At 42.0% G+C, this 71737-nt stretch overlaps 1 protein-coding gene across 1 annotated transcript; it reads left to right on the forward strand.

The window, feature by feature from the left end:
* The first annotated feature begins 31451 nt into the window (after window positions 1-31451).
* Window positions 31452-59885, forward strand: prox1a (prospero homeobox 1a). Its single transcript, XM_070930770.1, has 7 exons — window positions 31452-31796; window positions 32015-32345; window positions 32481-32644; window positions 33258-34490; window positions 39022-39129; window positions 47285-47479; window positions 59700-59885. The coding sequence occupies exons 1-7, from the start codon at window positions 31452-31454 to the stop codon at window positions 59883-59885; spliced, it is 2562 nt and encodes an 853-aa protein (XP_070786871.1).
* Window positions 59886-71737: the final 11852 nt, after the last annotated feature.

Below are 71737 nucleotides of genomic sequence, written 5' to 3' on the forward strand. Positions count from 1 at the left end.
GGAGGACACAGCCCGTGGCAAGGTGATTGAGAGAGCACTGTGTGTGTGTGTGTGTGTGTGTGTGTGTGTGCTTGGCTGGCAAGAACAACTGGTGACATCTGCAGATGAGTGGCACTAAAGACAGACATGAAAGGCACATTTTACGTACCTGTCTCTGTTTTCTTTGTCTTCTTGCTACTATTGTTATTTCTTCTATCTATCTATCTATCTATCTATCTATCTATCTATCTATCTATCTATCTATCTATCTATCTATCTATCTATCAGCCCTCCTCTCTCTCTCAGATGTGTCGGGGTCTTTAGTAGTGTGATCCAGAATCGCCTGCCGCTGCTCTTTGGGCTTCAAACACACAAGGTGAGATCGGCACACATGAAACGATCATAGAGAGGGACAAAAAGATGGAGGAGGGAGAGAGAGAGAAAGGCAGAGGTGGGGGGGAGAGGATGTGGGGAGGTAAAAAAATCATAGGGAGGCTAGCGGCAGGAAAGGATGAAAGTAAAGAGGGGATGACGAAGGGAAGGGAGGAGAGAGGAAAGGAAAGGGAAGGACGAGGGGAAGCTCCAAAATCAGAATGTTAACTGTGTTTATAAACCACTCATAACTTAAAGCATAGAGTTGAGAATAAAATAGGCAGTTTTAATGTTACAGTCTCACAACTTAAGGATCCATTCAAATCAAGGTGCATCATTGTTATGTGGTATTAAGTTAAAAGCACAGATAGGTTTTAAAGGTCTATTGTTGCATTCAAATGCTGGTTGGAAGCTCCAACATCTGAGACTTGAGAATCGTCTCTGTAACTTGAGTCAGGATTTGTAGTTTAATACATTTTAAAAATGTTGTATTTGGCAAATCAAGCATTCAGTTTGCATTTTAAACTATATTCTCAGACCAAAGAACAATCTGAACGTCACAGACAGAAACATGAAATGTCCTTTTAGTCTTGCCAAGACATCTTTCTGTCACGAGAAGTTTTTAAAACGTTCACCTCAGCCTAGCAAGGACGGGTGAAAATCAAAGTATTTTTACACGTCCAAGAAGCCACTGTTCTCATCAGGATAGTTGTTTTAGTTGTGAGAGTTGCTCTGTCTGCCTCGCAGCAGTCGTGGCCGTAGCGAAGCTCTGGGCAAAGGGAAGTGAAGGGCACCGTTAGCTCAAGGCAAAGCCCAGTAGGTAGCATGACTCACACAATACACATACACACAAACACACACAGGTGTCAGTTCACTTTTACACCAACTGCATCCTTTGTTGTACTTTTTAATTGTACATGTTTTATAAGGCACAGTCATTTGTATTTTTGCATCTTAAATGTTCCTTTGTCTCGACACTCGACTCTGTTACTGTTATTAAGAGCAGCCATTGTAGCCCATGAGTAAAATCTACTTGATACCACTAATCTGCACCGCTGCATTTGAAATGCAAAATGTCTAATCTGTCAAAAGGTATCACACTCATGCTGTCACATGACACTCCTCCTTCTCTGCTAGAGAGCCCAAAAAAGAAAACAGAAATCCTTGTTATTGCAGGTTCTGTTATTGGATCTGGTCTTCGACGCTGCTGATAACTGAGATAATTATGCTAATGCTAACGGCGCTGCTAGGTTCATGGTGTCAGCGTTTCTCACGTGAACCGAGACACTCTGCGAAATGTCAGCCTCCGCCTCGTGTGTGTACAAGTGTGTGTATGTACGTGTGTTGAAGAGAGATGGCTTGAGATAAAGGAGGGTTGGCCACAAGTGCACACATGCACATTTGCATGCTTTAACACACACACACACAAACACACACACACACACACACACACACACACACACCAAGCTCAGATATTAATTAAAGTTCATTGCTTCAGTAATTAGCAGGGCAGGATAATAACAATATGTGACTTATTGCCCCCCCAGGTTCAGCTCTTCCTCGAACTTTAATTGAATGAGCGACATTAAAAACTTCAGAGGCCATTTGGCAAGGTTGACTAAACAGTCGTAAACACTAAAGGAAACACTTCAAGCATGGGCGACAGGCTTCTCAAAAACCATAAAAAGTGTCCTCTTCCTTTAGCTCTAGGGAAGCCATAATCCAAATTGAGTAAGTTTAAGTTTCATACTTTGGCCCTGAAAAATTTACAAGTTACCAGTTTAATAAGAACCGATCTACAACTTAATAGAAATCCAAGCTGTGCAAAAACAAAAGTTCAGGTTTTGTTGACAGTATCTCAGTTGATGGGTGTTTAATAAACTGTATAAATATACTCACGTTATTACCAGGAGCAGAAGAAAGAAATGTTTAACAACTCCTGTTGTCCTCATGTTTTTACCAAAATTCTTTAAAAACACACCATAAAATATCAGCTTAAACTGATTTTTGCACAAATTCTATGTCCCAACACAGCCCAAAATAGTGTCCTCTTCTGCACAAGACATTCATCACTGCAGTTTACAGTAAACAACTTTCTCTTGCAATATTTACAGCTCATAAAATGTCTCCGGTGACAGAAAGTGCAAAAGAAAAATGGGGAGGAAACAAAATTTAACTGCTGAATTTGTACCACAATCACTCAAAGTAAGTTTTTAATCCTTTTAAAAGGAATAGATCAACATTTTGGGGAAAATACAATCGATATCCATCTCAAGTACAGATTAGAGGCAGGTAAAAACAGCTAACCTGTTCTATCCAATCCCACATTTCGCCTCTAAAGCTCTGTACTGACGCACAGACATGAGATTGAAAACAAAGCAAATAAATATATATCCCAAAAAGTTGAACCGGATTTCACTTGAATGTGCGTTTTTTTTAATTTATTGATTTTTAAATAAAGATTTGTACCATCTTTTAACTCACAAGCCAATTACCTGTCTTGATCTTTCACTGTCTCTCTCTTTCTCTCTTAATTCTTTTCTGGCTCGCTCTCCCTTCCTCTCTCTCAGCATCAAGCCAATCAATCGTCATGGCTCTGCTGTCTCGTCCTAAAATCTTATACACACACACACACACAGACCCTCATGTACACATATACAACGGCGTGCACACAATTACATACACACACTGTTTCTGCTGCGCCTTTGTGCTCCTTTAACCTTGAGGTCTGCAAGCGCCCAACTGTGATAATCTCTCAGACTGCCTTCATTACTGTTATAGGACACACACACACACGCAGAGACAAGCATCAAGGAAAAGCACATACATTCACACAACCACACCTACCCCACACGCACACACACACACAGGCCTGGTAAGAGGTGGAACATTTAAAAGCCATCTTTTTTTCCTCACTATTGACTTGGATCAGCATTAGGCTCATCAGATAGTCAGGGCAGTGCTGTGTGTGTGTGTGTGTGTGTGTGTGTGTGTGTGTGTGTGTGTGTGTGTGTGTGTGTGTTATTGGCTGTCCTCCCCCTAACTGGCTAGACGGACACAGCCTCCAGGAATGTCAAACCTCCAACCTGCATTCTGATGTGGGTACCAGCAGTCACTTGTACACCGTCACCCCACCATGCATTAGTGTGTGTGTGTGTGTGTGTGTGTGCTTTATTCATCTTTTACACAGTTGTCTGAGTGACAGGCCCTGGGCGTCGCGGTAACCAGACAGGTACAGAAACAAAGTGAAGAGATGGGAAGGAAACTTTCAACAAAACATCATTAGGTAATCTGTGTGTGTGTGTGTGTGTGTGTGTGTGTGTGTGTGTGTGTGTGTGTGTGTGTCTATCTGTGAGTGTGTATAAATGAGATTCTGACACAGGCCAGGCTGATCATTTATTTTAATATTTGGTTGAAATGTGCACAAATTTTGAAAATGTTTGACTTTTACTCCTAATATACGGCAGCAGGTGCAAGTGTACATTATCAGAGAGGTTGTAGAGTGTGTGTGTGTGTGTGTGTGTGTGTGTGTGTGTGTGTGTTTGTGCCCTTTAAGTGCCAGTGACAGTGGCTTGGCATGCGATCTACCCTGCCAGTCAGTCACCCTGCCGTTCTACCTTTCTCTTTCATTCGCACTTTTCCTCGCCTTTCATCCCTCTGTTCCCTCTGCGACGCAACCTGTGGTTTTGGAGAAAGTTTTGAATGATTGATTCTTTCATCTTTTCACCAGCGCGTGTGTGTGTGTGTGTGTCAGTCTCAATCAATTGTCTTTGCCTCAGTCTGCTTCCCTAATCTTTCAAAACTGGCGGAGTGAAAAAAAAAAACCTTGACTTTTTCTGCAAGTTCCTGCTTACAATTGAGTACTGAACAAAAAGCTGAATGAACACTGGAAGTCATTATTAAAAATCAAAATGGAAGATGCAACAGGGTTACGACCTAAAATTGGAGAGCAGCACTAATATTAAGGCTGTAAAGGCTCCTTGCTTTTAATTATTCTCTGAACTTCTAACTTTGGTGAAAGTTGTGAAAACATTTTTTCCACCAAATCAAGCCTTTCCACATTATATTAAAGTAATTGCTGATAGCTCACAGGCACATCAGCTTACAGCATGCAACAAACACAATGACCATGGTAATAAAATAAGATTCATTTAAGCGAAGAGCACTTGGGTCATTGTGCATTCATGAGAAGTAATAGGAAAAGAACTTACAATAAAAGCTAAGGAGAGAAGTAGAATCCCTTCAAATGTCTCAATCAAGCAAATCCAAGCAAGCAAATCCTTCAAAAGAAATCTCTTTGTAGCTACAGTACGGCTATAATTCAAACTTCATTCAGATTCAGAATAAGAAGTAAGGAGGGCAGCAGCAGAATACCGTCTCCTTCTTCAATGCAAACAAATAGATTCAATCTCTCTACAGTATATATTCTGAAAAAATTAAGAAAAACATCATATACTTTCATACGCAGATACCATGGGTATATTTCAAAATATTACAGTGTATGCAAATGCTGTCCACCGTCCAGAAATATAATAAACAGTCCACAATCCACACAAGATCTCCATCTACATAGACGTAGCACATAGCGGTGTTCAGTCGAATTAAACGAGGGGGTGCCATCATGAAACTGAAACTCTCTTTTGGATTTAGATTTTTTTTTTCTCATAGGAGAAACAGGACACTTGATTTACAGAGCAGATATCTATGTTATAGTATAACAAAACGTAATTCAGTTTGAATTTAACGATAAATCAGGAGACATTTCCTTTTTTATTTTTTTCAAATAATGGTGCGTAGTGTTTCTGTCATACTTCAGTAAGTATGATTTGTTTGTCTGAAGGCCGACGGATTTCAGTGGTGAACTGAAATAAAGTTATTAGTGATGTGGTTCATTGTATCAATGCCTGATGGTACATGGACGGCTCATTATTTTTCGACTAGCCACACCTTCTTGGGTTCTCACATACCGCCATACCACACCGCCCTGACACAACTTCAGCGTGGCTTCTAACAAAAAAATCAATTTAACTTTTAAATGGATTCAGCTCCATGAAACCTCAATAAAGAGGGCAAGGGTGCGTCAGTGAGCGTATGTTCTCAGAAAAGGCATCTGGTTTGTAATTCTTTCACAATAACTTTTGTCACAAGTTAGACTCGCTGATGGAAAATTGTAATATTATTAATCATAAAATAACTGTTTAAATTTGTCCCAGTATTTATGAGCAATACAAAACAGTCTGAAAAAGGTCACACACCTTCTTTACAAGCTCAATCAATTTAAGAGAAAAATAAGCCTGCTCACAATTCATGGCTGGATAAAAAGAGTTCACATTACGAGAAATCGTTTCAAAAAGACATAAAAGACAAGGTAATGACCTAGACAGTTACAACTGGAGAATCAGTGAAAAAAAAACTCGCAGGAAGAACTGTGAGCTTGGTGCCACTGATGGGAGTTTCTTCTGACTTTGGACTACTTACAATTACATGTATTTTATAGCCCAAGTTTGATTGAGAAAGCTCTTCATCTCTTCATCCATTGAAGAAAAACGAAAAATGTAATTCAAACTTTCTCACCTGCAGCCGAAGACAAACATCTTCCGCTAACCCTTCCAGGGCAACTTTCCCAACCTTTGGAACAGCATTTAAAGCAGTTTAAATGAATCTAGCATAAACAAAAACATGTAAAGTGTTTAGTGAACCGAGCCAGTTCAGTGTACATGTATTTAGACACAAAACGCCAATCTTTTCTCAATGCCCCGACAGCATCCTTGAAGAGATTTAATTTTCCCTCAAGTGCCTTCCTCCCATCTCTTAGAAAAGTATGTTGTCGCTTCTCCACAAGGTTCCCCCACTCAGAGGATGTGTCTCTCTTCAGTCGGAGTTCAAGGGTCTAATCATCTGTGTCTCAAGGTCAGCGTTTGTATGCACTCTTAAGGGTCTTGATTCAGACAAATGAGAGAAGAAAATTAATCGGAGGCAACGTATGAAGTGTTGAGGGTGTGTGTGCGGTCGTGTGCGCAAGCATGACTGCAAATTATTGTGTGTGTGTGTGTGTGTGTGTGTGTGTGTGTCCAACTGGAGTCGGTGGAGGCAGAGCTCAGCTGCTCAGGTCCTGGGCCTGATGGGATTGAGCGAGGGATGAAAGACAAAGATAAAAGACGGGGAGAGAAAAGGTGAAAGAGGGAGACCGATCACTGTGCAGAGCGGAACATTGTTCTCTTGATCACAGTCGGAAGGTTGCGTGTGTTTCTGTCGCCGTACATTCCTGTTTTTGTGCACGTTCACTCCCAAATACATGGATGTTTGCATCCGATGCAAATCTGTGCCTGCATTTTGCTGTTTTTTTTAGGACATCAAAGTAGTCACAGCATCATATAAGGGCTTCCTCAGGTCTGTTGTATCCCAAAATCTGGGCTCAACATGGGGAAACGTGGTGGGGATGGCCTGCATTTAACCTCAACATCTACTTCTAAAGTGCCTTTGGGAGAGACATCTAAGCCATCTCAGACATTTAGGTCCAGAGTGTGGTCGTACAGAGGATGACTATGAAACAGGGTGTTGAGGAACAGCATGTGTGCAGATTAAAAATTCTTCTTGCTGTCACATGCATGTAAATAAAGTTCCCATGTGGTTACAATATAAAGGGTGTAGCTTCTTTGTGAAATGTAAGTCCTGATACGCTGATGATAATTACATATATGTTATTTTGGGAAATGGTTTAACAGCAGCTGACGACTGTATGGGAGCTTAAAAAAGTTCTTGCCAACTTAATGTTAGTTAATGAAGCAGTTCTATGTAAATCCTTCATCACAAGGAAAATGAGATAAATAGAGAGCTGAGTGGTGAAAGAGAACAGGGGGGCACATGTTCATCCCTGTCATCCATCCATCCCTCCCTCCCTCCTCTCCACTTTTTATCCTCCGTTCCCTCACATCTATTATTCACCCCATTTGGCAGCCAGGTTCACACCTAAATAAACCTCCAACCATGTTGTGGCTCCCCTCCCTTTATCATGTTCTCCTCATTTTATCAACGCCACTCTTTTATGAATTCATTCCTCTCTGTTTCCATCTACCTACAGTACAAGTCATATCTTTTCATTTGAGAGATTCCAGTCACACATTTTGTTTAATTTTAAAAGTGTTTTAAGGGAATGTGGGAGGTGCACTTGTATTTACAGGTCAGGGGGAAAGGTGTGGACACACAGAAAGCTCTCGAGCATCTTTTCCCTGGCAGACCCTGATTATAAGACAACCCCCATTCGCTTTACATCTTTAAATCCAAATATTCCCTTTGTCTTGATGCAATTACAAAAATTTTGATTTGTATTTTGTCATAAATAAAATACATGTATATAAAAACTGTTTATACCCACAGAAATGTCACTTTCAGATATGGTTTCTCAAATAAAAAACAATATAATATTCAATAGGTGCTTGTATTGTTCATCCGCAATGGACACTATAGGCTACAGTAATATGCCAACTGCTTACTCTTTCCCAAGGTTGATGTGGCCATTATTACCCCTGACCGCCAAACAGTCTTTATATCCTCAACACAAGGATGTACAAGCGAACACACCCAGAGAATAAGTGGGGCATTATTAAGTGGTGAGTCAGCCTGTTTAGGCCGACAGCTCAGGAATCAACAGATCACAGTTTTCTGCTTGCACACACACTACTCTGGTCCCATCTGCTAAAATACTATATGTGTAAGTGTTTGCCTCTGCGTTTTGATCCCTGTTAGTACAACTGTGCTACTGGAGAAGACGTGGATATATAGAAAGATGTAAGAAGGACTTAAATTACCATCATTAATTCATTTTTGTTGTCTGTCTCTCATCTGCTGCACTCAGTGGGAGTTGAATTTAAAATCAGCTGTGATGTTATCTATTACAAATGTGTTGGCATGTCAAAGTGACACACACACACACACACACACTGACACATTCACATTCAGAGCTAACGCTAGGTTTTCCCCACATGTGCCGACTCCAGATGGCCTCAAAGAGACAACGGGTAATGCCAACATCACACACATAGACACACATTTAAGCGTGCACACACATACAAAGAAATAACCCACCCCTGAGACCCCTCTAACCAGGTTTCATGCAGGGATCAAAAACAAAGTATAAAAAAAAGAAGGCTAAATCAAAAACGGATGGTGGTGAAGGCTTTACAGAGAGGGGGAGACAAAATGACCTCCCTTACAATAAGAGGAAAAATGGAAAGATCTGTGTGACAGCATCAAAGCGATGCCAAGAGCGCCTGCACGTGCAGCTCACACACAAACACTCACTAGAGAGACAATGAACCAAATGAAAATTAAGGTCTATTTAATTTCACATATTGGCTAAAGTATCCAACCTGTCAGCGTGGTTGCACCTGAGGATGAGGTTCACTCCTAAAAAGGGAATTCCCTTGAACTTTTTAGCAATTTATAATCAAGCCCTCCAGCGGTGATTCTGGCATGGCGGTTTGGGTGGCGCCCCTAAATACACGATGACGAATTACAGCGCACAAACATGCACACCTTCCTTTTAACAGCGGGAGAAAGAGCGAGCAATACATCCTGTCGTCACATCTAAAGCCACAGGAGCGGTGCTGACCAACGAATGCAGACACTGACCCATGAACAAATCACCTACAACACTATTATTGTTCAAGCAAAATGATCAAATATGGTTGAATGACAATGACAAAGGCCCTACACACCCTTGGTGCACTGACACAGGTGTTATCTGTGTTATCATGTGACCAAAGCAATAAATTAACCACAACAGCTGAAGGAAGTCCACATGATGTGATTAAAAAGTAAGTGGAGTCAGTGATGGATATTTTTTAGTCATGTCACAGTCATCATAATTAGTATGTCAACATTGTTGGCAGCTTAAGTCATCGGGACTGTTCAGGTGAATAGCACCGTCTGTTTGTGTTCCTCCTTTCACTCCCATGTCAACATGTCAACTGATCACATAACACTAATTATCAAAAGATCCTTTTCTCATAATTACAACATATCTAGTCAAAATGATCAGATACAAAGCCATCATTATGAGAACAGATGTCATGGTTGTGAGAAAATGTTTCCTTCTTTGTAATGCACTTCGAGAATAAAATATAAAAATCCAACCCTTGACTGAACTCAGCCAGCTTTTACCGTCTTTCTGATCTGCTCTCTGCCGTATTACCGAGAATCTTCCAAGATATGTTGTCCCTCACTGGACCCCGTAGGAAAGTGACTTATCCTTTGTAGGAGTGCTCTGACCTTTCTGAGCTGGTAAAGCAGAGGAAACATTAAATGACAGAGTTAATTGTTTCACCCCAGAGTCCATTCTGTCTCCCTCATTCCTCTTTACTTCGACCAGTCCCTTCCATCATTTCTTCTAATTTCTCTCAATTACCGTCTCCTTATGCTCTCTCTTTCTCTTCTGTGTGTGTGTGTGTGTGTGTGTGTGTGTGTGTGTGTGTGACCTTCCTGAACTGTATGGCCATTTATGGAGATTAGACAAAGTTGCCTCTTACGTGACTCATTGGCATGCATTAAGCAGAGAACAACAATACACACACACACACACGCAAACGGACGTGCACATGAAGACCATCTTAAATCGAGGATATAGGACCAAATTAAAGGTAAAAGCGCTCTTGGTTTTCTTCTTTTGTGAGACATCATCTGTTTTTCAAAAAGCCATGTTCAGTGTCCTTTTCCCCCTCTCTAATGGATTTTTGATTTTTCCAGAGCATGCAACACAATTAGCTCGTCTTCCTTTTTTATTAATGACACATTTACTCTTTTCTTTTCCCTCGCTGTTGTTTATTCTTGCTCTAAATTGGAGAGCGAAGAGGTCTCAAAAGTGCACGCCATGTGTGTAGGTGTGTGGCAGTATGGGTAATTTGAATATGCTTAGGGATAATTATTGTTGTTTTTTATTTTCATAAAACCTATAAATGTATCAGTGTTTATGTCACGTAAAAAACAGATGAAAATCGAATGAAAAGCAAAACAATGGCATAAAAATCAAGGTAACAATCTGATTTTTAAAATTCCATTTGCAGTCAAGACACTGTAGTTTAACCAGTTATTGTTTTTCAATAACTAAGAGACTGGTGCATTATCAGCTGCTTAGCATTTATAAGCACAAGGGGACCTTGGAGCTTAAAGTCAGCAGCAAAAATGGTCACTTTGTAAGAAACAAAATTCAGGTAAAAAAGAGTTTATACCAGTTGGGTCTTTGAACATCTCTGGGTCTTGTGGGTCATTAAGGTTGCTGACATGTCCAACTACATAGGTAAACACATAAAAGGCAGAAAGGTACAGTTTTACACACATGAAAGCAAATACAAGCAGAACAAGAGGCAAAAACTTTGACGCCATTTGTGATGCGATAAAAGTATATCACATGTATATAATACACTCCATCACGTTCCTCAAGGAAAAGGGTAAATTAATAATTACAAGGTACAGAAACCTCTGCACACCTTGACATCTACATAGAAACCAGACCTTCCTCCCACTCAAAAACATGAGCGACAGAAGAAAGACATTGAGGCAGTAAAGGAAATCTACAACAGCCGTACGACCTTCTTCATGTCCTCTCAAAGCTGTTTCTGTCAAGAGACACGCAAAAAAGCTGTACGTGTACATGTGCATCAGTGCCTGCATGCTCCTGCCTGTGTGTGTGTCCATGTATTGGCAGTCCAGCAGGTGCTCATGGCCACAGTCAGTGTGTTTTTCACAGTTAGCTATGGTGAGGACACTGACACTGTTATGCACTGAACCCCACATGTCAAGGTCAGTACACACGCACACTCAGTTTGATCTCTGTTTTTATTGACATTATCTAAGAAACAGATCTTCATCGCCTATAAACGCCCACACTGACAAGTACAAGACTTTCATTTCTACCACAGGATTTATAAGAAGAGGCACTGAGAACCAGGGAAACTGTGAAGGAACTCATGAACTTTACATGCATTTTTCCTGAAGGAGCCAGGGTCCAAATCTAATTCCATGCCCCCAAAAGTCCCTGCTCCGGATGTAGTCCAGTACTACCTAATGGTTCTAACTTGTCACCCATTTCCCCATGATGTAATTGCCCCATCCTCAAAAACTGTGCTCAGAAAATGAGTTACAATTAATTTGCAAAAAAAAGAAATGCAGCCACAACAGAGATAAACATTCGCCTGAAGGACCCAAACAGTTTAGACGAGGGAAACTCAAACTGGTGCCTCAGAGCACACAAGTACATTTTGAGATAAAGCACATCATCATTCATTAGATTGTCTGAGATGCAATGAAGTCCTTTGATTTTTAAGACCTCATTTATTTACTGTTGATTTTGGTAATGAAAACGTGGTAGAAATGGATGCTGCAAGCAGAAACAAAAAACCTACTTTAACTACCAGCTTCTCCTAAATGTTTCAAGTCTTCCCACCTGTTTCACACTTGGCTCTTCAGCACAATGCTTGGCCTTCACGTTTAAGAGTCTTCTTCATATGCTGGTTTATAATGCATCCTCCCCACCAACAAACACTTGCGCTTGCATCTTTTGTTCCCCCTCCTTTTATTCCTTGTTTCATTTTCACTTCTCGTCTTTAACCGTCCTTCATACTGAATCCTTTCACCACCAGGTGCAGCTCTGCCATTCACTCATAGCTCTGTAGCTCTGCTACACAGACCTCTACTGAGAAACTCACACCAAGATACAGACACCCAAATGAAATCAAGCAGAGCTTCCCTCACGGGTCCATGTCCCACTTCCTCGCCAGGCAGTACATGGCCATACTGCCGCCGTGCGACTGATGGACTTCTGGCACAGAACGGCAGAGCGGCGGACACAAAATCCCTCTCAAGGAGCAGATGCTTGCTTCCTCTTGACATATGCCCCTGAGATGGAGCAATGTGATGGGAATTGGAGGGGAAAGCAGGGGATATCAGAGGGGGAAGAAGGAGGCTGTTAATCTGGAGGAGCAAGGAGAGAGCAGAGGAAATGAGGAAACTATAAGAGAAATGGAAGTAGAAGAGTAAGAAGTGAATGATCTGAGGAGCATTTTCAAGTTGTTTTATATATTTATGCTTCTTTTTATCATTTGTTGCATATTAAAAATCATGCTGTGAATTTCTCAATCTTAATTCAAAGACTTCCACGGCCATTAGGGATGAGGATTTAAAGAAAAGCTCTCACTTTCTAATAAATTAGAGCCAAGGGCACGAGGCCAGTGTCAGAGAGTTCAAAGAGAGCCAGAGAGGAAAGTGAGCTTCTTCTCGTCTAAAGATGAACAGATGGTGTTGGGCGGTGAAAGAAGAGATGCGAAGGGATGAGACAGGATGAGGCAAGAGAGAGAGGAATGAGGGGATTTCAAGAAAGACGCATTTGTATCTGAACCTTCACTGTTTCTCTTTGCATCATTTCACCTCTGGGTGGCCAAACTCCATTACAAAAAGATTTACAGTATTTCACTCCACATGGAGAACGAAATTAAATTATATGTGTTGGTAAATCAAAGACATGGAAACGTTACTCAGGTTACTTCTGGCTTTTGCTGTCTGAAACGTATCAGTGGTGGCATTTTGTGAAAAAATGGACAACAAAAATAAATATCAATAGTCACTTTGAATTGATTTGGATGTTTTCGAGGGATGGGAATGTACACGAAATGAAGGTTCATGAACTGTATTCAGAACCAGAATGTTTCATCAGTGGCTCTTTTTAAAGACTTCACACTGAACTGGCCTTGGTGTTTCAAACTTGACTAAGCGTTCAAAGAAAGGGGAAGAAGTAATAACCATATTACAATATTGCAAGAAAAATATACTTTCTTACTCAGATCTAGTATCAGTGTCTAGTCACGCAGGTAGTTCTGGTTTTATTCCCGTGGGCTTTGAGATAATCAGTGGCTAAAATTGGATTTGCATGTTTGACGCTCGCATAATCAAACAAGAGTCGACAGCCATGCAAGCTGTTCAGTGGCGCTGTACAACAGTGCATTTGCTAAATGCTGACACAACGCTAACATGCTGATGTTTAGTAGGTACAATGTAATCATGGTTGCCTGCTAGCTGTTTATTGTCCTTTTGTCCTATTGTCCATAGTAAAAGTGTGGCAGCAGAAATTAAACTGAAACTCTCCGTACGGCTAGAGGCCACAGAAAGTGAGAGTTTTCTTTTGTAATTTGTAATTTCAACCAATCCACTGAGTTTTATTCTCTTAATCTCAGTAATTTCTCTGATATTTTCTTTCCTCTTGTCAGATTTGTCCATCGTTTGTCATTTACTTTGAGGTAACAAACACACAAAATACAGTACAGGCATTACACACACACACACACACACTCGCACACACAAACACTTCCCACAGCCAATACTGTTGCAAGGTGAAATCTTTTCATTAAAGCAAACAAACAAGCAGAGAGAACACACACACACACATACACACACACTTACTGTAGAGAGCGCCGTAAACAGCACTTGTAAGTCTTTCATTAATACGCGCAAGAATTTAATTAACGGCTATTGATAAGCTTCGTCTGTCTTAAGGACATGTTTGTTTGTGAATATGTATAAGTGTGCATGGGGTGTGTGTCTGTGTATCTTAAGGACACACTCGTTATGCAGTCATTATACGGTGATCTTCTTGATTTGTCAAGCGTGAAGAGGAGAAGCACACATACACACTCGTACAGCATAAGATATGAGCGCGGTGTGTTGACGGATTAGATGGGAGTTTTTAATCATCTTAATTAAGCCTAATTGTTATTTGTTGAATATGTGGCATTTGTGAAGTTCACAGGAACACAAAAGCAGATTGAGTACTAATTAAAACCCAAGAACTGTGTTTTATTACAAGAATCTGTCAAGAAGCGAGAGACGTTCAGTGGCGGTTTGAAACAAACGAGAGGAATATACGAGGAGATGCTGAGCGAGTAATAACATCCTGCTGCACACAGTACGATTACTAAAATGACGGTTGTTGCTTGTTGCTGGATAAAATCGTCAACTCCTGAATTTCAGACACTGTTCTACTGTTAGGACTCTAGCATTGTGTAAAACTTTCCCAGACTGCTTTACTACTATGAAATGTTACATGACTATGAACTTCAAAGGCTAACAGCGAAATCAGTTCAGTGGTCAAACAATCAAAATAGTTTGGAGGTGTAGCTGGTCTTGTTCTGATTCTTCTGCTTGATTCAAATCAGCAGAGTTGAACCTCTACACAGAGACTTGAAGAAGAAGTAAAAACTATCCACTATTCACTCTCTTTGTTTTCTCTTCCTAAACCAGTAAATATCTTGTCACCCCTCTGATTTATCTTCTCACTGGGTCTTTGCATATAAAGGTATTGTGTTTAACAGGCAGGGGAGAGACTGTATTTGGTCAGGAAAGTGTATACTTCGCAGTGTGAGTGTGTAAGACAGTGTGAGTTATAAGATGAATGTGGCTGGCAAGAGTCTTCCTACAACAGTAATTACAGACTCTGGTCTCTCTGGAAGATGATCCAGGAGCGAGCACACACAAACAGCTCCTGCCAAAAGACAACACCCAGCACTCCCCTCCTCGATGCACCTGAGGAAAGAATAACTGTCACCACACACACACACACACCTGAGTACACTCACGTGCCAGCAAAAGGCCAAAGCACCGTCTGTTCCTGCCACACACACACACACACACACACACACCCTCTGTCTCTCTTCTTAGCACTTAATCCTACTTTTAATTTTGTTCTTAGATTTAGTGTTACACCATGTATGCATGTGTTCATTTGATTTTTTATTAGTGAAACTCACCAGCAGGGTTAGCATGTTGGTGGCTATGATTTAGCCTTTCTCAGACTGTCTCATTTGGTCTTTTGCATGTTGCCAAGGTGATGCCCACTCATGTTACTCTACACAGTAAGTAACACACAATATATAAATGAGCCTATAGTAGCCATTTAAAAGTTTTACGTCTTTTTGGCCTGTACAAGCAAGAACCATTTGTAATGTTCTGAACCATCTACAATGTCGTTCCCTGAGCTTGAACAACTAGTCCTCCAACAGCAGAATATGCAGCATTTCATTTGCATAGTAACTGACTGCATTCATATTTTAAATAGGTAATCGACTCCACTGTGAGATCCACAGCTGCGGCAAACAATCTATTGATGTTAAAATGATACATGCAACAAAATGTGTCAAATACTGTTTTAAGTCTGTGTCTTGGACAGATGTGGTGTGAGTAAACACACATGACAGATGATGTGCGAGTTGGTGGTGTGTGTTTCCATGTGTGTGTGTTTATATGCAAGTTAATTGTCTTAAGGAGTAAGGCAAGCCTTCATACATCATTAATACAAACACACACATGTTTAGCAGGTTGCCACCTTTCCCAGGTGGCACACACACTCATGCGCACACACACATTTAGCGCATTTAACACCTTGTAAAAAGCCCTGGTGACCCAGAAGAAATCACAGACAGATTGAAGATGGGGACAACAGGAGGAAGAGGAGGAGATAACATGAAGAGGGAGGAAGACACACCTGTTATTAGCTTTTCTCCAGACGGTTGAGTTGGGACGGACAAATCGAAGGAGGGACGATGAGAAGGATGAGGGGGAGACAGAAGGAGATCCTGGGAGAGAAAGAGAGAAATTGTCAGGCATTAATAATGGATGGTAGATCCTTAGAGACCATGTTCAGACATTAATAATGGATAAGACTCAGCTGGAGGGGGCAAGGAAACACCTCAGCAGAATTTACCTGAGGAAAGAGGAATTACAAGAAAGTACTCGTATGATGCTCCTTTAGCATTTGATCAACTTTTTGGAAATTTTCTCTAAACTCTGAACTTCAATTCTTAATTCTTCTTTCTTTTAATAAAATAATTCTTGCTGTCATGTAAACAAAGTCAATGTAGTTTGCCTGAGTGTTTTCATATCACTGCCATTTTGTGTTACCGTCTATTTCCTGGTAAACACCTGACCCCCACAGGAAGAAATGGAAGTCCCTGACAGGAAATAATCCCTCGAAACATATTGCATTACATTTAAGGCAACTGTCTCAACCGTCAGAGCAGTAAATATCATCATCTGGCTTTGTCTGAAAGTATCTGTAAGTAAGAAAGTATATTGGTGATCATTTCAATCAGATGCTTGAAAGGATCATTATTCTGAATTCCCCACTGAGTCTGATTTTAAATGAGCTGTGAGAAAAGTTGTTTTCAGAGACATGTGGTTACACTACAACCCTTAAAACGACTTCCATTCCAGTGAAATTACAGAAAAACACCAAAACATTTCCTGACAGAGCGCAGAGGTTGAGTTTAAACATTCCCAACGAGAGTGGAAATCTGCCAGATTGAAAATCAGACGAACCAAAAATTCAAACATTTCTGCATGAGAGGAGCAACAAGGAGAGGGCGCAAGCTAACTATCACTTACAAAGGCCCTTGTGCGCACACACACACACACACACGCACAGATTACACACACAAATGTGAGACAAAAAATACAGATGCTTCGACACGCACGCACGCACATATTTATGCACACTTACAGAGTAGAGATAGAGATACACACCCTAAAATACACAAATTAACACATAGAGTTTGGTGAACTGCCAGTTCTTGATGACACTGAGAGGGGAGAAAGAAGTACACACACACACACACACACACACACTTTCCACCGCATTGTCCTGCTCCCTCTCTTCCTCTATGTCTGTTGCATGCTCTCATCTTCATTTCACACACTCGCTCCCTCTTTTTGTATCTATACACACTAACACACACACACACACACGCAAATGAGCAGCACACTTAAACTAAATGGGTGGCCTGATGGTGAATCACTGTCATTTAGCAACAAAGACCTCAGCTTGTTGTCCCTTCATCCCCCTCTCTCACTTCATCTGACACACACACACACACACAACCTTATGCACATATCAACACACATATTACACATTCACATCTACTATCGCACACGTGTACATGCGCGAAACATACACACACACACCGTATGGGTGTATAATTACAGTGAGTGAAGCAGCACTAAGGAATAATTACAGAGGCTGGTTGCTGTTGTTGTTGTTGTTGTTTCCAACAAATAAACCAGTACACAAACAAGATGGAGGGGTGAGCGGCAGGTCAAGCCATCTCTGTGATGACGCCGTAATACAGCGCCATCTCCCATGTTCTCTTTCACTCTGTGTGGACAAAAGTATGTAGACACCTAAATATTGCACTCATGTGTGACTGTTGAGCATCTCATTCCAAAAACCATGGGTATTAATCTGCTGCTATAACAGCCTCCACTCATCTGGGAGGCCTTTCCACAAGATTTTAGAGCGTTGCTGCAGGGATTTGCCTCCATTCAGCCACAAGAGCATCAGTACGTAACACTGACAATGTTTGATAAGTCCTGGCTCCTTCCAGCTCATCCCAAAGGTGCTGGATGGGGTTGAGGTCAGGGCTCTCTGCAGGCCAGACTACTTCTTCCACACCAAACTGGGAAATCCATTTGTTAAAACAGGAAAGGGCCTTCTTCAAACTGCTGGACACACACTATTGTCTAAAACATATTTGTATGCTGAAGCATTAAGACAGTCTAGCCCAAACCATGAAAAACAGCCTCTGATCAGGGGTACTATTGGTCTTTTTTCACTTCCTTCCCAAACTCCTCTATCCCCCACTGTCACTCTCTCTCTCCACACACACACACACACACACACACACACACACACACACACACACACACACACACACACACACACACACACACACACACACAGGGCCCAGGCAGTCACCTGTGCTGAAAGGTAAATGGAGTGTGAGGTTTTACTGGTGCTGTGATTGCGGGGTACAGCTCAGGAGGAAATAAGTGTTTAGTTTGTTTATGTGCTATCAGACAGCAGGTGGCGGAGTCAGCACACCGCCTCTTGACCTGCACTGGGGAGAGGGGTGGACTGAGGTCTAGGCAGGAGGGGTGAGTGTGTGTGTGTGTGGGGGGGGGGGGGTACTACAAAATTTAAGTCTAAACATTTCTGAAGATCATTCAAGAGGGAAAATGTTTACAAGTGAGCTGATGACTGACTGGAAACTGCAAACTAAAACTACAATGCTGTTCACAAATAAGTATGTGTTTGAGTGTAAATGCTGTATGTGTGTGTCTGTGCTGCACCCTTGCATGTTCATCAGTATCTGGCAAAGACTGTGTGTGTGTGTGTGTGTGTGTGTGTGTGTGTGTACTACACGTGCATGTGTGTGAAGCGGTAGGGGAGGTGCGAGGTTGTGAGGGTGAGGGTTATCCCACTGCGTCAGAGAGAAAGAGGGGAAAAAAGAGGGAGGGAGCTCTGTTGCATGGAGGAAAAAAAAAGGAGAGATGAAAAATGGACGATAAACGAGTGGCTTTGTTCTCCTGAAGGGCTGGGTTCACCGGCGGATGAAGAGCTAACTCTTACTGGGAAATCACAGCTTGGCACAGGTCTCTGTCTTTCATTTGTTTGCATTCTCTCTCTTTGTTCCTGTTCCTAATCCTCAGTTTTTAGAGTTTTTATCTCTTTATCAACCTTTTGTTCTTCTTCTTGCTCCTTTTCCTGTTTATTTCAGCCTCATTTTCTGTCTTTTATTTACATCTCTTTACCTCCATACCAACTCACTTCTTTCAACTCTTCTTTATGTCCCTACTATCCTGCATATGAGCGATCTACTGAGGCCTTCCATTCATCCCTATTTCCCTCTTGCTATTCAAGCATGTACTGATATTAAGTCCCTCTGTCCCTCACATGTAAACACATACTTACACACATACTGCCGGCTTTTCTTTTAGAAACACTCATTTCTAATAATGACATTGACAGGGGAAAGAAAGATTTAATGTGGATCAGTCACGATGAATCAGGTCTGAACTAAAAAGGAAAGTATTGACACCGATCAGTGCATCTTTAGACTTATTCTGAAAAACATCTAAAGCACCGAGAGTTGATTCAGCCCAGTTAAATACACCGTATGTACCTGACAAATCAATGTTAATCATCAAAGCTAGGTATTATAGACACTGCAAACTGGTTAAGGAGACATTCGACAACATTTCCAGAGTAGATATTTTGTTTTAGCAGTTTGAAAATCAAACACCAAAACCAAAGACAGCTCAGTAAAGCACGTTAGCAATGTAATAGATTACAGATATTATATCACAATATTTAGGATGTATATAAATAAATTAGGTGTGAACAACATTGCATTGAAACATTACATATAGAAATAATCTTCTCTGCAGTAAAATGAAAGACTGTAGTGATGATGTTGGTAATTATGAGACCGTTAGAGTCACGATCTTAAATACATTCCTTCTAGACATGTTTACTTCAGCTAGACTGAGCTTCACCATTTAATTATCCTGTTACTTTAGCTCATGTGCATGAGAGTGTGTGTGTGTGTCTCTGTGTTTAATACCCTAACAACCTTATTACTTGCCATGTTTTTACCTTAAACTTCTTGGTTAAATGGGAGCGCGGCTCGGCTTTAGACCGGCCTCAGGCGTTTCCTTACGTGCTCAGTTAAAGGGGCGGGAGGTAAAACTCTGTAATTCAATTTCAATTAAAGGAGAGAAGAAGAGGAAGCTTTAATTGATTGTCGTTATGCCAGAGCTGTGTGTGTGTGTGTGTGTGTGTGTGTGTGTGTGTGTGTGTGTGTGTGGGGGGCACACACACACACAGATGTCCTACTTTCTCCTTGCTTGATTATACTCAGCTTGTTTCCAGTCTATGCCTCATGGGGAGGGGGTCAATACTTAAAAAGGCTTTTTCAGGCAGTTTTCAGACTACTACTGTATTGTAACTCATTTTAATTATATGTTATTATTTGTGTTTGTGTCAATATATCTAAATATTAAGCTTTCGATTGAGTTTTATCTAGAATATTACTAAAAGTTGGATATAAACAACAATGCACATCAGATAAAAATATGCTGAAAGGTTAATTCATTTTTATCTTTTGTGATTTTTATTAAATGAAACAAACTCAATCAAACTGTTTGTTTAAGCTACTTTCACTGTCCAAAGCTTATTCTAATGTGCCAAAGGCTATCATTATAATACCCCACGCAAATATGGCAATGTTATTACACTGAGTTTGATCCCCAAAGTGATGGCGACTCAAAAACGTCCTGAAAGTCTGCCTCTCACATTGTGTACAAAACGACACGGGTCAATGAGTAGATGTTTTCAAAAAAAAAAGAGAGAAAGAGAAAAACCCACAGAACTGCTTTTACCAAGTTTGTTTTTGCTCTTTTTATCCTTTGTTTGTTTGCATTATTTGTGGTGGGATTTTTATTCGGCATCTCCTCGTCCCTCGTTGGGCTTTTTTTTTGGCTCGGCTACAAGGCGTTAATGAAAGCATTTCAAGCAAACATGTTGATTTTTGTTTCCATGGGGATCCAGAAGGCCTGACAATGTCACAGAGGCTTCGGCCAACAGACTGGTGGAAAACACTGCTGCCTTTTTCCCTCTTTTATTCACATTGTGTCCCTCTGTTTCTCCTCAACTCTCCATCTCTGTTGCATCTTCTTTTCCACTCTACTACTTCCCTCTTTCAGTGTTAATCACTCTTTAAATTTCTCTCCCTCTGCCCACTCTTTACCATTTGTTTTCCCTTCTCCGTCCATCTTTTTAAGCAGTCCTTCAGCTCCGTTTCTCTCTTTTTCTCTGCCACTTTTCTTTCTTTTCTCCTCTTTCCCTTTCTGTTTCTGACCCTCTCTATTCTGCTCGCTGCCTTTCTTCCTTTGTTGTCATCTATGTGTGAAGAGCTGTGATAAATAAAGACAAACACAGCAGTATGTGTTTGTGTGTGTGCGTTTGAGAGACGGACGCCAGCTCTCTGATAGCATTGTTAGCCTCTCCACCTCTCCTCACTCCACTGCACATCCAGCTACAGGCTTTCTTCCCCCCTCTCCATCCATCCAGGCCCCAAGCCAGGAAGGCGACTTCGGGGCCAAGTCAGGCCAGGACGGAGGCTTCATTGTGGGGATGCAGGGGGCTTCAGTGCTAGAGGATGAGGACCAGGAATCCAGGCCAAGCCCCAGACCCAAGACCCTGATCTGGCTTGCCAGCCGGCGCACTAAAGGGCCTTCGTGGCTGGGCACAACATCAGGGCAAGAGGGGAGATGGAGGCTAGAGGTCTCAGCAGCGGTAATGGCAGTGGCTAGATTAAGACCTTCTCTTAGAATCAGCACAATGGAGGAGGTCTACAGCGGAGCTACACGCGCGCACACACACACACACACACACAGGCGTACACACATACACACTGCCTCTATTCAGCTCCGTCCATGTCGCCCATCAGAGGCAGAAAACCATGAATAAATACATGAGCAGTGTAGAGCTCCATAGGACTGATAAAAAGAAAGAAAAACACACATGAATTACAGGAACTGAAAGAAAGAATGGTAAATTGAAAAAAGGGAACAGATGAATAATTTTGATGGTTTTGTACTACAGTAATTGTGATGGGAGAAAAAAAAAAAGGGAAAAGGAGGTTGATGAATTATGAAAATCCTCCAAGTCCCTGAGCTCAGGAAATGGAATAATTAGGAAAAGTTGAAGAGCCAAGTTTGGAAATTAATGGCAGAAATGAACTTTCAGAGGCCTCTGAGTTATTGTGCGAGTAGTATCAGGTTTACAGTTATGACACTATTGGTCTGGTTGCACTGCAGCAATAGCATTCAAAGATAACTTAACAGATGCTTAAGTGCTGATGCAATTATTTATGACAACTAAATCAATACCAACGCGACAACAACTAATAGAATGACCATTACAACCACTGCTATTATTAGAAGTATCACAACCATTATTACATTTACAGCTACTGCAACTCCCTGTTTAGTTTTACAAGTAACTGTGGATGCAAAACAGTTTCATGTGAACATCATTTGTAGAAAATACTGTTGCAAATGATCTACCTCACCTGCCTTCTGTCTGAATCTGAGGTGAAAACTTTGGTAACAAGGTTGCAGCTGAATAAATAAGAAAATAATAATAATAATCACCCTAATTGTATTGGGGTGGAGGCAGAAACCTCAAAGATCTGGGAAAGTAAAAATCATCTGATACAAGGTCGATTTGTGATATTTCCATGTTGAAAAACTGTAGTAAAAAACAGGTCTCTAGGATAGACAACAGCTAAGTGCGCAACAAATGAAGCTGGTTGACTTTTTATTAGGACTTTCAAAGACTTTCAAGGCCTGTTTTGGATAGTTGGCATGGTATTCTTTCTGTACAGTCTACATGGGCAAAATTATGGAACAAGTGTGTTTATAACTTTGGACTTTTGGACGATCAAGACAACTTGTACGAAACCAACTGATTCACACATCTGAGTTTTCACTATTAAGAGATTCTTAAAACCAATGATAACATTTAGACTCTGGACTTGATTAAATCCAGCAGATAATTTCACAGAATCTCCAGTTGGTACATTAACCAGGGCATCGCACACATCACTACCTTTACGTAATTAGTTCACACAATATGCCCCAATTTTCACTTTCTGTCTGCACATTATTCAAGGCATTATGAGAGTGGCAGGAGAAAGAGAAAAGCAAGCAAAGAGAGAAGATGGTGTTCACAAAGTATAAATAAACCCATGAGGACATGGTGCCTGCCCAGTGCAGCACACGGTGGGTTGCTTTATTGAACACTGTTCATTTTTCTTTGTGTCAGCTAATGTCCATGTTTTTGGCCACAGAGGAGAGTAGAGGAGCCTAGATACCTGGTAATGTCTGCAATAAGACCTTTTTACCACCTCTTACCTCTTCACCTATACTATATGGTACTTCTGTAGTCAAAGTGTGTGCGTGTGTGTGTGTGCGTGTGTGCGTGTGTGCGTGTGTGCGTGCGTGTGTGTGTGTGTGTGTGTGTGTTTGCGTCACAGCTCTCAGAAAAGGACCCTGGGACCCTCCTCAACAGTGAGAGCTTTTAGCTCTTCTTCGCTAATGTCCTGAATAATGGCATCTTGATGGAGAGAGAGTAGACGAAAAAGAGAAAGAAGAGAAAGAGAGAAAGGGGGAGAAAAAGAGACAGAGAGAAAAAGAGGGGAGAGGGAGGGGGAGAGATGGAGAAAGAGACAGAAAGAGAAACCTCTGCATCCATCTGTCTCTGCCTCCAGACCTCTATCAGCAGCAGGCCTATCATTATTCCCTCTCTCTGCCTTTCTATTTTCATTATTCCCTTTTTGTCTCTTTTTTCAGCATGATGATGATCCGCAGAGATTTACTTGCTCTTGCAAAAAGACACATCTCAGTGTGTGTGTGTGTGTGTGTGTGTGCGTGCGCGCACATGTCCGTCCAAATGTAAGGAGTCCTTATGTGACATGCCAACCTTTTAGCAAAATGAACTTCTGATGACATTGAAGCATTATTTGGAAGAAAAGGGAATATGCTGTTTTTAGCAACATTAGCTGAAGCCACTCCACAAGTCCTTCAAGATGTAACATCACTAATGGTCATGTTGGCTCCGACACAAACTCCAACTCTACTGAAGTCCACTAAAAAAGTGTGAAGTTGACGTGCAAAGTTAGATATCTCCCTCCACATGTTGTAGATTTCACCTCTTGTAATGTGTCAAAATGTTATATTGGATTTAAGAGAAGTACATTTTGCTGTCGGCCATGTTGGTGGATCAGACTTCCTCCCCCTGTGCCAAAATGTAGCTTTCCAGTGAGACAGAGCCAAATTAACCCTAACCCTCTGTATCAAAACAATCCTTAAGAGATGCAGAGCTGACGTCATCGATGCTACATGTGTGTCTTCTTCGGTCTATGGTTGAAACAGAAAAGTGGAACTGGAATAAAACCGTTTAAGACTTACAAGATAAAACTGGTTCCTGTTTTGTGCCACAAAGAAAGCTGCAGATCTTCTCAGACGTCTTACTACTACTTGTCTGAAATATCTGATTTAGTCACTCGTCGTGTTAAAGTGCAACTTTAAACTGCCTGAAAATAAGATTCAATCACTTCCACTGTTTATATAAAAATGCAGAAGTGTCAAAGTGTCAACCCAGTGATGTGTAAACTGTATACTGAAAGAGTCCAGTATACAGTAGCTAGTTACTACTTCTATTTGCATCACATACTTCATTAAATATCGACACTGATTCCTTGAAAAACGTCACACCCAACAGGACGAAGTATTTGAGAGTAATACTCTCGATTTCACAGCTGCCTCAGGTGTTATTCTCATTCGTTTCCTTCCTTTTCTCTGGTGTGAAAACTGTTCCTGCTCCGTCCCTGTGGATGAGAGTGTCAGCTAAACGTGAAGTGTGTTGTGCTGTTTGACCATGACTTGTGCTTGTTTGGATTGTCATTTTGGCTCTTTGGTTAAACCCTGCAATATTAGCAGCGGGTGGTTGATTAAAAACCTCACTGTTGGTATTTGGGTTGTGAGGTAACTCTGGGATGTTCAGCTGCACTGAGTAAACTGCAGGGACAGTTCAGGGTGACTGGCCGTGACCGAAACACACCGACAATCCCACATTTTCCCCACCTCCTTGTCTCTCTCGGTTTCACATGTGCAAGCATACTGGATCTGTGTGTGTGTGTGACTCTCTCATTCATTGAGAAACACTCTCTCTCTCAGTCGTGGGGGTCATCGCCACATCGGGCAAGTAAACACAGGGAGGTCAACCAGTTAAACATTAATATAATTATTTTCTACTCCTGACTGTGAAAACAACTAAATATTTTCTGCCCATCACAGTTTCAGGTGAGATGAGACTTATTTTCACCCTGTATTGGTCTTTATGTTTAAAGAACAACGCCTCTCTGGAGAAAAGGCCATCCTGTTATTTTTTTTTCTGGGGTTTTAAACTTAGCAACTGTCCTCCTGCTTTCTGTATTATTTCCTTTTTCCATATTATCAGCTCTTCCATTTTCAGAAGCAAAACTGTCTCATAAGCGATATTGAACATTGTCGCCTCCTCTTTCCAGCGATAAGTCGATCCTCCGGACCCCCCCCCCCCCCCCTTCCTATTTGGGCCTCACAGTCAGGAAACTGGCATTATATTTCTCTAAATACATATTTTTCCACTTTCAGGAGCAACACTGATTTCATAGTCGGACTTTTAACTGTCGTCTCTGGACGTGCGCATTTCCTCCTCATCCAGATGATATAGACGCAGACTGGCATCACCCAGGGCCCCGGCGCTCAAATAGGTCACAGCTTTTCCAGCGCGATGTTGAGTGGGCAAAAAAAGTTTGTGCGGTGAAATTAAGTTGCCATGTCTGCGTCAAATAATTGGCTAGAAGAACAGGGCCTGTTTGCCTCTGCGTGCAAGGACAACCTGTGTGGCACGGAGCACACATCTGTCTCCTCGGGGGAATGATTTATTAGACATTTCTGGGTTTTAATATTTATCTTTTCTACATATTAAACCGCACGGCACAGCTGCAGAGCACTTGAAATGGTTGTATAACTTCGTGTAAATGCCGATTATTCCCGTGCGTAATCGAGTTAAGAGGAGAGATGCTGGTTCAGTGGCACTGCGATGCACAGCTCTGATGCTGCCCGTTAGTTAGAGAGGGTCCGCTGATATTTAGTGTGGAATAATAATGGACAAATTCCGTATCCATTTTCTGTGGCCTCGTTTGAATCAGCAACCCGATGCTTCAAGGAAATTGTTTCATCTCAAAAACTTTAAAATATGCTTTTAATTATCGCAGGAAATAGGTGTTTTTCATGAGGTGGCCCACACACACACACACACACACACACGGAGCCACTGGCATACCTCTGCACAAATACACACTGCTGAAATCTACACATTTACTGTCATCCAACGAGCCTCCAATATAATTTCGCTTTAAACTGTTTTTTAAAAATCATACTAAAAAATGTTGCCGTTGTATGCTTCCATTTTTCTCACAAATGCCCTTTTTTTCTTTAGTTCCGGGAGGTTTTCTCCCTCAGAAACAGTTTAATTTCCACCTGTTTTTACCACCTTTCCTCTGTGTCCATTATTCTGATTAACTTCCCTGAACAATCTTTTTCGCTTTATACATTTTTTTTCTGTCAGTGTGATTTGGATTTAATTCATCTGTTGAGCGCCTGTCGATTTACACATGATGCATCCTGCAGGAGCAGTCTGGGAAATAATTGTCTCTTTTCGACCTGCGCTCTCATAATAGACAAACAGTGAGCCTCGATACTGTAGGAAGGTGCGCGTTAACTCAAACTCCAACAAAAAAAATCCAACAAACACACAACTCCAGACTTTTAATTTAATTTAATTAGGCGTAACTGTAGTAAAAAGCTCCGAGTATTTGAAGGAAAGCTGATATTTCTGTGCAACAAATCAAAATTCGGTGCAGGACTCACTGCTGCACCTTTAAGCAGACGGTTTCTTTAAAGGCCTCGGCTGGTTTGTCTTTTAAAATTCGCCTCAACGTAGAAACATTGATGACATATAACGTTTTATTTACAGCTCTCGGTGTTTCTAGAAGGACGGACAGCGGACGGAGAGACTCCTCTGCTGAAGTGTCCGTGAGCACTGACTCCCGATCAGCTCCAGGGGTTTCCTGACCTCTGGTCTCTGGAGAAGACGGGAGTTTCCCATCAGTATCATTTATTAACATTATTTTTCTGCAACTTTCTTTAATTGACAAGGAGCTCCGCGCGGAGGCGCGCCACTGTTTCCAATTACGCACGCGCGATTACTGCTGCACGAGGCACAAAAGGTATTTCTTTTTATAGCATCAGTGAAGAGGAATGAAAAGAAACAAATACATGTAAAACCTGTGTTTATTAAAAAACTCAACTTAATAATCATAGAGCTGCACGTGGACATGAACAGACTGTGGCAGTAAAAACATGCAAATCATAACTACCATGATATATATATATATATATATATATATATATATATATATATATATATATATATATATATATATGTAGAAGTAAGCATGTTAAATTTACTGCCTTAAACTGTTGATGTATTTGTATCAATATGATCTCCCTTCGATCATCAATTCAAAAGAAATGAAAACATGGTTATAGATCCTGCTTCACCACAGAAAGGGGACCACAGGTGCCCTTGTAGTCCGGTTTAAATTTAACTATACATTTGATCGACAAATATTTTTTCTCCGCAAACGAGAAAGGTTGGTGAAGCTGACTTTCAGTTTACCCTCCGCTTCATCCTGAGCTCCTCTCTCCTCCCTCTCCCTCTCCCTCTCCGCTCTGGCTGTGCGCTGTTTTCTGGGGGCTCCTTATAAATAAAATCCACCGTCCCCGGTTCCTCTTCCTTATTGGTCAGGTGGAGCCGTTACCTCACTCCGGGGCCGGTGACGCAGCGTCTTCACGTATCCTTCATGTGAGTCTCTTCTTGTTTCTTATTGAGAGTCTTGCCGTCGGTCAGAGGGGGAAAGCGGGATTCGAGACGAGCCGAGAGTGCCGGACGGACCGGGTGCGCTCGATACTAAACACTTCCCATCCCGGGAGGAGAGCGGCGCACAAGAGCAGTCCCTCTCTCTCTGTGTCTCTGTCTCGCTCACTCTCGCTCTCTCACACACACACTTTCTCTAAGAGTCTCTCTCTCTCCGTCTCTCTCGCTCCCTCCCGCACACACACACTCACGCCCGCGTGCACGCACGCTCCGCATACGTCTCCACTTCGCCGTTGTAAATTACGGCATTGATCTTAACGGCGAGTGCGGATCTGTCTCTCGGTCGCCCTTTCTTCGACGGACCGACTCGGAGAAACGCTCGACAGAGAAGTAAGTATGAGCACTTGTTATTTATTACCATTATCATGATCGCTGTATGTGTGTGTGAGTGTGTGTGATCATCGTGTTCGCTGTAACTTAACTTCCACTGTTAGTTCATGGAGACGGTCCATCCTCGTCACACATCACGGATCCAGATGGTTTATCCGAAACATTTTCCGAAACTCTTTCTGCTCGTATCGACTCTGCGCGCGTTGCTCTCGGGCTGCTTGCGGTTGTTGCCCGCCAGGCTGCGTGAACTAAAAGTCTTCTTTGAATTAAAAAGAGCCTTTGTTCACTTTCTTTGCCAGTTTGTGCTTAATGAGTTCCACTCGCATGGATTTACGCACCGGCCGTTGCTTTTGGATTTCGTTGTAGTTTTTATGGTCCGTTTCTCTAATTAAAGCAAATGAAGAACTCTGACGGTGGATGAGAGACAAAACCCTCCTGCGTCCACATCAAATACAAGTCCATGTTATCGATGTGTAGTCAAGTAGTTTAGCATTCAGGTTTGTTTCCAGAGAGGCTGCTGACACTTCAACGTCGCTAAAGCTTTAGAAACAAGTGGAAACCAGCTCTTCCCTACTTGAAGAAAACTTTATGATACATGAATAACCAGCATGTTGAGATGGAAATGTCTGCAGTGTGTACCAGTGGAGCTGCTGCTGTCGCGGACTAATAGTTGTTTGCACTATGACAAACATCTCTGTAGGTTTGCCGTGCGTAAAAGTCACAGCTCGTGTAATCTGTCGGGCTGTGGGCAGCGGTGCTCTGCGCTCACAGCGCGCACAGTCAGCCACAGCGAGAAGTAATGATCCACTTCACACTCAAGCTATCAATAATAACCACGTTATTTGGTTCCTCTTAGAGGTGCAGGAGAAAGTGAAGGTGTGTTAATTAGGACCTGTATTATTATTTCCAAACTTCACTTTGACCTTATTTCCCATGTTTGTCATTTTAAGCAAAAAGTCTTTATATAAGGCTGAAACATCTCCATAAAGTCTTCAGGTTAAAGTGAGTTGCAGTCGGCTTTACCCTCCTGTCATCACACAGAGGGAAATGCATTTAGCCATGAGACACCACACGCTTACATACCCTTTAAAAGGAAATATGCCATTTACAGTTATTCATCAGTTACTTCCCATTTCAGTTCTCAATTGCAGAGCAAGTTATTCCTGCTCTTCAAATTCAGATTAAAAAACAAGTTTCTGTTCTGATACAGAAACCACAGACACACACACACTCTCACATCTCCTTTCACTGCTCACCTTCCACACACACACACACATCTGAGCATTAACACAAGAGCCTTTCCTATTTAAACACAGAGTCTAACTTAGATTCGTGTAAGATAAAACTAGTCGATGTTGATGAAAAGGTGATGAGGAAACATTTGCTGTTGTTACACTGAAGCGTTCTCAATTTGACCTCCGACACACATTTCAAAATATAGTTTTCCAGCTCTTTGGACCCACTAATCTAAACTGTTTGTCTCCCACTCTGTCTACCTCCCCTTTGTGTGTGTGTGTGTGAGGAACCGATAATGCAAACAGAGAGCAATGTGTGTATGCATGCACTGTATGTGTGTGTGTGTGTGTGTGTGTATCTGGGTCACTGCTGGGCACTGTGCTCAGGGGCTGAATGTGTTTCTGAACACCTCTCGTCTTCAACACTGAAACTGGGAGTCACATTTAAACTAACCCTTCTCCCCTGCTTGCAAAGTATTTCATTGGTAACAGTGTCTGCTTTGTCGGCCGTTGTCGGCTATCGTCAAAAAGCTTCTCATTTGTGTCGTTCATTAAAATCTATCTGTCGTGCTGCAGTTGGTGTTTTTCCGCATTTTAACACTGGAAATAAAACTGCTCAACTCCCGTGAACACAGGCACAGCTCTACCAAACTGTTGCAGGAAGCAGCTTTAATTTGTGAAATATTTCCCTAGACTTGACCCTGAAGTCACTTGCAAAACACATGCAAACACGTAACATGGAAAACGCTGCCTGTATGCATGTGTGTGTGAAGGCACAAGAGCACCAGTCACCTGCCACCTGTTTTAAAATGGTTTTGTGATGCTTTTTTTTTTTTTTTTTTTAAAGAGGTTTTTGAATTTTCTTTGTCTTTGTCCATTTGATTTTATCCCTAAATTAAAAGGTGAAAGTAATATTGAAAATGTTTAAATCACATGTGCAGTAAATTCAGCTTTGGTTTAAGACTTTTGTTTTTGAAACCAGGTTTTGATAGTTTAGGTTAGGATATTCTGCATTTTCTGGAGATTTTATGCATTTTTGAAAGTATCTCAGTCAATGTTATGTCAGTTATAGCCAGCTCTTCAATATTTCCCACCCATAGCATAGTTTTAGGTGTTTCCAGAGCATCGAGAGAGAAACTTCACCTTTCTGCAGGGCTTTCCCTCTCTACACTTGCCATATAATAGATACGGTTTATTGATAGAAGAATAAACCTCGCTTTGAATATGAGTATGTGGAGAATGTCAAAATAAAATACCCAAAGTCCAACACCATAAAAAATTGAATTGCTTTTAAAAATGTAAGATAAGTACCTTTTTCTTTCATATCATGTGAAGAAGTAAAAAAAAAAAACAACTAACACACACTCTTGAGAGTGGAGTGAAATCCCTCTGACAATAAGAGAGAGCCTGTCGATTCTCCACAGCTCCTCACAAGATGCAGAAATCAAGGTTACCACTCAGGGGAGGAGGAGGAAATGGGAAATTATTTTGGTTATTACAGGCAGGTGTTCCTTCTCTGTGGGAATATCTCCTTGAACTATTTTAAAGATTGTGTTTTTTTCTCACAGTGGTTCCCTTGGCTCTTGGTCAACAAATGCACTTTGAGTAATCTTTTGAATTTGGCTCTTTCCATCAGGCATGTTGATTTGCGTTGTTTGACATTTTTTATGATGGTTCACAAGTGGTGATTTTTATATCTGTTAATTATTGTCTACTCTGATAGTTCAAAGGGTAAAACACAAACCAAAGAAAGTTATTTTGGAAAGAATAAAAACTCATTATCTGTAGTCATCTGTTTTTTAACTGTGGAAAATTGTTTCTACTAAATAATTCTGACACTGTTTAATAAAAATCTGTTATATTAAATCATATCGTGATTCAAAATATTTTCCCACAACTTTTCTGTATAACAAAATTAACTATTTTGCTAAATGATAAAGATCTAATTTTGGGAATGAAAATTTGCGAAAATGCCACTTTCCAGGTGATATCAAAAGGTTGAGCTCACAGTAATTAGTGTTTATTTGTGTTTGTCGTTGACCAGGTAACTCCTCTCATCCTGCGTGTGTCTGTGAGGACCACTGGTCATGTCCGTTTAGCCCCCCTGCGTGATGCCTGATCATGACAGCACCACCCTCCTAACCAGACAGACCAAGCGCCGACGTGTCGACATTGGGGTGAAAAGGACTGTGGGTAGCGCGATATTCACCCGCGCCAGGGAGACCCTGCTCGACAGCATGAACCAATCGCACGGCATCGATCAGGACGGAGACTGCTCGTTGGTCAGTCACGGCCATGGAGGATCTGACGGAGAGAAGTCGAATGTTTTGAGGAAGTTGCTGAAGAGGGCCAACTCCTACGAAGACGCCATAATGCCTTTCCCTGGCGCTACTATCATCTCTCAGCTGCTGAAAAATAACATGGGAAAGAATGGAGGGAGTGACTCAGGCTTCCAGGTATACACAAACACACATACAGGCAGTGTTGAAATGTTATGTCAATTAATCAATTAACTGATTTAGGTTTTGATAATCAATTATTGGTTTTAGTCGCCGTGTCATTGAATCAACCTCGCATCTGCAAATAGTCTTCAATCCTCATCAACTGATCCGTTAAATCATTAGTTTAATTAGTTAATAGTTTATTAACTCAGTCCTCCTGTCCTCCATCACAGGGGAGTGGAGCTCTGTCCAGTGGAGGCTCAGAGATCCAGGCCGAGGACGCCTGCAGCAACTCCTCCCGTGACCGGGACAGCCCCTCTGACTGCCTCTCTCCTGGTCCTCCTCTTGCCCCTCCACCTTCTTCATCCTCTTTCGGGCGGCCACCACCTCCTTCGAGCCATAACTCCCACCCTTCCTCTCAGCCCCTCTCCCTCTCCTCCTTCGACTTGGACAGGCTGTCCGACGAGCACCTTCGTGCTAAGCGCGCCCGCGTGGAAAACATCATCCGCGGCATGAGTCACTCGCCTCTGGTCCGGCCGAACGCCGGCGACCACAACCAAGAAAGCAACCGTGAGAACGAGAACAGCAGCAACAACAGCAACAGCAGCAATGACCACAGAGGAGACGGCAACAGCCACAACATCAGCAGCCACGGCCACAGACGGAGCGACGGCCCTTCTTCCCTCCTGAGCTCTCCAGGTTTGCGGGGCGGCGTGGTTGGCGTTAGTGAGGTTTACAGGGAGAATAAGAGAAAGCAGCGCCTGCCACAGCAGCAACACAGCTTCACCCAGCTGGTGTGTTCCAGGCAGGAGCAGAGACAGGAGGAGAGACGGCAGCTCAAACTGCAACTGGAGGACATGCAGGTTGGTAGCAGATGACATTAAGAGCAGTTCGTGTGGACATTTGCAGCTCAAATGCACCACAAACATCAGCCACCCCTTCCTCTTCGGTGGATATATATATATATGTATATATATACATACATACCACCTCCTGTTCACATGTCCTTGGGCAAGATAATGAACCCTAAATTCAGGCCAGTGTCCTGCGCGGTAGCTTGCTGCCATCGGTGTGTGAATGTGTGCATGAATGGATGAATGAGCGGCAAAAACCTTGTAAAGTGCTTTGGATGAAATAATAATAATAATTACTTTCTTTCTTTCCCCCTGGGGGAAATACAAATGTAACAAGAATTCATTTAGCAACATAAAGCACCACAAAAACACGAAGAACCGTAGATTTCAGGGTCTAAAACAAGGCCAACTTTTCAAAGTGTCACAGATTCATGCTATCTTATTCCTTGAAGAAAAATGATGTGACAAATGGGTTCCTTCTAAAAATCGTGTGCATCCACCAAATTGGTTACATATAATCTGAGGCATACCGCACTATTTTCATTTCTCCTTTATTATATTTATGGTAACCCTCAGGTTCAGAAAACGTCTTCTTTAACATTGTCTATCCTCTGTTGTTCAGAAACAGCTGCGTCAACTCCAGGAAAAGTTCTACCAGATCTACGACTCAGAGACAGAGGAAGAGGAAGAGAACGGCGAGGCTGACCGAGGTAGAGAAAGAGAGGAGGACGGTAACTTGTCAGAGGACAGTATCCGCTCCGACGGCCTGGAGGAGAGACATAGAGACAGAGCGCGACGTAGCCACGACGACCTGTCTGAGCTGGACCCAGGCCTGTTCCTGGACCGGGCCCGAGCCCTCCTCCGAGAACAGGCCCTGATAGACGGAGAAATGGAGGAGGATGTGGACGGCAGGGAGGAGGAGGAGAGAAATGGAGAAAGGGTGATGAAGAGGAGAGGAGGAGCAGCAGGAGGAGGGGGAGGAGGAGGAAGGCAGTTAGCAGAGACGCTGAAGCAGGAGCTGAACTGTGCCGTGTCGCAGGTTGTCGACACAGTCGTCAAGGGCTTCTCCTCGCCCAAGCAGGCTGTCAGTCATCATGGCTGCCACAGCAGCACACCAGCTGCACCCTCATCTTCCTCCAACTCGTCCTCTTCCTGTCCTCCACCTTTCGGTCCCCTCCCCTCCCTCACCCCGGACTCACGCTTTGGCGGTGGCGCTCTGGCCCTCAGCCTGAATGGCGACGGCAGTCCCACCCCTAACTACCACTCCACCAATCAGAGGCTGCACTGCTTCGGCGATGTAATCGTCCCAAGCCCGCTGGATTCATTCGGTGGTTTGAGTGGCAGACTGAGCGGTGTGCCAACGCCCAACGACCAAACAGAGGCACTGCCGCTGGTGGTGCGCAAAAGCGGCGGAGGAGGTGGAGGAGAGAACACCAACCTCTCTTCCTCTCTTCCTCCTCCTCCTCACCATCCCTCCCTCCACCCTTCTCCCCTCACGGCCTCGCTTGGGTTTAGCCCTCCATCGTTTCGTCACCCGTTTCCTCTTCCCCTTATGGGTTACCCCTTTCAGAACCCCCTGGGGTCGCACGGGGTTGGAGCCGGTTACCCTCCAGGGCCCAAGGACCACCATCGGTCCTCCCCCGATTCCATGGACATGACCCGGGAAACTGTCAGCCTCCGAACCAAAATGGCATCCCTTGGCGGGGGCCATCTCAGTCACCACCACCACCACCACCACCACAGGCAGAGCTCACCGAGCCAACATGGGCCGGAGGGTCTGTCCCTGTCCCTCATCAAGTCTGAGTGTGGGGACCTGCAAGACATGTCCGACATATCGCCCTACTCAGGCAGCACCGTATCCTTGCAACTATAAGGTTTTGTATCTGCGTGTGTGTTTTCTTGCATTTGCAGCTTTAAACCTGGTCCCAACTCCAGACCACATACTAATTCTAACCCGGTTTTGAGTGCATTAAAACTGACAAGATTCAGCATACTCAAAGCTGTTATTATGCACACTAAATCCACTCAAATGTTTGAGTGTGCGGTTGATGGACACTACGTTCCCACATTGCAGTGCACAAAGGAAATGGAGGCAGCTCATAGGTGGAAAAAGAAAAATACGTTCAGGTTCCAGGAACATATAAAACATATAAAAGTATTTAAGTACGTACATGTTATTAATACTATAACAGCAAGAAAAATATACTTCAGAGTTGCTATTAGAGTTGGAAGACATGACCTAAAATATACAATATGTCATGATAAATTCTGTACATTCGGTTACATCAGCACATGATATTTCCTTCCTCATGTTGGGTCAATTGACTTATTTTGCTTTTTTAATTCAATTAAGTCAGATTATTTCTTTTATTGTCTCTACATACCAAAAGGAATAAGCATGTCGTGTGGAAATGGGACACAAAGATATTAGCACATATTATGTTGAGCATGTTAAACACTGTGAGGTAAACATGCACTTGGAAAGAGTTTAAATCGGCAATGATTTTATATTCCCGCTCCACAAGAGTCACATTTTTAACGCAGTCGAAGACACTGAGAACACTTACAGACAGCAGCAGCAGCAGGCTGTAGTCAAAGAAAGTCTTTAATATCAATTAATCTGCATTAATTGGTTCCTGCTCTAACCCTCTTGTTTCCTCACTGAGTGGGGGAGATGAAACAGGGCGCGATGGGTCTTGCAAGAGGGGGAAGATTAAACAGGTCGCACGCTGCTCTCTCAAGCTCTTTTAAGTCTGTGCAGCAGGTTGTGGTGTTTAAAAGGTGCTGAGAAAGGCTAGTGAGCTCCCTCTTCAACACACACACACACTGTCTGAGACACTCTTGTGCGGTGAGGCTCTCTTTCATCACAAAGACTTTGTACATAAACGCTCAAAGCAAATCATATTTCACTGTGTCTACGTGCACGTGTGTGTGTGTGTGTGTGTTTATGTGTGTGTGGGTGTGGGGTAAGACCTTGTACATAGGAGCTCAAAGCTAATCATATTTCAAAGAGCACGGAAGAACAGGTGAATGCTTGGCCTTATTGATGGAAGCTTTCTAATATGTGTGTGTTTTGGGGTTGGTGTGTGTGTGTGTGTGTGTGTGTGTGTGTGTGTAATAAGGCGAAGTGTAATATCTAAAATGTACACATTGGTCTTCGCTACAGTTTTTAGCCAGTGGTCTCCCTCCCTCTCGTTGTCCATCTCTCCTCCTCGCTTTCCTTTGCTCGCAGTTGCTCGGCAGCTGTGTGTGTTTTGCTTCCTTTTACAGTGCGCGCGCACACACACACACACACACACACGCACAGCGTGTGCATGTGGACAGGTGTTTGCAGGTAGCTGTTTATCTTTTCGTTCCTAACCTTTCATATGAAGAGGGCTTCTTCCTGCCTCTATGCATGCACACACTTTGACTCACACATGCACACAAACAAGCACAGACAGACAGACAGACACACACACACACACAGACACACACACACGTACGCTTGAAGAACAAAGTGAAAAGAAAAATAAGACTTTGAACCTGACAAATAGGAACTCCTTGCAGCTGCGATGAGGATGTGATCACAGTGTCGTCTTCAAAGCCAATTTAGATGTTGCTTTAATTACAAAAGAAATATTTGACACGTCTCTTGATCCTGCTCAGCCGTTTCATTCCAAAATGCTTTTCCATTCATTTGAAATTGGACATTAGTATTTCAAAAGATATTGACCAACCCTTCAACCCTCCCTTTTTTATTTTGTTGGTTCTGTGTTTTTTTTTACATTTAATTTTAATAAGCAATCCTTCAAAATGAATTAACAGAGTTCTTCAAGTTATTCATTCAGCAATAAGATTCTGCAATGTGAGGATTTGCTGCTTTTCTCAGTTTTCTATAATTACAAAATGAAATATCTTTTTGACTGTTGGTCCGAGAAAACTAAGCCAACTTAGGCTCAGGGAGGCTTTTATTTGACTATTTTCTGACATTTTATAGAACAAATGATTTTTCAATTACTATAAAAAGATAAATCGACAGATTGTTACTTGCACTCCGGACTGTTGTCTTCTCTTATTGACGTGCACACAGTTTGTTTTGCATGTGTGTAACTGAACCATCCTTAGATCGGCGATTGATGTTTTGAATTATATGGAAGCTTATTGACATGTTTTAATAATGTACAATTAAATTAAACTGAACTAAAACATGCAGGGCCCATGCAGACACACCAGCCACACAGACGAATACATGCATCATCAAAAAAGAAAGAAATGTTTGCAGTTTCTGTTTTTGCTTCCGTTCGTTCTCACTCGGTTTATATTCTTGTTTTGTCTCTTTCTCTGCCTCTAGTTTTGATTTGCATGGAAGGGATAAAATGGTGACGGCATTGTCGGTGGATTTAAGGCTTCGAGAAAGCCCGGCAGTTAGGTTAAAGTGTTTTGCATCGATCATAGTTCACCTAAAAAGGCGCTCACACACCGACACACACTCAAAAACACATAGTGTCTCTCAGGTCTGTGTATCTTTAATCCTTTGTACAGAGCTGAGCAGATGTCCCCCATTCATTTATGAATTTATCCCCCCTCCCTCTCTTCTCCTCCCAATCCAACTCCCCCATTCACACACAAACACACACACACACCTGGCAGCAAGGTCAAGTTACAGCTGATACAGTGAGCCCTACACAAAACACACACACACACACACACACACAACGATAGGAAAGGAGGAAGAGGAAGAGGAGTGGAAGAAAAGGAACATCATCCATTGCATTGTTTATTCACTGACTCACTTTAGCTACTATTACACACACACACACACACACACACACACACACGTCATTGGCTCTTTTTTATTATGATTTCGCTTCACACTGTTTACTCTGAGTCATGTTTGTGCGGTTTGGTGTGTATTTGTTTGTGTTCATGTGCAGGTTTTCAAAAACTGGACACAACGTATTATGTGCCCTGAACACACACACAGATCGTGACAGGTTGGTATGAATGTTAACTAGGCGATGGTGTTGTTGTACGGTGACCTGACGTATCTGCTGCTAAATGAATGATGGATGACAACACGAGTCACCTCTCGCTTCACTTATTGAGCCAAAGCGAACAGCGTTGTGTTGTGGTATCGCGGCCATTTGTAACATGTAGTCCAAAAGTTTCCTCTTGGTCTTTACATTGAACACTAACGTCACAACTGGTAACTGACACACACTAGTCCCACCAGCTAGTGGCCACAGTTGCACTTTCTGGCTGTTACAGAACAGCTCTTGAATATCTTCAGATATTGATTATCCTTAGACGTTTCATTTGAACTTAGAATAAAACAATTCCATGTCCTGAAGCTGCTCCTTCCCTCTTCTTCTTCGCACTTCCTTTCTCTCCCTCTTTTCCTAATTGCTGATGCTACTCTCTCCCTCTTTCCCTGTTCCTCTTTCCCAGCCATATAGGGCCCCTGGGGTTTCTGTATGTGTGTGTGCGTGTGTGTTTGTCTGTGTGCTAATTGACCTTGCAGGGGGTTCCATTGATTGCCTCATCTTCTCTGATAGATTATAGGGCTGTTAATGTGGTGGGGAAATGGCAGCGTGGTGGGGCACAGCTGTTGTCACACACACACACACACTGTCACACACACACACACACACACACACACACACACACACACACACACACACACACACACACACACTCTGTGCCCCTGCAACCAGGGCCTCTGCAATTATTATTTTCCTTGTTGAGACAGTGGGATAGACACCGGGGCTGCAGAGATGCAGGAGTGAATGTGGGATTTGATCCAAAGCCAGCAGGTGCTCGTGTTTGCTTTTGCTTTGGGTGTAAAATGGCACGTCAAACAGAGAACTGGCTTTCTCTTATTGTATCTCTCAATTGTCTGTGGTGGTGTTAAACGGTAGTGCTGTCGCCCTCCTGACTTTTACTGGAGTGGTCACTCCTCGCTCTGACATGCTGCCAATGTGCTTTTCTCAGAAAGGTGCTATCTTTTAAAAGTAAAATACCCCTCCATCAATCACTGTGGTTACAGAAACATTCACTGCTTTATAAATGGATGTTGTCTGATTCGTTCTCACAACAGAGGGGTGTATTTAAGCTGTAAGATGACAGTTTGGAGGTTTGGAGACACCGCAGTTCCTCACCAGAAAGGTCTAAATGCACCGTTCTTTGCAGCGTATAATAATTGTGATTGTTGCTGTGGTATAACCAACACAACAAATCCTCACTTAAACTAATGCTACAAATGAAGCTGTTATAATGTGCATGGACTGCGAGTAAACGGAACATTTTAAAAAGGTGATTTACTGCTAAAACCTCCCTCCGCTGTGTTCTTCAGAAGCTCTGAGTGAAACAACTGCTTGGTGGCTCCTTAACATGTCATTATTCAGATTCAGGAGGGCTTGTCTCCCAACCACCTGAAGAAGGCCAAGCTGATGTTCTTCTACACCCGCTACCCTTCCTCCAACATGCTCAAAATGTTTTTCTCCGACGTCAAGGTAAGACTTTGCCCTTTCTTTTTTTTAGCCCTTATGAACCTCTTATCACTGTTTCATGCCCTGTCACATTCAAGTCTCTCTTCTGTGTCTTTTTTCACTTCACTGATCTTTTTGTTTTGTTTTTGAGTGTAGGAGATAAAGAAGTTTTTAGCAAGGGTTTAAAACAATGAAACCTGACATACTCTGTGCAGACACCCACACTCACTCACACAGTGAACTGAAGAGCAGCATATGAATGAATACAAAATGTAGTGATATGCGAAGTGTTGCAGTCACCGTCAGGCCGAGCGATGGGAATTCAATGGCATCTTTAGAATCACATCACAAAAATCACATCAGAGTATTTTCCAGTGACAGATGGGGCAGATGAGCTGTTGTAAACAGGTATGCGTCTTTGTGTGAAGCATTTGGTTTTTAGATTTGGTTACAGTTGGGTTTTTATATATGTGTGTGCGCCTGTGTGAGGCCCTATAGCACAGATGGGTGCTCCAGTCTGTCACGTCTTTGTAGCATAATTAGAGTTTCTGGCCTTAATCGGCCTGGGGTTGGAGGGGGGGGGGGTGTTAACGCCCACTTTCCCTCTCACATACCCAACCCACCCACCCAACACACACACACACACACACACACCTCAACCTCTATCTTCCTTTCACTCAAAACACACACACATACGACATTTCACTCTCACTAACATGTATTGAGAAGTTGAACTTTTCTTTCAACAGAAACAAGACAAATAATCACGGTGGACGCGTCCAATCGACAGGTGACAGGAAGCACAGGTAGAAAGAAAAGGAAAGATAGGAAATAAAATCAGTAAGAAAAATGAACAGAGTGAGAGTTCAGACTAGGAAAAGGAGTCAGACGGGAAAAGGAGATGATTGAAAGTGTGTTTGTGTGTTGGTTTTTTTTTGAGAAAATGACAGGGGGTGAGGGGAGGGGAGGACAAACAAATGAAAGGGATGACAGCAGAACAACAGCTTTAAAACAAAGGCGCTGATTGTTTTGTGTTTACAGGCTGCTACGTATTTTGCAAAGGAGCATACGGCTCCTCTACGGATTCAGGACGCTGTATTCAAATGAGCAGCCACACACACACACACACACACACACACACACACACACACACACACACACACACACAGACACACACACCAGCTGCCCTTTGGCTCATATCTGTGGTGACCACTTCCTCGTGGCAGTGCCACATCCTCATCGGCTGCCATGGCAACAAGGGTCGCTGGGACACCAGGTTGCTAGGCAAACACAAGGTTGCTAAGCCTACCTGCTCCCAGTAGATGCAAGCGTGAGACTGATTTGTCGTTAACTGGGAGCCCATTAAGTGACAAAGACTGGTGTTATGGTTCCCAGTTATACCTCTGTTTAGTGTTATTGAGACAATAAAAGCAGACAATGTTTAATTTTGTCAAACATTTATCAAAAATCTGATAAACCAACGTGTTTTAAAAGTTTTTAACCTCTCCAAAAACTCGTATTTTGTTGCCTGAATGCTGTTTTCAGGTCAACTGAAACTGATAATCCTAAAAATGACAACGGCTGTATTGAAATTAAACTACAATAAATCAAATCTGAAATATTCTTTCAAACATAAACCTTAAAGGTTTTCAAGAATTTCTTTATTGCATTAAACACTGCATCGTCTTCAGGCTAAATACAAAGCTCTTCATCCTGGAAGTGTCACACCTACACCGTTGTTGAATGACTAAAGTGGCCTTTCAAATTTGTGAACTTCAGTTTTTCTGAAAATCTCTAGGCAGAAATGAACGAATATCTCCAATCTTCTGAATATAAAGATTAATAGTGACGAGCTGTTGTGAGATTTTAACTGTACATAACCAAACTCACTTCATTTAAGGAAAACACTTTAAAACTGTTATGTGCTGACATTGATAATTTTCCATAATCAGCTTACTCATCATGTCTAAGTCATACTTTCAATTATCTGAGTAAATGTGCTTAATATTTATGTGGCCAAATAAACTGTGGCTTTGGGGTTTAATTTGGAAAATGAATAAATTAGGACTAATGAGTTAATGCATAGGCTCAGCCAGTGTATGAGTTTATCTTTTGGAGATTGATATTAGCTTTTAAAATTAATCTAGTCTCCAATCTGCGGGTTTATCTCCAAACTGATATTCAATTAATCTCTTCATCTCAACAAACATGGATTTAGATTAGGAGATATTTGCAGTGCTTTGGCTCAGCAGATGGACAGCATTACGGGCTCGATCTGTAACTGAAGTCAGAACCACAAACGGAGGGATTTATCGGAATGAAAACATTTTTCTATTGGAATTTCTTGTCTGAGCTTTAAGGACTGACAGCATCCTGTGTGACGGCTAAACATGGTTTTTATTTTGTAGACCAAGAAAACCAGATGAATTGTTTCAATTAGTCAAATTTACAGTGTCAATGCATCTTTAGTGTTATAAGATGCCATTAAGATATCCTGGTTGATGGCAACAACCGAATTTGCATTAGCAGTAACTTAATATAGGAATTAAGAGAGTGAACAGTAAACAGTGAGGCTGATATCAATTAGATCAATTAAAAATCCCTCGTGCATAAGTGGGCAATTAGCATGGCAGACTCCACCACTAACAACAAAAACTACTAAATAGGAAGATAATTACTTAATGTATACTCTTTGAAGGGGGGAAAAAACTGACAAATAGAATTAAAAAACAGAAAATGAAAATTATAACTTTAAAAGATAAGACTGTATTATTGTTAAAGTAATACAAATCCCAAAGAAAAGGCCATAACCAACAATTTATTAGTCCGTATCTCAATACTTTATACCATTCCTGCTGTATATGTGGCATTCTGCCCGAGCCCACCGGTTCCTACTGAAGATGTAAATCTTACAAAATGGTTCACAAATGTCAATCTCCTAAAACAGCTGGACACTGTAGTTTTCAGCAAACGTTACACAAACAGGAGTAAATTGTGGGACTATTTTCAGGACAAACTACAGTGCGTGTGTTCATGGTAATAAAGGAACATGTCACAGTGCAACAGTGTGACTCATTGATGTGTTTTAAATAGTTTTCAACAACAATAGAGCTCTAAGGAACAGGGGAACAAGATATCAGGCAATACATGTTCGTAGGAGCAATTCATTGTTGGTTTCGTTCTTTTCGTGGACAATGAGAAGAATATATCTTCAGTTTTATCCTTTAAGAAAATGATGGTTTCTTTATGCAAATAATGGTTCATAGTCAAGTTTAGTTTTAATTGAGTCGTAATCCCAGTAAATCCAGCATAGCTATCTGTGGGAGGAACTCCGCCGATGTTATTTCGCTTAATAAAAAAAATGAATCATGGATAATCCTATTTGTGATGAGCAAGGCTGTTCTTTTCAAGGCTTCGGTAGTGTGTGTGTGTGTGTGTGTGTGTGTGTGGGACTGGGTGAGAGAGAGCACCCTGTTGCTGTCTGTCTGTGTATGTGTGTCCTGTTTCATTGTCCCATTGCATTCATTACCCTCATCATTACCATATTTCCAAAATCCGGGTCAATGTCTCTTTCTCTTTTTCTGTCTCTCACCCTCTCTCTTACTCCTGCCCCCCCCCCTCCCCTCCTCCCCCGTCCTTCCCAGGGAACAATAAGTAGCATGTGTTAGGAGGATCAGGCAGATTCACTGTAAGGGAATTAAGGCCCTGAATGGCTTCCCCTAATTGGACTTGAATGGACTTTGTCTATGGGAAACTGGTTCTTAAAGATGAGCCTCTTACACACAATGGCCGCCTCGCTCGGTGTGGGAAGTGGGTTGAGCTGACAACTGTTTTAGGCACAGATGAGCAAGCACGCACATACACATAAACACACGGGATCTTAATTGCGTAGTGAAAGCTCTTGCCTTCTGACCAGACAATCATATATGTTAGCATGCGACGCTGAGGTCGCTGCCGTCTCGTCTTGAGAGATTCAGTGAGAGTAATTAAGACCTCGTTAAGACTGGAGGAGTTAGGATTAATTAGACGCTCGCTGGCTCGGGGAGCTCCTTCCGACTCACACTCACAAGTTCCCTGCCAGCTGAGGGTTTTTACATACGCTCTCTCTAACACACACATGCACACACACACACTGAACACGAAGCAGCGACACATTTATCAGCGAGAGCCCTGAAGACTCTTGCCTTAAGAGGCTGAAATGACATCTCGATGCCGCCGTCTCAGCAGGAATCAATTAGCGTCCAACCCGCCTCTCACCCGTCTTGTCAATTAGAGCTACACTGCCAATTTGGCAACCTCAGGGTATGAACCAGCAACAGCTCGTCTACCAATACTGACATAACTGAACAAAGTGTTTGAATTCTCTAGATGACAAAGCATTTAAACCTGTAAAGTTTAGCAATGTCTTTTATGAATGGAGGCAGTAATATGTAGCATGAAACAGCGTAGCTATAGAATTGTTTAGGCTGTTTTAAAATGGAAATTGTTAAAACAAAGCTTTTTTTAATTGCTGAGATTGTAGCATTACCACAACAGCTACTGTTTAGTGAGCAACGGGGTTTAAGCTTCGTAAGACCAGGCAATGATTTATAGTGTGCTCTGGCCGAGTCTGTGTTAAATGTTGCAGCATTATGAGGTTTAGCTAAATAAATCCCACCCTAACTTCGCTGTAGAAAGGCCAGTGGATTTGGGGGTCCAAAGGACAGCCTAAAGGGCCAAAATTAAGGTGTAAATATAGTTATATTCCTTCATTTTGAACATTCAACACTTGGTGGTATACAAAATGGGACAACGCCAACATCAACAGATTGAACACTCAAAAACACAATAGTTATAAGTAGTGGCCTATAGCTTGTCAGTTTCTATGTCCAGAAATTAAGCAAAAATTAAGCAAGACTTCTTCATGTAACACTACAAAACCAAAGACTACTATGAAGTCTGACTGCTGTGTGACTATGAATTATGGGGTTGTTACACTCTGCCAGAAATTGCTTCATAAACTTCACACACACGAACAACTTTCCTGCAGTTTATACTGTCTAGTAAAGCAGAAATGCCCCAAAACATAATTTGAAAAAGTTACTACAACAGCTATTCTTCCAGGATCCACAGGAAACCTTCAGAGTTACAACTCGCAGATTTATGTTGATCGTGCACATTCACACTGTCCTCTATAAAATGTGCCGAGCTACGACGAATCTGGTTGAAGTGGGCAGATTCTTAAAGGATGTGTGTGTTTGCCCTTCCAACATGGCCTGGGGGGGCTGACAACAACCGCCATCAAGGGAAGGAGAGAGGGGGTGAGACACCCTGGCACTTTCTCTGACACTCTCTCTTTCCCCCTTTTCGTTGTAAACAGAAAATGGCATTCCTCAAGCTCAGCATTTTGCCCCCCCTCCCTCCATTCTCTGTCTGTCTTTTGTCTCTCGCCTCTCTTGTTTTTTTTGGTTTGTGCTGATTGTGATGAGCTGGACGTCGGGACAGTGGGTGGGCGGGAGGGCAGCTGGTGAGATGACTGGGTGTATGCATGTGTGTTTGTGTCCCGTCTACATGTGACGTCATTCACGAAATATCTACCTTTTGAAAGAAAATGAGCAGATTCTGAAACACACACTTGACAGTTGCAGATTTTAGGCTACACCTGCATTCAAAAAGTGATATTTTGCAGCTCTTACAGCGTCCAACAGCAGGATTTGCATGGGCGTTAACACAGAATCTGTTGTAAACCACAGATCCTCCAGACAATTTTAGGGAAAACATTACTTTTAAGACACATACGGCCTTGAGAAAGACCTAAAATACATCAGCCTAGGCTGTACATTAATGTTGACTGCTGTAATTTAACTGCCCAGACTAAACAATATGGCAAAGTCAACCTTGCAGCCAATTTGTCCCTGTGGCCAGCCGTGGTACTGCAACAAAAAGCATTTTCCCCATAGACCGCCATTAAAAAAAAAACCCAACATACTATGTAAAACAGTCCCAGAACCTAGAAAAGCTGGAGATTCAACAGAAAAGCCCACTGCAAGATGTTATCATGATATTATTATCCTTCTAATTTTTCCTACTAGACTTTTATATAATACAGGAAGCTTTAACAATGTATAGAATTATTTCTGTGCTCCAACAGCCTCGGGTTCATTGCAATATATCGTTTAACTTCTTTGGTGAAGCATCTTTGGAAGTCTATACACAAATATCTATATGTATAAAGCTGTGTGTGTACTATTTCATGTACATTATGTGGCTTGTGTGTCAGAGGTTGTCTGTGACGCGATGGTCGCGTTGTGTGTGTTTGTGCGTTAATTGCTGACTTATCACGTTCATTTCGTGCAACTCTTTTGTGGGTCAAAACACCCCCCCCCCCCCTCCAACACACACACACACACACACACACACACACACATTACCCCCTCCCGTCGCTATGCTTTGTAAAACCAACTCCCTTTCCTTCTGCTGCACACACACACACACACCCTCCCAATTATGCTCCATTATGTCACCCCCTCTGACAGCTCCTGAAAAAATATCCCTCTCCGTCATCCTCTGCTCGTCTCTCTCTCTCACTGCATTCCTCTTTCCATGCTCCCTCCCTCCATTCATCTCTCTCTCTCTCTTTCTTTCCTACCATCTCTCTCGCTCATCCCTTGTTCCTGAGAGACAATGTCTTGTAACAATACCGAGCTTAATCTCCGTATCAAAGCCGTTTTTCCCCTTCACCGAACACACACACAAACACACACATACACTTTCACTAGGCTGTCATCAGGGTTATTTGTTTTGTTTCTTATGAGGAAGAGATGAAAATGCAAAAGGACGAGTAAGTAGATGTCAGACATATACAATAAATAGAGAGTGCTTATATTCTAGTTGTTACTATTATAAAAGCCAACAAATGATTTACTTACAAACAGAAACGCTTTAAATTCACCTAGTATGAATACCAGTTTTCTGAATTCATTTTCATTTATTTAGTTATGCACATTCACACACACAACTCAATCAAATAGTGTATAAAACAGTCAGATTATATCAAACACTTCTCTTCAACTGCATCCGTCATTCCCTTCTTCATTCCTCCTCTATATCTCATTAATTCAGCTCTTATGAGGTGATCAAAAGTGGGAACTACAAAAAGAAAAATACATTTCACATCACTTATAGCTGGAATATATTTGAACAAGTAAAAGTGAAGTTCAAATATTCCATTGTGCAGAATATTTTAACATTTGGCAGATATTTTTTGCAGTGTACGGTTAAGGCCTGCAGGGCAGGAACAGCGTTTGAAGAGAGTTGTTTAATGTTGGCTCAGCTCAGTCCGAAAGCCCATGATGGCATAACAATAAGATAATATTTGGGTCGTTCCTGTTTGATTAGGAAGGTTTCTAGGGAACGACTTCTTTTTCTTTTTTTTCCCCCACGAGGACCCTCAAGGTGTAGACAGTGTCTTAGTGGCTAATGAGGGGGATAAATTGAAATATTTCAGAGATTATAACCGTGTGCGTGTGTGTGTCAGTTAAAGTTAATTGGAGTGCAGAACAAGCGAACAAGGACACACACTCAAGAAAAAGCAATTAAAATACAACTATTTTCTCCTGTTTAGATTGCCTGTTCAATTTTGAATGATATTGTCATTATGTAGGAAGTAACTGAAACTTACTGATTGACTCCAGCAGTCAGCAACATTTAAACAAACCAAAACAAAAGGTTACTCGATTTCAAATGAACACATTTGACATTGACAAAATAATCTTAAAAATAAATGACAGAAAGAACTCGAGGTTTGCCTGCCAAGTTCCTCTCTGTTTAAAGCAGCTTGTTTCATTAATTAAAAAGACCTCATATGTAAAAACACTCCATTGTTTTCTTTAAAGACACAACATTTTACAAGTAATGGCCTTGTAAGAAAAGCTAACTGCATGAAATATGCACCATGTAAAATGATTTGTCAATTCACATGAAGATTTTGTGCCATAATCCAAAGTAAGCACTCATATGGGGCCCAGTTCAAGTCAAATTTGATGACATGCAAATAAGTACCAAAGCAAACATAAGGCTGCGCTATTATAAAACAAACAGGAGGCAACAATCAGCATTTAACCATCAATACTTGCTGGGATACAGTGTTTTTTCAAATGAAAGTTAATATTAAACCTAATTAAATGTCCGTCTGCTACAGTTCAATCGCTGCATAACCTCCCAGCTGATCAAGTGGTTCAGCAACTTCAGGGAGTTCTACTACATCCAGATGGAGAAGTTCGCCCGGCAGTCCATCAACGAGGGTGTGACCGCTGCGGAGGAGCTGGCGGTGGGCCGCGATGCCGAGCTCTTCAGGGCGCTCAACATGCACTACAACAAGGCCAATGACTTTGAGGTAAGATGAGCTTGGTTATTAGAAATGATCGTTATAATGATCGGTTTTGAGTTTTGATGGAAGCAAAACAAAACTCTTCAACTCAACAATGTCAAGTATAACAATGGCAAGCATGTGTGCCACTGTTAATGAGACTGAGAGCAGATCTTCTTTTCATTTTAAAGTTTGTTGTTCTGCTATTGCAAACCCTCTCAAATCTGTCTTTTTAACTCTCACTGAGGGATTATATGCCTGCATAAATTACCTCAAACCCTCTCTAAAATTATGGGAATATGTGAAAAACTTTTTTTAACTATTTTATTTTTGCTTTTTTAATTCCCTGAAAAGTTGACACTTGACCATCTGTTAAATATTTCAGCTGTAACACGTTTCCTTTATTTAAAAAATGAAGACCCCCATCATTAACGATTTCTCAGTTCTCTGAAGACTGAATAAAAACTGAATTCAGCACAACTCACACGCACTCACACACACACGTCCTCTACCAAGTCAGCTGTTCAGAGCGCAACAGTCACCTCACGATTCTGCTGAGGTGTGGATGTCGCAGAATGTGTGTGTGTGTGTTCGATGAGGCGAAAGAGGACGCCGCTCGAGGCGCGGGTGTCCTTGTCAAAGCGATTTGCAGAAGTCACATTCCCTCCCTCACTTTTTCTCTCCCAATATTGGTCTAAGGGGAACTGAGGGCCCTTAAACTATTCGACGTAACATCAGCAGCATTTAGATGTCCATTAGCACACACCTCACCGCTGACACACACACACTTTTCATTTTTGCTTAGGGAGAGAAATGTTGATGCTTAGTTGGAGCTTAAATGCATAAAGAGTAAGATGCGCAGACACAACACACGGAGACTTTAAGGTATCCAAGTATTCTGTTTTGGAGGAATAAATAGCAAATGCTTTGCATGCTTTGCATAACAAGAGTCAGGTAGCTTTTCACAGGTGTGTATGTAAAGCCCCTGTACAGGAAACAAACACACACATGCAAATAACATGTGTGTGTGTGTTTTAGCTGGTTTTCAGTGGGGTTACTCTTGGGGACTGCAGGGTAAGGTTCATCCTGGGGTCAGGAGTTTGAGAACCATGACTGTGGCTTTGCACATTTTATCAACCAAATATCAATTCTACTTTGAATTAGTGCCAATAGTTTTGTTTTTTAAATTGATTTCTTGCATGTTTCAGTTCATTTCAGTGCAATATGAAAATCAACTTGAAGACACCTGAAACCAGAAACTCAGATAGGCAAATCATTACAGTCAGCGTTTAGTTGCCTGTATTGTTTTGTCATAGTTTGAATATTGTAGTAGTGCATTTGCGTTTTGAAAACTCTTCCTTGGCGACAACTAATGATTTAGTTAATTGTTTCAATAGATAATAAATTAAATGTTACAACTTCCTACAGCCCAAGCTGACGTCTTCAAATAGATTGTTTTGTCCAAATCCCAAATATTATCAATTTACTACAACATAAGACAGAGAAAAGCAGCTAATTTTGGTATTTTTCCAATGATTTTCCAACGCCAGACATTTGATTAGAAATATTGACACACAGACCCGAGCGCCACAGCAACAAAATGGGACCCTACCAGGACCCAGACTCATGAAGACCTCTACTTGAAAATGAATATAAAAACTTATAATGGTCAGGATTTGTAGTTAAAGGGCTAATTTGCGGCTCTATAACGTATAAATGTAATCAGTGGAAGATGCTGACTTCAGTAAAAGAACGTCCTTTGTGCAGTAAAGTGGTTTGTTTGCAAAGGTAGGTATACATTTTCCTTCCGTACTTTGTCCCCTGTCCTGCCTGCCTCCGTCTCTCCCTTCACCTCCCTCCGTCCACCCAGAGGGAACATTACTGGCTAGGGACCCTCTCTCTCTCTCTCTCTCTCTCTCTCTCTCTCTCTCTGTCAAACTCAGAGGCGTGAAACTGGAACCACGGCCGATTCAGCAAGTCTCCCGACACACACACACACACACACACACACACACACACACACACACACACACACGTCTTCTCCTTTTGCCAAATTTAGCAGCATCAGAGTTCCACCTTGGTTTGTCCCCCATCACACCCACCTCCACTCCTCCCCTCCTCCTTTTGCTCCCTCTCCTTCCTCCCCCCTTCCTGCTGAATCCGTCCTCTGACGATATGTTCTCTTCCTCACCTCCTCTCCTTATCCCTCTTTCATTTAGCTTTGTCCTCTCCTCCCTCTCGATCCCCTGCTGCCTTTTCCTTCTCTCCTATTGTCCTTCTCTCTCCCATGCCTCCACTCTTCTCCCCTCCTTTCCTTTTCTCCTTCATCCCACCCTTAACTCCTCCTGACACTCTTCATCCTCTGTCTCATCATCTTCTCATTTTCATGCCCCAACAGTTTTTATTTCTTCCATAAAAATCTCCTCTTTGTCAAATTACACACTCAAAGAAGGGCTTGCGAGGTTAAATAATTAGCATTTGTTAAAAGAACTTAATCTTAGTCAACACTGTGTTCTTAGGTTTGATGGGTTGAAAAAAGCTTGTGTCATTAGTAAACGTACATGGCCAGCATTTTAAATAGTCATTGTAGATTATTGCTGTGGAAAGGTGAGTGTAATTTGTCGGCAGTTTGTGTGTGTGTGTGTGTGTGTGTGTGTGTTGTCATCAAAAGTTGGCGTAAACAGGCCCCAGTAATTATAGCAGCTTCATTAATTACCTCCTCCTCCCCTCTCCAGCCACATTCTTTCAACTCTTTTTTTGTTTACCTCTTTCTCTCTCTCCATCCTTACTGTCTCCTCTCTCGTCCTCCTTCCCCCCCAACCCCCGTCTCTGAAACTATTTTGTCCTAATTGCAGCTCTGCCCACTAACTAATGAGGAAGGCAAAGAAAGGAAGGAGGCTGGAGAAAGGGAAAGGAAACAGGGAATAGTCTCATCTTCAAAAAAAGAGGGAAAACAAAAAGAGACAGAGAGAGATTTTCTTTGCCAGGACACTCAGGGATAGGTGTCAGCTCCTCGCTTCTGCCAAGAGGAAGAGAAACGTTTCCTCTTTTTCTTTTCTTTTTTTATATTGAGAACAGATTGACGAGTCGTTGGTTAAGTCTGCCAGCAGCATTGGGCATGGTACTCTTAACTTGTGAGTTTGTGTGTGTTAAAGTTTTGGTGCGACATTTGAAGTACACCTACGCTTTGGCGACTTAAGCATGCCAGAGCGCACACACACACACACACACACACACACACACACACACACACACACACACACACACACACACACACTCTGCCGAACTCTCACACACACAGACTAAATGTGAAGTGGAAGAACAGAGGTATTTTGGTGTGTATGTGTGTGTACTCATGTTGTGGGCACACTGTGGGGACTTGCCTTGTCCCCATATGAAGACTTGGTTTGAGGTGAGAGTAAGGTTAGGTTTAGATTAAGTTAAGTTATGGTTAAGATACAACTCCAGGAAATCAATGTAAGTCAATAATGTCCTCTGAAGTGATGGAAACACAACTTTGTGTGTGTGCATGTGTCGGCTGAAGAGGGACAATGAGACGTTTTTATGAAGCCTTCTAGAGGACGTTCTCATCTTTCCAGTTCAAGGATCCTCGCTGGCTCTGTCAGCACCAAACGGCGGCACAGCTGCGCCTCACACATTCACACACACACATATGTTCACACATACATACACACAGATACTCATTTGTGTTCGTCTGAAAGAGCAGAGATACCCTCCCTTGAGGGGTGGGTGTGGTTGCTACCAAAATCTGCCCTTTGACTTTGAGCGAGAGACACACACACACACACACACACACACACACACACACACACACACACACCTGGAGGCCACAGAGTGGTCACACACTCACATTTCAGGGCTATCTGGTTTCATAAGCTGTGCACTTCATGAAAGGCTCATGTCTTTCTCCGCCGTTTTAGACTCTTTGTCATCCTTTGTCTCTCCTTATTCATCTATTCACTCATCTTTTCCGCTTCCTCTTCATCTTCATCAGAGTCCATTGAAAAAGGGGCAGAGCTCAAACTGCACCACAGCTTTAAATAAAAGCCTTGGTGCTGAAGTTTTTTGGGGCAGTTCTGTTTTCAGCATTTATTATTATCAATGAATCAATGAAGACTCGTCCGTCTCAATCCATTAGCCTTAAGTTTATCATCTTTTTTCCTCATGTCTTCTCCATCTTTCTGTCCTCAACCTTTTTTTGTCTTCTATTTGTAACCTACCCACAAGGCACACACACATACACACACATTTCAAAGACTACACCTGTCCTGCTTTCTTTTTCCCTCCTCCCTCTTTCACTCATTCTGAGCATAGAGCTTCAGGCAATTACTACATCTTACACACTGGTGTTCATGAGATGTTGTTTTTGAAGTTTTTTACTACAGGAGACACCAGCTTTTCATATCTGTCATTTGACTATTTTCATGTCAAGTATTTAATGTTCCCCCCCCCGAAAAAGACGGTACGAAAGCATCTGAAACAGAATTTTAGGCTATCATGGGACACCACAACTCACTCTTCAAAATCAAAATAATTCAAGTGTCTCCAGGGAATCAGTTCAGATTGAGGAATTCCCCAAAACAACCAGAGTCGAACTAATAACTTCTACAATAATTACGCAGTAAAAAACAGCTTCAAAGTTATTGGAGTTAGTTGTAACCTTTTAGGGTAGCTGGATAGGCAAGCAAAGCTAAGGACTTGAGACTGGGGTTTGCATCATGCAACATATTGTTATCTGTAATAAAGTCAGTATTATCTTTTACAATATTCATCAAAGACGTTGATCTTTCTCTAACCCTAACTTTGAGCTTCGAGTGGCCTAAACATGTCCAGAAAAAGTGAATCATGTTTTAGTTTCCAGGAGTAGATAATGCAGGCAAACAAAAGGTTTTTTATACAACAACTTGCTGATGCAAATTAGTTGTATATGAACATTTGTTTTAGGAAACAATGTTGAATACACACACACACGCCCGTAATTTATGTGAACACACACTCTTTGTTGCTGTCACTCAATGTCTTTAAGCAAGTATGAGCACTACGTAACGTAGTCTTCCTCACCGTCTCTTTCTCTCTGTTGCTGCTTTGACAGAGAGCGGTATGGTACAGACAATGCCACCTGCCAGTTTCTGTCACTATAATTATAGCTATCTGCTTGCAGTGTGTGAGTGTGTGTGTGTGTGTGTGTCTTAGTATTCCAGTTGAGAAGAAGAAGGCATCATCTTTGTCACTGAGCCTGATTGGAGTCACGAGGGGGCGGTGTATGTGTGTGTGTGTTGTGCATGTGTGCCTGTGTATGGTCTTCCTGTATGTGTGTGTGTGTGTGCGTCTGTGTGTGATTATGAGTGTGTGTTGTGCATGCAGTGATTCCCTTCCCCTGCCCCAGCTGTCTCCTTAGCTTTAACAATAGGCCTGGTAACAAAGACGTGGCCTTCAGCCTCCGTCATGTGATACTAGTGGTCTGCAGCCTCTCAGTCAGATGACCCAGGCTATTGTCCTCTATGGGTGACACACACTTGCACACACACACACACACACAAGGAAGCACTGAACGCACACCAATCCAAGGAAGCACAGCACGTGTATGAACGGTCACACGCAAACTGCAGCGATACGAAGACACGCGCAGCGCTTGCACACACAAAGAAGAAGCACACACTCATGAGATAGTGAGAACAGACGCACACAGTCGCAATCTCAGGACGCAGACCCTTCCTCTCAGTCACATGCAGTCTGAACAAAGAGAAACTTTATTGCCATTGTCCTGGTGACAGTGAGATCAGGGACTGATTGACAAAAGAGCAGCAGAGAAAGGAAACATATTGCTGATGTCCTGGAGGAGCCCCCAGTCTCCACTTTTACCTTTAATTTCACACTTCAAATGGCAGCTGGCAAAGGCTTTGTGACCCTGAGGCCATGAGAGAGAGGTGGATTTATTTGCCATCAAACAGCTGATTATTTCTCTCAGGTTTTTAACTTTGTTTATCCTGCAAAGTGTGATCTTTCCAGCGCTGCGTTTCCTGCTTCACTTTGGAATGGCTGCTATCTGCCTGGTGCAAATATGGGTGACTGTGTCAAACAGCACCTTCCCAGCAGGTGATTGTCTGTGCTATTTATGTGCAGTATGTAAAGGAACAGAGCTGAACTCCCTCACATTATGCTACAAGAGGACAGTTACAGCCCGTGTAAGGAAACAAGAAGAAAGAGGAGTAGGCATGCAGGGGGGGGTTAGGAGTTTCAAACCAAAACAACAATGTTTTGGACACAAAATAAGGAGTGTCCTCTTAATGTATGAATGTGAGGCTGGATGTAACCAGAAAAGCAGGAGCATGTTCAGTCAGCTTTCCCCAGATAAATAAAGACTCATATAGGAAAAAAGGAATTACAGACAGAGATGGAAAAAGAGTCCTTCTTGACTTTCATAATCCCCCCCACAATCACATCTACATCTACAATATAGAAAGAAAAGTCAAAGTATGAATTTCCATTGATTAATTCCTGTTGAAGTAGAAAAGAGGAAAGGAAAAAGAGGAAGAAGAGGAAAACTGAAAGGACTCCCTACTTTGGATGTGTGTTTGTGTGTGTGTGTGTGTGTGTGTTCATGTTTCCCTGCCAGTGTGTGTGTGTGTGTGTGTGTGTGTGTGTGTGTGTGTGTGTGTGTGTGACTAAAGCCAGGGCTGATAGCAGGGAAAGAGAGGGAGAGTGAGAGAGAGGAGGAGGAAAAAGGAAGCAGATGCTTGTGTGTTGGCACAAAAATGATATGTCCACTCAGTCCCTCACACACACACACACACACACACACACACACACACACACACACACACACACACACACACACAGCATTTGCTCAGTCCACAGAAGGAGCAGCACATGAAAGAGTTCCAGTATTGTCTCGATGATAAAAAAAATACTCCACTGACCAACAGCAAAGTGGACCTCAAGGCCACAGAGCGAATGAATGGCAACAAAATGGAGAGTGTTGAGGTGTGTGTTGGGTGAGGGTCATCTGAATTGAAAAGAGCAACAAGACTAGACAGATGGTTTGAAAGGGACAAGCAAGCTGAAAAAGGATCAGTGGTGATGTAACGCACATGAACGTGAGCTCATAAACACTTTACAACATGCTAAGCCAGTGTACATGTGTAGACACACTTGAGTAAACATTGTCAATGTACCCTGCGTTAATGGAGGGAGGTTGAAAACCTCGAGTAAAATAGAAATGAGAAGGAACAACACACACAAATACAGCCTCTTTCTGTTTGTACACCTTGAGAATCAAACATATGGTGTTTGGACAGTGACTTCTTAAGAGCCCGGTGTGTGTGTGTGTGTGTGTGTGTGTGTGTGTGTGTGTGTGTGTGTGTGTGTGTGTGTGTGTGTGTGTGTTCCTTTTGTGCAAGACGGCGAGTGAGGATGGAAAGGAAACAGAGCGATAGGGGGAAAGGCAGGTGGAAAGACGTATGGAGGGGTGAATAGGTAGAGTAAACTGAGGACACACAGACGTCTCTATCAGTCTCATGGTGACAGCGTGAAGAGAAAAAGCATTAATCCTTTGGGAGACAGAGAGGGAGATGGAGAAAGAGGAGTGGCTTCTATTCAGAGGAGAGGAGAGGAGGGAGGGAGGGAGGTGGGGATACACAGGGACGGGAGAGGAAGAATGAGGAAGAGAAGGGTGAGCACCTGTGTTGGATAGAAAACACGGGAAGATGAAGAAGAGATGTCTAGTAGAAGTGAAGGAAGAGCAAGTTTTGACACAAGTTCAGTGATTTCCATTGTTTTGTCTTGTTTTATCTTCAACATATTGACACTTATTTCTCGAAAGAAGCTGCATTGCTGGAATCCTAATCCTAAAAATCGAATTCATAAGCTGAACAGAAGACATTGCAGGACGACAATTGCTGCAATCTGATTTTGGTGTAGAACAGCAACACTCACAATATAAACAAGGTTTGACACATATCCTTCAGTGCGAGTACCTTTGTCTGGGTTGCCTTAGTTGCCGTGGTGAAGGTTTTAAAGTGGAATCATTTTATGGACGAACACCTGTAGCATCTGTCATCAGAGGGCAACAGCTGGATAAAGTGAGGATACTCTGGATGATAAGTTGTCCTTAGAAAAGTGAGAGTGTGTAACTTAAGTCTATGTTGTCTTTTTGGATGTGTTAAAATGGGGCAGTGTATCCATAAAGAAGTAACCTACTTCCAAAGGGCTCTCCTTTATTCTAAAAATAATTTTTAGTGCAACACTGCCCTTTCGTGCTTGTGGTCTGCACTATTAAAAAAATGACTAAATTAGCAAAGCAGACGTCACTGTTGCTAAGTGCTTATTGCTGTGCTGTTTCTGCACTTCAGGCTCCTGAAGGTGACGCTCTTTTGTGTTTTTATAGCTCTTTGCTCTGTTTATCACCAGAAACGTATATATAATAATCCCGATTGATTTTTCCAGGAGAGAGCAAAACAACAACAAGTTTTTATAACAGAAAATTCTGTAAAACTGTTGTCAACACTTGCAAGAAGCTTCCTTTCCTTTTTGGGATTAACGTAGCTTGGTATTTGTCCTTCATATACTTTAATAAAATGAACCATAATTTTCCACCCATAACAAAACTTAAAGAAAGGCTTAACAATGCTAAAATGAGACAGTGTGACAGATGTAGATGAAACCAAGGGGCAAAGACTGATACATTTGCAAATACAAAACACAGTGGAAAATGGTTGAGGACAAGTAAATGCATCAAGAAAAGCATAAAGTGGCCATAATGCAGGTGATTTGACAGCACATTGAAATCTTTTCACTTCAAATATCTCATGAGTTTGCCTGTGATGGATAATAAACACTTAGTAAGCTCGGGATTTCTCATTAGAATAATATTCCAAGAAGAGACGAGGGGAGGAAGAGCCAGCGAGGAGAACGATGAAGAGAGAGGATGAGAGAGAGGAAAGAGGCGAGGAAAAAAGAGGGAGGGAGGGCGTCCCAGTAGGCCTCTTTGTTGGGCAGCGATTTAGAGATTTACAGGCTCTCGTCCTTCTGTGTGTGTGTGTGTGTGTGTGTGTGAAGAGAGAGTAATTGAGCCTCCCTTCATCCAATATTTACCCACCAAACCGGAGCAATCATGCGAATTATGTTTACTGGGAACCAAGTGTCTTTCTTCCTCTTTATCTTTCTTTCTCTTTCCCACTTTCCCAATTCCTCGCTCGCTCTCTCTCTCCTGGCAACTGGACACCATATCAAGATCCAAGCCAGGAGTAAATCACACACACACACATACACACACGCGGGGGAAACAGGCCCATCTGTATTGATGATGGCCTAATTTAGATCTCTTTATTGGACTGATTTACGATGGCCAGACAAATCTGGGCATCTGGACCCAAGTGTGTGTCTGTATGTGTGTTTGTCCAGTTGAGCTGATACCCAACCAGACACACAATATCCTCCGTGCCTCATTTCAGGCTTTCTGCATGTGTTTTCCTACCTCTTTGCGAATCAGCAGTGTCCCTTTCTCTCCCCGTCAGAGTCTTGTTTCAGCACTTTGAGTCCTCTCGCCGCTGTAATGATGACGCACGTCATCCTGAAACATTTTAAAAACACACCAATCATCTTGCTGAACAAGGCCTTGCCAACGCTGCAACACAAAAACATTCAGGCCAGGGGCCTTCTGGGTCAAGGTCACTGAATCTCTTACTGCCCTACTGTGCGTGACGGTTTTTGTTTCACAGCTCTTTGAGATTGAGATATCACGACAAACGAGCACACGGGAAAGAAAAAGCAGAGGCGAGGGGATTTGCTGAAGAGCAACATTCAATCAGGACATCCAGATTTTAGGTGTTTCACTGATGCACCCCCCTTATAGTGAAAGTGACAATTTGGAGATTACCAATATGAAGGGAAGAGGTCAAACATCAGCAAGGGAAAAAAATATTAAGAAAAAAAAGTGGGTTTGTCTTTTTATTTTAAGATAAGAGCAAATTTGAACAACTAAAGGATGAAGGGATGTAATCCAGGAGGGAGAGGACACCTCAAAGGCATGTTTTATCTTCAAGATCAAGCTCAGGTTTCAACGTTTATTTCTCCCAGTGGGCAGTTTCACAGCAACCATTAAAAACAGCAGCTCGACGTTGGGGCTTTCTGTATTTTCTTGTAGGAGTAAAACAAGAAGGTTTAGCCTTTTAAAATTGTTTTTGCTAAAAGGGATAATTCTTTTTTTTTTTTTTATAGTTCTGGCCATGATTCCTACCTCTAATAACAAGATTGTACTCACCAAGTGAATTGCTGAGATCTCACTAAAAAGAAGACAGACAACAGTCAGACCATCTCAGAGGTTGTGGAAGGCAAATGTTAAAATTATAACAAAACAGTGTGTTGTAAACATTCATCACAGTAGTTCAACTTTTATCATACTTGCTGTATTGTCTGTACCACTTATTTCTTACCCTGTTGGACTTTATGAAAGCGGTTTTGTCCCAGACCTAAGCAAATACTGTGACCATAACTGAGATCGGAACTTTTTCTTGCGTACAAATGTGTAAAATCTACGTAGATATCACCTGTAAAGTTTAATCTTTGGTGTGTGTGTGTGTGTGTGTGTCTCTGTGTGTGTACAGTAGTGTCTATAGCAAGACAGTGACAGAGGGCCTCATTGAAATAACTGTGGTCTCAAGGGGCCAGCTAAAAAGAGAGAGTGGGTAGGTGAGGGTAGACAGAGTATATGAGAGTCCAGGGAATCATTTAGGGTGTGTGTGTGTGTGTGTGTGTGTGTGTGTGTGTGTGTGTGTGTGTGTGTGTGTGTGTGTGCGTGCGTCGGGTGATTCATCCGTCCTGGTGGCGGCTAACCTTGGCATGTCCTGCCACGCGTGACGGGGTTACACCCAGACGGCACTCTGTCGTCCTCTATGTGTGTGTGAGAGTTTGTTGGGGTGTAGGGGAGCATGTACCTCGTCTGGAGGAGTCAGCCTCCTGTGGGTGTGTGTGTGTGTGTGTCTGTGCATCTGCATGCAAGAAAAAGAGACAAAGAAGAAGAAAAAAAAGAGAGCGGGGAGAGAATCCTAGTCAGGTTGTTTAGTGTCTTTGTATGATCTTGCCCCCGGGAGAAAGGGCACAAAAAAGAATGAAAAATGTGTGGTGTGTGTGTGCGTGTGTGTGTGAGCCATTGTTCTGCTGTCAAACACTGCTAAGAGCACACACACAGCATTAAAAACACACACAAAGCCTTGTGATGACAGTATATTTATGCCTGCATGTGGAAAGGACAATTGGATCCCTGCAATCCCTTCGCTCTTGTTTAAACTCTGCCACACACACACACACACACACACACACACACACACACACACACACACACACACACGGTGACAGATCAGACAACTGTTCACCTGCCACTGTCAAGGACTGAGTGTGTCATCTGTCATTACGTGTGAGTGTGTGCATAAGGAACTCTGACACCGCACACATGCACAGCTGGGAGCTGTTAAGAAAGGGGAAGTATATTTAGGGGAAGTTCAGAGCTGAAGAAGAACTTGGTACAGGAATAGTAATATATGGACACCTGAAACACACGCACACTTGACCTAATTATTGATCCTTCTCAGTCACAGAATCACTTCTTTCTAAAAGCAAACTATCTGTATTTAAACATGTTTATTGTCTGTTAATGGCCGTGGCACATACGAAAAGACAAAAAAACTCAATTATAATAATTTCAATGACACAATCATGACAATGTCACCATCAACAAAGTGTGGAGGAACCCCATCCAACACCTTTGGGCTGAACTGGATCCTTCAGCTCTTATCACCCAACATCAATGGGTGACCTCATGGATGCTCTTGTGGCTGAATGGGAGCAAATCCCCGCAGCCAGGTTCCACAGTCTTGTAGAGTGGAGGCCGTTATAGCAGCGGATCAATGCTGAAGGTTTTGGAATAAGATGTTCAACAATCACATATAGGTGTAATGTTCAGGTGTCCACATACTTTTGGCCATATAGTGTATGTCTCAAGGTACTTTCTACTCAAAGGATGAGAATGTACGCGCTACAGAATTAACAGTTCTGTATTTGTAGTTCATCATACTCATAAATACTCTATTGTAACTTTAGGACAAGAAAGGGGAAGGTGATTGAAGGGAAGTTCCTCTTCAGTTCCAACTATCAAAGCAGGCACGTCACTCATGATTTCCTGTCTTTCTACCTCCTTCGCCCCCACTCCCTTTTCCTCTTTCTCATTCAGGTTCCTGAACGATTTCTGGAGGTGGCCCAGGTGACTCTTCGCGAGTTCTTCAATGCCATCGTGGCTGGAAAGGATGCGGACCCATCCTGGAAGAAGGCCATCTACAAGGTGATCTGCAAACTGGACAGTGAGGTTCCTGAGGTCTTCAAATCCCCCAACTGTCTACAAGAGCTCCTCCATGACTGACTAGAAAAAGGGAGGATGCACAGCAAGCAAGACAAACCTCCAAGGACCATGAGAAGACTGTAAGAAAACGCCTCAGAAGGCGCAGAATTAGACTAGGTTGAGGTCTTCAGTGTTTGACGTTCGTAACGCAATGCAGAGACTTGAAGTGATTCTACTTTGAGGCTTCCGGAGAGGTTTGTTGGTGGTTGTTTTTGGCCAGTCCATCTTTTAAAAGACAAAACTGCCCTCAAAATGTTTTATAAAGAAAAAAAAGGATTCCTCTTCAACGAGGTAGAGGGCTCGGACTCATGAGTCAGACGATACTCAAATAAACAAATTATGTTGAGACTTTTATAAATTAAAAGCAAAACGGTGAAAATTGAACGTCCTTGCACTTACAGAAAAACCCTCGTCTCCTCTTTCTCCTCCACCTCGTCCAAGCTCGCTCTTCATCCTTCTCTGGAGGAGCAAAGGGATGAGGAAGATGATGGATCAATCTTCAGCCCATGACTTGGGGTCCGGAGCGAGCTAAAGATAAAGAAGATAATATATAAAAATCTTTTTATTGTGGATGTTTTTAAGTTACATGGACATTTTTGAAAAAAAAAAGGTGATGTTTCTGTATTTTTCCTCCTTTGTATAAGCTTACAGCCTCTCTTCTATGAACCCTCAGTCACTCACACGATACACACACAAACACACACTTACACACACAAACACACACTTACACACCTCTTGAATAGGAAAGCACAGTAGCATTCCCAAATCCTCACCTGTACCCAGACAAACTGGGCATAAACAAACTTAGTTGTTGTTTATTTCCCTTCTTTTTCCCCTCCTCTTTTTACTTCTCCCTCTTCTTACTGTACTGAGACGTACTGGGTGTTTTTTTGACTGTGTGGCTCTCCCTGCCCCACCCTTCCATGGCCGCCCCTCTTGGCTCATATGTTGCATTCAGGCACCCAGAGCATCGATCGTAAACATTTACTATTTCATTTATTTATTTGTTTTTATCTCTCAGATCTTGATACTAGCGGTCCCATTTTTACAACAATAGAAAAAGAGACTAACTATATGGAAAGTTTATATCAAGCCGTCATGAATCTTAAGGACACCTCACATTTTGTTATGTAAGATTTGTGACAAAGTTATGTGCTGTGCGGGACATTTTGCAGCTGAGAAATACACTTCAGCGTCAGTGCTTTCTGGTGGACAAACTATGTAATGGCGACACAGTTTCTTAATTAACATCATGGCATTTCTGTAGTCTGGCAGAGAAATACACCAGTATCTACATATCTGTCATAAGCTAATATCGGGTTCAGCTACTATTGGTTTATTTATAATCTTTTCAAAATATAGCACCGATGCTATAAAGTATGTAAGTTTTTGCTGTAATAGTGTTTGCTTAATTTTGTAATGATTACCAGGAACCAAACTGTTCATTCCAGTTTCATGTGGTTCGTAGATCATTTCCACATGAAACAAACACAGGAATCATTCTTCATGGTGCTCTGGGACAGGCTAACCTTTGAGGGATTTTAACACTTAAAAACACTGACGACTAACTGTGGTACAATCAGACGTTTTTTTTGAGCTCCTACATCCAGAGATTTTACTGCCCTTTACGCTAAGTCACCACGAGTAACCTCCAGTGGAAAAACAGATTCCTCTCTTTGCTCTGGGTGGCCAAGAGGGGCAGCTGCACCGGCCGGGTCATGTGTGAAGTGTTTAAAGTTTTAACAGCAGAAAAAAAAAAGACATACAACAAAATGCTGATATTTGTAGCTTGTATAGATGTAATAATTACTCTGATCACTCTGATATTGTTATTATTTATAATTGAAATAATTATTCCTATTAATGTTATTCTGATGATGATGATGATGATTATTATTAATGCTTGCTACAGATTTGACCAGTGGTTTACTCATTGTTTATCCATCACACTGCAACATGAAATAAATTATTCTTTGAAAAAAAAGACAGGGTTGTTTGTGAGTGTGTGATTGTACTTTTCACGCTCTGCAGAGGTGCAGAGGGCGTCGTCCGTTTGCTTGTGCCTGCCTACACAACAAATCGCCATCAACCCAAGCAGTAACTAGGCAACATGATGGCCACTTTAACTCTGTCCATGCCCTCTCTCCGTCTCCCTCTCTCCCTCCCTGGATTCTGTATAGGGGACATGTGATCCCTTGTTGTTGTTGCTGATGAATTGAAAAGAGGAGCGCTGTGTGATTATTGTCAGCACAAAAGCCTCAAAAAGCTGCTGACGCCTAGATTAGCCAGTACAAAGACGCAGGGACAGACACACACATACACACACACACACAAAAAGACATACACAAAAAGACATAGGTACAGACTCGCACTCAAAGGCACAGGGACAAGGCCTGTCTGCCCTTGTTACCCTACCATCCTTCTCCTCAGTTCATCCTCTCACCCCTTCATCACGAACATTACTCTCTCCTCTTCCCCTTTTTACCTCTCCTGTCTCTCTCTCTCTCTCCTCTTTGCTTCCTTACTCATAAGTTTCAGTTCTGTCCTCCGCTCACACCACTTACCTACCTAACACGCACAAACACACACCATGCCCTCTGTGTGTTGGCGCCAAACGCTAACTGGCATCACATAATGCCAACCACCATCACCAGCATGGGATAAAGAGCCAGCACTCAATGTGCCTCTCTTTTTTTATCCTCTAACTCTCTTACATACACAACAAGGTGTGTATAAAACATGGAAACACACGCTTCTGTGCTCAGGTTTAAAAGCAATTCCAACAATGATTTGATAGCATTCGTACAGTATGTAATAATGCATATATTGCCAGAACTCCAATGAAGATAATGGCACAATAAACTGTTTATAGGTTTCTGCAAAGTGACGGCTCCTGTAATAATCCATGAAGATTCAAGATCCACAGCCATGCCAACAGCTGTGTGAGGCTGTACACAGCAATGCTTTGAGCTAAATGCTAATGTCAGCATGCGAACATGCTCACAAAGCTAAGATGCTGGTGTTTAGCAAGTATAACGTTTACCATGTTTATCCACTCAGTTTTTGTGCACAGCGATCCCTGGCCTCACGTTAGCTTATGTAAAAATAATAATGTAATGTGTTCCGTGTCATGAGGTACACAGACTTTAAATTTTGAAAAAAAGAGAGCACTAGTATCGGATCAGTACTCGATGTCTGCCGATACCCTGAGATGAGGTATCAGAATTGTTATCGGGGGTGAGAAAAGGATGGATAGTGCATCCTCCACAGATTTTAACCATTGGGTTTTTAATCTGTCTCTCACAAGTGAGATACTAAATGGCTGGAGTGCCTTTTTAAGTACTTTAGGGAGTTTTAAACACCAGAGTTGGTGGAAAAAATAAGACCACTGCAGGTAGAAAACTTCTGTCAACTGAAATCTATAAGGTTTTCTACAAAGTCTGTCACTCAGGTCTAAACAAAAGGCAGAAATGAACAAGATACACCTTTCTGCACATTCAAACTACAGCAATCCTGATCATCTAGTGTGTCGTTTGTGAAGTTGTTTCTCCGAGGTGTTATTGGTATGCAACAACACAGACGAATATTATAGGGACACATCAGCTAAAAAACAGATTTCAGCTTTAAGAACAAAATACAGACGGAGAGAGATGAGCGGCGTCCTGTGCATTAGCTTATATTGCCAAAGCTTTTCATTAGAACAGGAGGGGCTGAACAGGAGGTGGGGTCACTCTTTGCTCTATATGATTCTCACACACACACACACACACACACACACACACACACACACACACACACACACACACACACACACACACACACACACACACACACACACACACACACACACACACACCGTCTGCCTGTGAAAGCACATCTGAGCAGCGCAACAATAAAACAGCTGTGTTTGTGTTGGCCTGCTGATTGTTTCGTTCTCAATCAGCCCGTCATACGCACAAACACACTTACACAGACACAAACACACTTATTGAGAGATGGCATGACAGTGATACATCTTGGGTAATGGCTGCAATTTTTAATGGAGTATGGAGAGAGTTTATTATGGAGGAAAATCTCTCCTCGACACAATTCTAATAGCTGTAACTGTCTTCTCTGCGTTAACTGCTGCTGAAGTGGACTGTGGTGTGTTTTTTTTTCACTTCATTCACATTCACTGCCATATTAGATCCAATGGCCTGAGATGAGGCAGAAGTCCATGTCCGTAGCTACAAAGTACCATTTCAACAACGAAAATAATCACAAAAACAGCCCGACTTCACAGTCGTAATTGCAACGACTACGTTCATAAGATATAATTTAGTGGTCAGCTCACTGGTTTGCATCTTTACTCTGGCAAGAAAGCAGAAATTAAGCATTTGACTCATATGATGGCAGCTGTGAAAAGGAATTCCACCCAATGTTTTCATGCTGTTCATGTCTTTCTTGTGTTTTTTCCCTGGAATTATCTACTTATTTTACTGCGTATGACGGACAAAACACACCATATGTTGATAGGGATGACCCTCGTCTTTGCAATGTCACATATAATTGATTACATCTGAGTAAAAGTGTGAAATGTGTGAGCACGAAGAAGACAGAGACAGCGGAGCAGCTACCAGTATGTGATACCGCTTGATCATCATGGTTGTCAAATAACAGTTACAAGAGAAACTGAGCCAGCAGATGGCAATGACAAAGTACATGAAGTCAACCAGAACATGCAAGTTAACAGATGTACATTTATATTTAACCTCATCATTGATCATTGGTAATGATCAGGGTGAGATGGATGTGTCTCTCTGACTATACCTTGCAAGGGTTTTATTTCAGATGGATCACTCTGTTTGAAATTTGAAATGTTTTAACATTTTCTAACATTTTATAGACCCAACAATTGGTTGATTAATTGAGAAAATATTCGGCAGATTCATCGACAACCGAACTAGTTATTAGCTGCAACCCTGCTGTCTGGTGAACTTTGAAAATGAACCATAAGCATGGAGAACATTTCAGCTGCAGGATGTTCATCACTTGTGAATAAATTCTCAAGACAATGCAGTTGCAAAGTCCAGGAGACAAGTGTATTTCTTTGTCTAGACTTATCTTTTTCATCGTGTTTTCAAGGTGCTCAAGAAGAACCTCAGCGCACCGTCTGACCTCAAACTGACCTGTTAGGAGGCCAAACTCAGCTCTAATTATGACTCATTTTAACATATTAACTTTAAAGCATCATTCAAATAAACGACTCATTGAATCGGACCATCACTGGCAGCAACGATCACTGTTCGCTTGTTGAACAGACTTTAATCAGCCAGCGCTGCAGGTTTATTTGCATCAGTTCTTTAAGATGGCACCCAGGTGAATGAAGCTAATTGTTGTTTGGAACAGCTGCCCCGACAGCGTTTTCACTTCCTCCTCCCAGCATGCTCTGCATCCCTTCATTTCTCCATCAGGTCATGCTCCTTTTCCCCCTAATTCACTCTCTTATCAATCCTTTATCTTCCTATTTTTTATTTGATTTCTCTCTCTGTTATGTAACACTTCAGCCTTTCTATCCTTCCATACGGATTTGTTAAAAAAAACTCCCTTAAAGTTATGCATCTGTCCTTATATGCATCAATCCATCGATTTATATTCTTTTTAACATTTATTAAGCATTTATCATCCCTTCTATCCATCCTTAAGTCAAAGAATCCATCCATCCAGCCTTCCATCTTCTTTTTACCCTCCCTCCTAACTGATATCCATTTCCTCCTCCCTCATTCTTCCCTCCGTCCCTCCTTCCATCAGCGGTCTGTTCGCTAATCAAACACCATCTGTCCTTCCATCCCCAACCTGTCAGGAACAGCTGCCAGCCGCTCTCTTAACAACACTTTTAACAACCCTGCCGCATCTTCCACGGCCCGCCGCCCGTCGCCACCACCGGGCGGACGTCGCCAACGAGGGCCACCGCCTCCTTTACGGGCACGCACGAACACAACAGACACATGTGCGATCAGTGGTGTACAAGACTATGCATGTGTAGCCTATTAAAGTGTATTATGTGATCAGGGTGTGAGAGTCACAGAGGAGGGAAGACGAGGGAAAGTGTAGAGGAGGATAAAATTAAAGAAGAAGAAGAACAGACGAAGTAAAACAAAAACTTCTCCTGGCCTCTCTTTGAACCTAAGAGCACCGTTAGGAACCACGGGCAAAGTAAATAAAATTATTCCAGAGAAAGAGGAATAACGAGCTAGCAGAAGGTATAAATGGAGAGATAAAACAAAGGAGAGATGGCGCTCGCTAAACGAGTGGAAGTCTAAATAGTAATCAAGGGAAGAATCAGCCGCCTGCTCAAAAAAGGGTTTAGAGCTAATGGTGGGAAGTAAAAGCTCCCAACACATACACACAAGAATGCAATTTTACACACACACACACACACATACTGTACAATCACCACTCACACACAAACATCTTAAACTCACTCACACATAATAGTTCTCTCACACATTTAACACAATCATCCCTCACAGACACGCATCACAAATATAATCACTTACCAATGAACGTTCACACACACACACACACACACACACACAGACGCTGCACAAACTGCACTGCTGTTGTAGTGAACATGCCAAGACATTTTCAAGTGTTATATCCTGAGGAACTTCCCCAACCAATCATTGGCACATAGGCCAGATGTTCACTGGTGCTTCAATGCAATGTTCTCCTGGCGCGCACACACACACACACACACACACAGAGTGTAACACTGGCTGGCATCTTTGTCTCTCTCTCCCTTTACGCATTTGAGCATTTGATATGAGACTGAAACGCCAAGACTGCACTTTTTCATCACACAAAGGGGAAGGAAAAGGAGTGAGGAGGGGAGAAAGAAATAAAGGAGGCAACGAATGAGAAGAGGAGAGAAAGCCAGAGTGGCAGAAAATAAATAAAAAGTGTGGGTAAAAGACTGAGACAAGAGGGCGAAGGCAGAAGAGAGGGAAAGAAAGATATCGCATAATTAGTAGATGCAGCAGCAGCAGCAGCAGCGGAGCATGCAGGTGCTTCAGGTAAGTGATAATGCCTCACCATGCCACCTAGTGGAAATGTATACATGCTTACATACAGCCTGAGGACTGTTAATGGTTGTAATGTGAGTTTGTTGGGACATGTTTGTCACATAATGCATGCTTGGGAACCTCCTTCCTGAGAATTTGAGGCTTGCAGAATCAGTGACACTGTTTTCTTTTTCAAGTTTGAGGCAGATTCACAATTTAAGACTAAAACATGATTGAAACATCCTATTTTTACCTCACATAAACCCTGAGATTTCAGAACAAAACACGCTTACATCCACACATTGTGAGCTGGTTGGTCATTTGGTTTACCTATTTTGGTCCAGACTGAAACATCTCAAAAACTATGTATGGATTGATATTTTTACAGACATTCATGGTGCCCAAAAGGTGGATCTTACCGATTGTGGTGATCCCCTGGCTTTTCCTTTAGTGCCACTTCGTGTTTTGCTTTTTGCTTTGGTTGGATTGACATGAAATATCAAACTGGAATTCAAAACAAACTCTGAACCTTAACTTTAATCCATTTGGTTTTCTTTACAATCAGTATTACAGCATCACAGAGCTGCTGGGACTGCTGTATACGTATATGTACCCATGACATTACTCACCTTGATTCAGCTTATGTGGGGACATTGGCTAAAGAAAATTGACCACAGTCTGCAGCCTCAGATTTATGTGCCTCTTTTTTTTTCTCTCTTTCTCTGATTTAATTTAATGAACAATAGTCCCTGCCAGTTGCAAAACAAGATAAAAAGAGGATTTATTCAAAGCCTCCCAGTTCTCTTTGCTTCAAAGAATAATAGGAATTAATTTATTGAAAATGATGTTTCGAGGACACCTGCATCTTTTGTTGCAGTCAGTGCTTTTCAATTAATGCTACCTGATAGGCTATGCTCAATAGGTGTGTAAAGTCATTAAAACAATGTCATATTGTCAAAGACAAACACCAAAGCAGTGAAAAAGCTGAAAAATGACCTGCCAGTTAAAGATATTTTAGCGGGAGACCACTACAAAGATGCAATCAAAAGGCACTAATGTCAATTTTAGAGATGCTTTGGCATTATAAAAGTTTGGTGGTCCATGCATTAGCCGCTAAAATCAAAGCTTTTAAACTTTTATTCGTCAAATTATGTTTTTTTTTCCTGTTGCGTGTTATCAGACATCCCGAGGGCAGCGACTGGACACCCTGCGATGGAAAAATTCAACCAGCAGAGAGGGGAGACTTCTGGTGGGGAAATCAATACAGGCGCACACAGGGCAGATACAGGGGGCTCACACACACATTAATACATGCTTACAGATGTACACACTTTCAGCATTTGCTTGGACACACACACACACACTTGAGGGAGTGTGTCAGCCACGTGTCTCATGTCCAATAAGGGCATTAAGTCTGTCAATAAGAGCCTTTCAAGAATACCAGGGGTTCTATCAGCTGACACACAGATACGCACATGAGGACAGATAAAACACCCTCATCTGTGCGCGCACACACACACACACACACACACACACACAAGGACTAACTTCCCCCTCTCACTTTGTCCTTTAACCAGACAAAAATGGAGTGAAGCCCGGGGCCGTTCCATTTTAATCCACATCACCCACCTCTCCTGACATCCCCCGACTCACACGTTTTCATGCTTCCTCCTCTCTTTGTCTCATTATTCTTACTTTTTTTTTGTCATATCCCACTTTCCCTGTGTTACTGTCTTTTTCTATTTTGTCCCTGGTTATGAAAATCTAAGGAAGAACTTCTTTACGTATTTGTTCAAATGTGACAAGTCAGATTCCAGTGATGAGTTTTGATGATGGGTCTGATCTTTCATGCATTTCTTTTAAGAGATTTTGATGGTGAGTTTTTGCAGCAATTAAATTCAAATATTGACCATAAATGTGGAAAAGTAAAGTCTGCTAAAGCTTGTTCAACTTGTATGGTGCTTGTAGCACATCAAGGGAGACACAGCCACCGAAATGAAAGGCAGTTTTATTAGTCATCTTAAATGACTGATCTATTTGAGCCAGTAAAAAGAACAGCAAAAGCTGGCCTTGTATAAAATGACTAGAACTGAATATCCAGCCCACTGAAGTGTCCTTGAGCAAGCCACCAAATCCAGTTCAGGGCCACTATTCTATGTTGGTCCTGAAGGAAACAAAAACAATAATTTCCCCTTTATGGGTGAAGAAAGCATCAGACATCAGAAGAAGTTAATGTGGTAAGGATGATAAAACAATACTGTAATGGAAAAAAATCCAATCAAAAGCAAGGCATTGTTGTAAAATGCCAACCATTTATAAAAACGTATCTTTATATGTCGGAAAGTCAGAGGTATTCTCAGTCAAATAACTTTGAATCCAACACTGCTACTCCACAATGAGTGAGGTCACGATTGCCAATGCCAAGTCTGACAAAGCAAGCAGCTACCAACCATCCAGATAGTAAGGCAGCAACAACAGTAGCTGCTAGATGGAGTGAAAGCTGCAAACAGCCAGAAGCCAATCACCCAACCTAAAACTTCTTATGTAATAATGTGGCGTTAAAATGCAGTACAGCAAGCTGGAACCACACAATGATTGCCATTTTTGCATTTTGTCTTTAGGTAGAGACATTTAAAAACACAGTTCTAGTCAGTTCTAGTCTTCTGAGTGTGTTTGTTGCCTTGGTTTGAGAGTTTCTATTACACGTCTGTAACAGGACTGAAGCCCAGTTCAAGTGTCAACTCTATTTTATATCTCACATTAAATGTCATCTTGACTGAAAGCAACCTTTAGCGAAGAGGAAATCTTTGCACTTCTTGTGGATAAAATATGTTTGTGACTGAAGACAAAAACTTGACATGTGCAGCAGGTGCTCGTGTGGTAAATGCTCTTTTAAGCTCAGTGTCTGTGTCGTCCTTTTGTTAAGACCCCAGTGTGAGCCAAAGAATTTCATTTATCAAGAAATGGATAGGGCTCCTAGAAGAGCCCTCTTCAGAGACACACACACATGCTATAAATAACTAAATGACACACTGGGCATGGTCAGAGAGGAACGGCTTACTAGTAGACAGAGGAGGAGGGCGAGTGGAGTTACGGTAGAAACATGTTGGGGAAGGCATGAAATTCAGACAGACAAACTGGAGGAAAAAACGGAGGGAGACAGTAATGAATAGAAATATGAACAAGTGCTTGATAGGTGGCATGAAAGAGAAGTGGCAGAGGGGAGGAATCTCAGGCCTCCCATGCTCGTCTGTCCACACACAAACAGACTACAAATAAGCTTGTGCGGCTTCTTTGAACATGCAGCGGTCATGGTTCATTGGCAGGTCAGCTGGGGGGGGGGGCTGGGTGAGCTGAACATGGAAAATAAAGCACACACACACACACAAACACACACGCACAGACAAAGACACTTGTGGACAGCTGTCAGTTGGCAGCTAAGCAGGTCTGAGGTGAAACAATGGGGCTGAAGGAGAACAGCGAAGAGTTTTATTGGGGTTAAAACAAGGTTAAGCTCTCAGATTGGCATGTGCCATGGTACATCAATACAAGACATGCCAAGAATCTTGTGTGTGTTTATAATTCGCAAACATCCTCCAGCAGCAATTCTTTTTACAGTTACTGCGAACATTATGAGACACTGAGGAGTCCCCTGTCAGAACAGAAAGAGTAGAAAGTAAGCTGCCATTCATATCAGAGGGAACCTTTTCAGTATCAATTAATCTACAGATTATTTCCTCGATATTAACACCCCTTTAAATGTTCTAAAGAACCAGGTGAAGTCTGCAGTTGTTTTGTTTTGTGCCACTCACGGTCTGAAACCTACAAATATTCAGTTTATTATCACAAAAGACAAAGAAAAGTTTTCAAAATGCACTTTTGAGAATAAAACCAGTTGCCTCTGGTTTGGATTTGTTGCGAGAAAAATGGCATAAAGTTTAATTTAGTTGTAATCTAATTTGTTCATAGATTATTCGACTCAGAAATCTGTTATAAAAAGGTTGTGGTGCTCGCTGTCTGACCTTTTTTTAACATTAAAATCCAGGACTTGTCATCACTATTGATTCTCTTTTCTATCACTTTCCAACAAGTTTGACACACAAAAAAAATGCAAAAATAAAAAAGTACACTGCCTGTTGAAATGAAAACAAACACTAATCAATTAGACATTGTTTATCCACAACAATACGCTCCGGGACTTTTCTATTCAAAGCCTCTTACATTGACGGGGCATGGTGCTGCATCTGACCATGTAATGCTCTTTTACTGCCCCCTGCCTTTTCTTGCACACGTCCATATGAGATTGAGAGAAAAGGCAGCGAAGTCAGGAAAAAAAAGACAGACAAAAGGCATTGTTGCAGACAGAATCTAAGCCTCTGAATAAGGATAATAGAGGCAGACATATGATGATAATGAAATGTTAGGAAAATATTTGGAAGATTATATTGCTGTGGCTTTAAGGATCACTACAGATTACCACTGTAGACGAGTGGAAAGGAGAGTGAAATTAAATGCTAGACTGGATCAAGTTGTTGACAACTGGAGTTCAGAAGCTCTAAAGCGTGTCTCAAAAAAACGTTCATATGTGCACCTGACATTTGTTTTAAGACAGACTGGGAACCTGTCCTTTAAAGCCCCTGCATGTAGACTTTCTCGTGTGATCATAGCATCTCTCAAACCATCTTGATCCCAAGTTTTTCTAAGTAGAAAAACTGTCAGACAATCCTGATACTACCACTACAGACAGGGTCTTTGAGGGAAAGTTTCCATAATGTAACCCTTAACATCAGACACAAACTAGTCACAGGTCCAGTTACCTATAAATGTCAG

The sequence above is a fragment of the Enoplosus armatus genome, chromosome 24 (genome assembly GCF_043641665.1).
Source record: "Enoplosus armatus isolate fEnoArm2 chromosome 24, fEnoArm2.hap1, whole genome shotgun sequence".
Classification (NCBI taxonomy): domain Eukaryota; kingdom Metazoa; phylum Chordata; class Actinopteri; order Centrarchiformes; family Enoplosidae; genus Enoplosus; species Enoplosus armatus.

Coding starts and splice junctions, on each gene's coding strand:
- prox1a (XM_070930770.1), top strand. CDS start 31,452: ATGCCTGATCATGACAGCACCACCCTCCTAACCAGACAGACCAAGCGC. Junction 31,797..32,014: donor GGAGTGACTCAGGCTTCCAG/GTATACACAAAC, acceptor CCTCCATCACAG/GGGAGTGGAGCTCTGTCCAG. Junction 34,491..39,021: donor CGCCCTACTCAGGCAGCACC/GTATCCTTGCAA, acceptor GTCATTATTCAG/ATTCAGGAGGGCTTGTCTCC.